We start from the raw sequence: 72,089 nt of genomic DNA, 5'->3' as shown, positions 1-72,089 counted from the left end.
AGCTAGGTGATGTCCTTCAGTTATTTCATGTGGTTATAGAACATAAAATGATTACTGTCAGCCTTCCCAGCTATAAAAAGGAAAGGACTTACACCACAACATGTTATGGATTTTTCCAACAGTTCCTTGCATCCTGCTGTCTGCCCTTTCACCTGTGTCTGATAATTAGCAGCATTCCAGATGTAGCACATACAGCAGCCAGAAGAAGGACAAGCAAAAAGTCCAGGAAAGAAACAGAATATATGGGGCTGCCAAGCATTAAAAAGCAGAACAAAGTTTGGGGTTGCAGTCTGGCAGCCTTGACACTTAAATTAACTACAGATCTCATTTAGACTTTTCTAATCATTAAGCCAGTATTTGGTTCTGCATCATCCACACAAAATATCCTGCACATGTTCTCAATAGCTTTAGTCTATAAACTCAAAAACTCCTCTCTGATACTGGAAGCCTTCATTTCTTTTGGGGAAGTCACAAAAGTGCTCAGGAGAGAGTCTCTAAAGTAAATTTTGCCAGGACATCTGTGGCAAGATGGGGAGCAGGGTATTTGTAGAACTGCTTTATAACCCGAGAGAGAGAGAGAGAGAGAGAGAGAGAGAGAGAGAGAGAGAGAGAGAGAGAGAGAGAGAGAGCACTTTTATCGGTAACCCTCTGTTACGGCATGCCTCTCAGCAACCTGCTGAGAACAAAGTATCTTGCAGAAGATGTCTTACTGTTCTAACTGAGGTTGCCAAATGTCACTTTATTTGCTGACTTAGTTAAAAGAAAACATGCAGATGTTCTCCCAGGAAAACCCAGTTATTTTAAAATAAGAGATGTATTTGTTGACAGAAAAGATTCCAGGTTTGTGGGGAATGAGAAAACAAAGATAGACCTCCTCTATCTTGGGCTGCTTCAGATGTCATGAAAGCCCTGTTTAGTTGATAAATATGTGTGTGGAGCTCATGTGCTGGGGGAGCATGCTAGCACACACCCCTCTATCATTGTGCTGAACATGGAAACACAATAGTTTAAAGAGAAGGAGCCAGCTCTGTCGAAGATGGGATCTGGCTGCAGTGTGAGCCAGAACACCTCTTCAGTCACACATGTTTCTGTGTTCAATATGATGATGCATGTTGGGAAGGCTAGTATATAGGTATCACATGCTTCCTTAGTGCTACACAGGGCAAGTGTCTGTTATGAACGCTCCTGCTATGTATGAAACTGTGTGGATCCTGCATATAATCTATTCCATGTTATTAATGAGATAACACAACATGGCAGGCATACCTGCTTGTGATATTGCACAAAGTAAAAGCTCATGGCAAAAGAGAAGCAACTGCATTTCTCCCTTATACTAAATGCCTGAGGATCAGTCATTTCTTGCATGTAAACCAGGGTCACCCAGTGGTGTAGCATGGCTGGCCAGCACCTGGGGAAAGTATTGCACCCCCTAACCCATGGACCTGTGTCCACTCCTCTTCCCCCCATTCTCAACAGGAGTGCCCCCAAGGCACCCTCCTCCATCATTATCCCTCCTTGCCCCATCTTTCCCTGGCTCCTCCTCACCTGCCTTGCACTGAGCTCAGCCTGGGTGCAGTGGGGGGGGGCACTGCACCTCCAGCTCCCACTGCTACACTGCCTCCACTGCCTCCTGCAGTACCCACATGGCCGTGCTCTGCTCCCACCACTGGCTCAGCAAGAAGATGCTGCTGGCCAGAATCAACACTGCCAGCAGCCCAACGGTGACATGAAAGAGGCAAAGCAGCATTGGACCCCCAATGTCCCCAGCCCAGCCTGCATTGATCCAGCTGCCTGGCAGCAACAGCAGCTGCACCCCATCTACAAGTCCCAATCAGGCAGAGGCTGCTAGCATGCTGTCCTCAATGGGGTGGTCTACTCCCCTTTGTTGCCCGGTGCTGTGCTTGTGCGGGGCCAGGGGTGACTGGCTCACCAGATAGCCTCAGCAGGCAGGGAGATGGGGAGCTGGTGGCAGGAGGGAGGGAGAGGGTAGATGGATGGAGCCACCTGGACCTGCCCAGCAGCAGGACGGAGAGCGGGGGCATGAAAGAGCGGTGGTTGCACCCCTAACAAGGTTGCATCCTGGAGCAACCACCCTTCTGGCTCCCCCACACTACACCACTGGGGCTCATTCAGTCACTATTCTTACCTGGGGACCCTGTTTGCTGCCCAGTAAGTCCAGAATATGGGATGCTAGCTGCCATCTCTTCTTCTCCCGCATAGAAAGACTGGCCAATGAGTAGTTGCCAGGTGGTTAAAGGGCAGAGACTCTTTCACCTGGTGGACCTGACTGCTGGAGTTTTCACTCCAGTCCACCAGACTAGGATAAATTGAATGTCCCAGCATGCATTCAGCAGTCTTCACTGGGACATTGCCCACTCATTCTCCCAGTAATCAACTATTTGTATACATATTTGCATGTGGGTATTTTCTATGGTTATAATGGAATTCTGTGTATATTTAATTGTTGCTTGATTGGTAGCAGTGGAGGGCAGTTTTGCACAGATCCTCAGTGTGCAGCTCTATCCCAGGCAAATTATCCTCTAGTGAAGAAACTGTCCGCAGCTGAGTCCGTGGATTTGACTGGAGGTAGTTTCTTGATTGATCCCTTAAGGGAAACTAAAGAAAAAAATCTTTGTTTTAAAGTGATGCAATGCATCAGTAGTAGTTTATTAGAGAGTTTTTTAAAAATACACCTCTTCCCATGTTCCTCCCCTTAAGGACAGAGGAAATGTTCAATTTGCTGATATCCTGGAGTGACTCGCTTATTTAGGCAATTCACAATACAGTATTGGAAATTCAAACTGGAAAATGCCATGACAGCCAGGACTTTTGGTCTGTTTCCAGCAATCTCACATACTGGGAACAAACCAGATCAGAACAATCTTTTCCAAAACAAAAAGTAGAAACCCCCAACAGGAGCTCAAAAAGATGTGGGTACAACTGCTCCAGGGACGATCTAGTTCATTCTAGCAATTACCGTAAGTTGTATCATTGCTGGGAAAAAAAGGAGTGAATCGAACAGTCCCCATAGCAGACCAAATAGTGAGACAAATGCCATTCTAATTGAGCTCTATATTCATATCAGAAAATTTTCCCTTTCAAGGGCATTCCAAAATCAAGGTGTCATCCCAGAGATGAACTTCTCTTTTTTAGAGGACTAGTGCATTTCTTCGAAATAAGGCACGCAAAGAAACCCTTGCTCTGAAAGTCTAAATCAGATGTGGGTGAAATATGGCTTGCAGACTGTGTACAGATCTCCTAAAGCATTTTTGCACTTCCAGCCCCACACCCCCAAGCTGTGTGTATGCATGTATGTGTGCCATACTCTCCCTGTCCAGGAAAAGGCACAGCTGGTGAAACTGCTAAAAGATACTCCACATTATGGAGACCACATGGTCATAAGAAAAGAAAAGAAAAGAAAAGAAAAGAAAAGAAAAGAAAAGAAAAGAAAAGAAAAGAAAAGGGGGGAGGCCCAAGCAGAAGTGTTCATATGACAGTTTCCTGAACTCAGAAGCCAACAACCTACAGTGTTTCTATTTTGTCTGAAAGCAGACTCGGTTTATAACTGCTTATCCAGCTCATGACTGAGTCCAGACAGTGGTTCAGCTGCTCAACAGCTTCACTTGACTCTAGTGACATAGAATTTACTCTATGTGAAGAGAGCAAAGGAGGGCAAAATGCAGCCAGTGAAACAGAGCCCAAAGATAACTCTGCAGCCCCCACAACCCCCTGGAGCACATTTCCAAAAATTTAAAAAGAAAAAAAATATATGTTATTTCATGTTGGATTGCTCAGTGGTTTAGGTCTCTGACTATGAAGCCAGAGACTGAGAGTTCAGTTCCCCATTGTGCCTCCTTGTCAGGGCCTAGACTTGATGATCCATAGGTCCCTTCCAGCTCTGCAGTTCCAAGATGATTATTACTGTAAATGCCTTTGGGCCATGGGGGGGGGGATATTGCCATGTTTGGGTGCCCTCAGGACCCACAGGTCCCCACCACACATGCCTACAACATTTTAAAGCCGATTAGAGGACATAAGGGGGCTTTTTAAAAAGGTTTAGAAGTATATTGTTGAACATAGGACATGTGAGCGTATTCAACACTTCAAGATTGCGGGGGGCAGGGTCAACTTGTATAGCCCACAACTTCTGGTTGTTGCCCCCTCCTCATAGTAAGGCTGCTGGCTTTCACACAGACACAACAGGGAAGTAACTGAATGAAACCAATTCTGGGTTCTTTTATGATTTACTGTAATTAAAAACTTGGAATGACACAAGGATTTGGGGAGTAATGGAGGAGTTGTTTTGTTGTTGTTGTTGTTGTTTTGGTTTGTTTGTGTTTTTGTGTTTTTTGACCCAGTATGGTATAATGGGTTGAACAGGAACTCAAGGGAAGAGAATTTGAATTCCCACTTGGCCATGCATAATCACTGGGGAGTGACATATTAGTGTTGGTCCGTCCTCAGAGCTTGCTGCTGTATATTGAGTGGCCATGAAAACCACATATGCCACAGAGGTAGAGCAAGAGACAGTACAGCAAGGGGGAAGCTCATGCTCCCCCACTTCCACTGTGCCACCCTTGCTAATGGCTCACCTCAACATTCAGTCTGGAAGCCCATTCTATCTCATAGAAAATTTACATGTCAGAAAGACATGTGAGTCCAGTAGACCCACCACCCGAAAGCCTAGCTGCTGAGGATTCCCCCAGTGAAAAGTCCACAGGTTCCAGTCTGATTTGATCAGTCACAGCAGCTTTTATTAAAGGCACAGAGTCAGTCCCTACTGCTCCTTTCCTTGTGTTTCTAGGGGGCTGAGTTTCTAGCATTAACGTCCCAGGCAAAGTCAGTCCAACTGGGGCCCCAGTTGACGTCATTGAAATCCCTGAAGGTCCAGGTCCAGAGAAGCAGTGTGAGTCCTGATTCAGGGTGCAGTCCTTTTTTGGGGGGGTCAGTAAAGGTGAATGATGGGAACCAGGCTCCATGGTGTTGCTCCTCCCAGAGCTCCATTTTCCACACCTGTTGCCACTTGCATCTCTAACACCAACAATGGGTAGGGGTAGGCTCTGCAGCTCTTATGCGGTGCCAAGGATGCCTAGGCTGGGGCGACCCTGGGTCAGCTGCCTTGCCAGAGTTTCCGCGACCCCTTACAGGGCTGGACAAGCCAGGAGGGAGGAGGTATCTCCCCGTGTCCTCTTTCCCTCTTCATAACTCTGTGGAGGTGCAGAGGGTGGGTTCCCAGTGCTTGACTGCCTCCTCCCACATCTCCCCATCTGACAAGATTGACCCTTAACCTGAGTCCCTGCAACTCCCACCCTGATATTTCTGCCATCACTCCTTCTTCCAGATGTCCCACATCAGGTGATAGCCCTTCTTCCAGCTGCAGCAGTGTATCCTTGCCAGCCAGGGGCCCAGGAAAGACACTCTCTCCCAGGCTCCCCTGGACTTGTAGGGCAGGGCCAGCAGGCCTTCTGGGAATGCTTGAGGCAGCCCCCTCAACAAGGGTGTATAATTTAATATTGTTAATTCCAGGTCTTCAATAATTTGTGTGGCTATATTTTAGAACTGAGGAATGATTCTTGTGTCTCCTGAGTCAGCTGGGAAGTATTTCTGAACTACTGCATTTTATGCCACTCTGTAACATTTTGAGGATGTGACCATCCCTTGTCAATGCCATCCTCCATCAGAAGCATGTGTAAGCCAGAGGAAAGTAGGGGGGAGGGCTCTGAAATAATTGTTCTATGACAAACCAAACATTTTGCTGTCAAAAAAAAAACTTCCTTAGCCTTTGCAGTTTTCCTTCTGCTTTTAATAAACTCATTTTCCTATGTTACGTTAATTTTTTTTCTTTTAAAAAAAATCTCCATAAATACACAATAAACCCCGAGGTAATTTTCCTAAACATTTTCATCTGAAAAAGAAAAGGAAAAGATTTGAAAGGCCATGTATGAACTTGAGTCCTTTGGAAATGTTCTTTGAAACTGAAGACTGAAAAAGTTAAAGTGAGTGCCGATAAATACTTCCATATGATTTACTGAATATGATTTTTGTTTCTTTTAAAATAAACTTCTGAGTTCAAGACATTTCTTTGCATGCTAAAAGAAATATGCTTGAAGCTTCACAGAATTTCTTTGGGCATACAGTATATCTATCCCCACTGGTTCGATAGCTTAGTGGTATAGTGCTGGGAGCTTGATTCCACACTGTTCCACCTGGGAAAAGAGCCAGCGTGTGTGGCCTTGGGCAAACTGGGCAGTCTCAGGATGTCCCCAGAAGAAGGGGATGGTAAACCATTTCTGAGTACTGTCTACCCAGGAAACCCTGAGGAGGGTCACCCTAAGTCAGAATTGACTTGATGGCATATTATATCTATCTCCAATAGAATGCTGGCTCTAAACAGATGGATGTGATAAAGTGTTCAGTGGACACTTTAACCCTCTGAAATTAGTAAAAGTATGCAAGTATACACTGAGAATTTTATTCTAATCTCCCACAAATCTGACAAGGCAGTCCAAGAGAGAACTGCCTCTTTCCATTAGCATGTTAAATATTTCTGTTAATTTCTAGAACAGATAAAACTCCCATATGTTCAAAATCTGTTGTCAAAACCCTTTCAACAATGTCGATTATATGAGGTTTTTCTGCTCCTGTCTTGGACGGGAATCTTTTGGACTAAAACTTCCAGAACCCTGCCCTCAAAGAACAGGAGCATTGTTAGACATGTAGAAGTATGTATTCATTTTGAAATAACAGGAAGACGAAACCTGTTAAGGTGTTCAAAAATAAATTATTCTCCACCATTTGTATTGCACGTAGGGTAAGTGGCTTATTAAGCTAGAGATGGCTACAGAATTGATTTTAGCAAGTCTTTCTGTCAGCTGCTATATAAAATTCTCTGAATTTTGCAAACTGCAAAATTTAAAGCATTTCAAGCTCAGTTGACTCAGATCATGTCACATCTTGATGATGTTACTGGAGATTTGTTTAACTGATTAATTATAACTGAAATATTTATAGTCCCAAAGGTGCCTTTTCTATTTTCTGGAGTGATGCCCCATCTCTAACTGGTGGGCCACTATAATGGTAGCTTGAGCTGCGCCCTCCCCAAGAGGTGTCTCCTGCCACACCTGTTCACTCTTCAAGAGCACCTAGCTTCAGATGCTTGGCTCTGATGAGTCCAAAGAGCCACAAGTATAGTTAAAAGTACCTAACTCTGATGACCCATTAGAGCCTGGCAGCATCTGGCAGCATTGTCTCCAAAGAGGGCAGGAGGCATGGACAAAGCAAGGAAGGCAAAATGATGTGGGAACAGAGGTGAGTAAACAAGGTGAGGAAGAAAAGCCCATGGATTTAGTGGAGGCAAGGGAGGTGAGCAAGTAAGGCAAGAGATGCAAGGATAGGAAGAGTAGTGAAGATGATGATGGGCAAGTAGTGAGCACTTCTTCTGCCTCAAGCAACGGGAGAGTTTGGACCATCACTAACTTCTTTTGTGGCTGTGACAAAGTGGAGAGACTTCTACCCATGGCTGCAGTCTTGCCATTTCTTTACTGCCACTTGGACACAGATAAGTCAGTGTGGTGTTGAAGAGAAAATAGCTTGAGGAAAGATTTGCTTCTGCGGAGAGAGCAAAGCCATAGTTCAGACTTTGAGAAGTGTGCATGCATTGCGCACCCCTGGTGTGGATCAACCTGCTGAAACCTGGTGCCATCCAGAAGCACTGGACTATAACTCCCATCACTTCAGGATGATGGTCATTGTAGTCCAACACTTTCAAGGGGGAAAGGGTTGGAGAAAGCTACCATAAGGACATGTGTAACTTAGTTTTAATAACACAATCCTGTTGCACATCTACTCAGAAGTAAGCCTTGTTAAATCCCCTGGGACTTACTCCAAGGTAAGCATGCATAAGATTGCAGTCTAAAGCTAAGAATCGTATTAGCAGATCTCCACTGACAACAATGGACTGTTTGCACATTGGGCAGAAGCCAAGTGCTTTGGCCGAGGGCTTCCATCAAGACTGTAAAAGCTTACGATTTCCCTTGAAGAAACATGCAAACACAGACATGGTGTATTTATTTTAAGCATGCCACAGCACAAATCTGGTATCGTCTGTCACTAGTGAGTAAAACTGTGTACTCTGTTGTCTTTAGAAAATTGAAATTTGCCTTGTTTTGTTTGCAATTAGAAGTGTTTGTATAAGAATCTTAATTATGAAGGAAATTATTTGCAACCATATTTACATTATTATGGGGAGCAACACAAAGACCACATAGCACTGTTATCAAATGTCTTGATGAGATTTTGATGCTGTTGTTTATACAGTGGCTTCTCCCTACAAACAATGCTGCGTGCCATTTAAACAAAGGCTTTCAAAACAAAATCCTGGTGTAAGGAGCATGAAGCTTCAGCTTCCCGGCCACAAAACAGTTAAATTCAAAGAAAAACACTGAAGTCGTGCTCTTCTCAAAGGGATATTTATTTAGTTTTAAAGAACTTCTCCTTCATGAAAAGAAAATGAAAGTTGGAACCAGAAAAGAAACATCTGCCTTCTACAAAGTTATGAAAAACTAGGTTTCACATTCCTAACCTTTCCTCTTTCCTTTTGGCTCCAAATCAACCACTTTTAAAAGAAGGTAACATACACACATCTGGATAACTGGGCAACCTTCATGTTAGAAAACATTCACTCTGTAAAGTGAAAAATAAAATAAAAAAGAGCAGCCAAATGGAGAAGCAAAGAACTAACACGTTCACCACCTTAACCAGGCAAGGTATTCAAATTCTTTTCCTAGAATATCTGTCTGGATCGATTCCCATTCCAAAGGAGTCAGTACTTGGAATTCTCCCAACACTGGAATCCAGAACATTCAGAGTCCATTCCCGCATTACTTGGCACCATACCAGTTCGCATTAGTCATATGACTCGTTTGTTCCATTTACATTGATGAAATGTACTTGGGTTGCCAGATTTCTGGGTGCCAGCTGAAGCCTCAGGGAACCGCTATGGCTTCAGTAGGTCTGTGGAGGAAGACATTTTAGATTTCATTAGTGAGGCAGATTTTAAGTCTGGCATCCCTCTCTACCCATGCCCTGCTTGTGCAAGCACTCACTGGCTCAGTGCACAGGTATTTCTCTCTGTGTTGCCATTTTATTGGTTAGGAGGCTTTATACACAATCTGGGCCCTGAATGCCTGGTCTCACCATGAGCTGATCCCCTTCTTAGTGCTCCTCTGTCCTGCCAAGGATATTCCAAGGAGGATAAGCATACAAAAAGCAAATATTTGATTGGCTGTTTGTCAGGGTATACAGGGCAGCAATATGTTTCCAGTATGTTCTCTGTTTTTCAGTCGTCTTTCCTGACATGTGTTTTCTGTTTTATGTAAAAGAAAAACAACGTGGAGATTCTCCACCCCCACCCTAGTTTCTTTCCTCTTAACCGTTTGATTTGTTTCTCACAAAGTATACAGTCATGGGAAAAAGAAAGTACACCCTCTTTGAATTCTATGGTTGTATGTATCAGGACATAATAAAAATCATCTGGTCCTTAGTAGGTCTGAAAATTAGGTAAATGCAACCTCAGATGAACAACAACATATGACATATTACACCACGTCATGATTTATTTAACAAATACAAAGCCAAAATGGAGAAGCCATGTGTGAAAAACTAAGTACACCTTAAGATTATATAGCTTGTAGAACCACCTTTAGAAGCAATAACTTGAAGTAATAGTTTTCTGTATGACTTTATCAGTCTTTCACATGGTTGTGGAGGAATTTTGGTCCATTCTTATTTATAATGTTGCTTCAGTTCATTGAGGTTTGAGGGTATTTGTTTATCTTAAGGTCCTGCCACTGTATTGCAATTGGGTTGAGGTCAGGAATTTGACTGGGCCATTACAACACTTTCATTCTTATCTTTTTCAGCCATTCTGTTGCAGATTTGCTTGGGATCATTGTCCTGTTGCATATGCCAATTTCAGCTAAGCTTTAGCTTTACATTGGATTCCAAAATATTCTGGTATACAGAGGAATTCATGGTCAACTCAATGACTGCAAGATGCCCAGGTCCTGTGACTGCTAAACAAGCCCAAATCATCACCCCTCCACCACTGTGCTAGACAGCTGGTATGAGGTGTTTGTGCTGATATGCTGTGCTTGGTTTTCACCAAATGTGGTCCTGTGCATTATGGCCAAATATCTCCACTCTGGTCTCATGTCCAAAGAATGTTGTTCCAGAAGTCTTGTGGTTTGTCCAGATGCAACTTTGCTAATCTAAGCCATGCTGCCATGTTCTTTTTAAAGAGGAGAGGCTTTCTCTTGGCAAGCCTTCCAAACAAACCATACTTGTTCAGCCTTTTTCTAATTGTTCTGTCATGAAATTTAACATTTAACATGCTGAGGCCAGTAGAGTCTGTGATATAACTCTTGGGTTCACAATGACTGAAGTTCCAGTTCATCTTAACAGCATGTTTCTTGGCCTCCAGAATCTTGAGCTTCTTGATTTCTAGAATCTTGGGTATTTGCTTCTCTTCTTCCTTTTTTGGTATCACATTCCAGCCATGGTGTTGATGCACATGAAGACTGCTCAGGCCTCATTACATTCTCTCCTTTAATTTTCTTCCTGAGTCTAATACATACAGAAGCTGAGGCAGCTTGGTTGGTTTCCTACAGGCATCATTTGTCTCTCCTTGCCAAACACAGCCATCTCTTTTAAGTATGGACAAATTTGTTCATTTTCTTTCCCCTCCTTTTCTAATTTTTCTAGTTTTCAGTTCTGCTTAGCCCGTTTCCGCCTCAGAAAAACATGTTTAACAGTCATGTGAAAATTTATACAGACATTCATCCATGGTTCTCCTACTAGATCCATTTTTGCTTGCAATTTATACTTTCAGTATATAAATTCGTCAAGCAATTTCTTTAATACACTGCATTTTAATGTCATTTTAACTGAGATACTGTATATAATTTGTGTATCCATTTTCAGTTGGAGTACTGCATAGCAAAATTGGAATATCACTTCACAACGTTCAGGGCAAATTTCAAGGGACAATGGCCCTGGACTTCGCGACTTGATGCTGGGAGATCTGAACAGAGATTTGTGTTGCAGTCAATAATTCCATTCAAGTAGCAGGAAAAATTGTAATAAGTGACTAAAGGAGCAACTTCAAGGGGGAAAAATTTGGAAAATCCTGTTTTATTGTAGTGTCAATACACTTCTACATAAAAGAACAGGGCTATTAGCAGTCTGTTGAAATACCTGTACTCATATTTTTTGTTTTGACACATGGAGAAACAATTTGTATAAACTCTTGTGGCACCATTTGGCATGCCATCCATTCTGCCCAATCTTGCTCAGTTATCCATCGGCCCAGGTAAATAATTGCCAACAAGACTTTTAAACACTTTTTGGCCTCTTCATTTTGGATTTCCAGCTGCTAAATAATAGTGGATGTGCTGATAAGTGCCCTGGCTTCATATTCACAGATTTATATTTATATATGTTTGAGCCACCATTCGTTCCTTGGTGCTAAATGGACTAGTCTAATAACTGTTTCATAAATCAAAACCCAAGTTGTAATTATTATATAGTATTACAATTATGCAATTATGCCTAGCATTTATGAGATGATAAAATTAACGTTGATGTAGAGTTAATTACTAACAGATCTGTTTGGCTTGTGGTTGAGGCAACTGCTAGCAGTTTCCAGACCTTGTTTCTCACACTATGGCTCCACTTTCTGAGGCATTTGTAAAGTCTGCTGATCCATAAAATGTACTATCAAAAAGGTTTGTCTTGGCAAAAGCTCTAATTTTGTTCAGCATCGTAATGGTGTCCGTTAACACACCATTACATACACCATTAACATATCTGGCAACTGGGATTTCCTTTTAAGGAATTTTTTAAAGAATGCGAGCGTAAATCATAATTATCGTCTACCTAGCCCAATCACTCAGCACATAATGCATTTACTCTCAGATTTGGCCCACCCTGAAATGGTTCCATCTGAATGCAACTCCCATGTAAATGGAACCCCATGTGACACTTCAGCAGGAAGTCACTAGTCAAGGAGTACATGTGGTTTAGTTATATGGTGCTGGTCAAGAATGCAGGACCGGTAAGAGATTCAGTGTGCAAGTCTCTTACTCACATCGCCTCATCTCTTGGAGACTTTGAAAAAAGGCCACATACTTCTGGAAGTGTTAATAAAATAAGAAGTATCAATAACATAAATAAGAAACATTAATTTAAAGCAGAAATAATTCCCAAACCACAGAGATACAACCACCATAATATCATAACCCATCTATTACTTTTTTCCCCCTTCCTCTCTGTACTAGGTTAGCTAACTTTCCTCTTTCAAGATAATGGATTCTTTACACTTCTAATTATTTTGGCATTATGTGTTTCCTTCCATAGCAGGGGCAGTCTGGCACTACATACTGGTTGCTAATACTGTACAGCCATTCGGCTCATGTCCTGCCTTGTCTGTTTGCCAGAGGTAACTTTGTTGGCCATTACATGAACTGAACTCTGGAATACTGTATATGTTTCTCATCTGATCCAGGACATTTCAAAATCTAGAGGCTTTGTTCATGTGACAGTTGTTTGTTTGGAAGCGGCATGCCAAACCAGAAATAAGAGGAAGCTAGATGTGTGTTGTCATTGTTGTTGTTTTCATGACTTCTGTTAGTCTTTAAATGTCCTCTTGCTACAGTGGGATCAGGCAAGAGGATGAATACTGGCAAATGCCAGCAACACATCTGGCTTGCAGAAACTGATGCATGTTTTTTAAAGCATTTGTTTTGCCTCATTGTCCAAGTGTCAATTCCCCTAAATGTCAGACTCTTGGAACCAAATCTAACAGTGGTGGAGAGACAAGAAGATGGTCTAAGGAAGCGGGCAGGAAGAAACAGTCATTTGCTACAGAACTTCCTGGCGGTGACTTCCATCGATTAATTGCACAGATTAATTGCCTTGAAGGAAGGCAATTTTAGACGCTGTGAGGTGCCTCTTCAGTATGCAGTCCAAGATGGAGTGGAATCAGCAGGAGAGGCAGCCTCCTTACTGCTGTTCTTTTTTATCTCCCCAGCTCTCCTCTTCTGTTGGAGGATAGAGCTGTGTATGTCACAGATCTTGCTTGTGTTATCTAAATTTTCTTGCTGCTTTCAGGTATGATGGACCATATTTCATCACCAGATCCAAAGCAATATCCAAATAGCCTGGCTTCTGTACATGGAATGGGGTGATGCTAGACTTGTTCTTCACCCCAAGTCAAAAATGTTTTGGGTAGAGATGGGCACAAACCACCAGTTTGGTGATTATTGCCAGTTCACTTTTCAGCTGAACAGATCTTTGGCACTTCAGAGTCCTACCTCTCATGACAGGTGCCCACTCAAAGGCAGTGGCCTGGCTCCCCTGTCCACCTCTCCCAGGTGCTGCTTCTGAGCAGGCGCCTACCAGAGGAGGCAGGGTTTTGAAGTGCTGAACCCCTGTTTAGCCAATAATCAAACTGGCACGAACTGCCAAACCCACCTCTAGTCTTGGGGTTCATGCCCACCTCTAGTCTTGGGGCCATCTTGAGTTTTAAAGCAAGCTGCTGCATCTTCTTAGTTCTCTGATACCCCAATTCCCAATACTTTTTGTCTGAACCAAGCAGTATCTTAGCCTTTCAGTCAACGTACACAAGGTTGTTTAATTTGATCATCACAGACAACCCAATGAAATGTGCAATACACAGCATCCTCTTGAAATAGATTCTAATTGTTCCTTCCTTACAGAGAGGAAACAAGAATAACAGAAAGTATCACAGAATGAACTGTTGCCCCCTATAGGTTGCATATTGATTCAAACAGATACCTGCACATTTAGTTAATTCACCCACATATATACATTTGCTTTCTACAATGAAGTGATTGGGGAAACTACTGAAGTTGAGAGTTTTTTGTGTAAAGAAGTTCTCCTTGATCAGCTAGGCACAGATTTTGAAGACTTTTAAACATCCATAAGGCAAGAACGGCAGTGGTATAGAGACAGAGTGTTTGTGAATGCAAGGGATACCCATAATTTGCTACAGCAAAATAAACAAAATGTCTGTGATACCTTAAAGAGTAAAAACAAATAAATGATAATCCACAATCTGTGCCAAATAAAACATGTTTGTCATGACGGTACCACAAAACTCTGTTGCTTTTGCTGCAACAAATTTAATATGGTATACGGTCATAGATTTCTCACCATTAAGTCTGTGACATTTAGTATATCATAATAAATCTGTTAAACATGAAGCTATCATGGAACTCCTTATATTGTTTTCACTTTCAGATTGTTCAGGGCCATAAATGTTGCAGACAAGTGTCCTAGCAGCATTCTAAAGCACCATCTCAGATGAGGGCAACCTTAGCATGCTTGGGGTCAAACTATATGTGATCCAAAGAGTAGCATAAGAAGACCTCATTTTTTTTTGTTTACAAAAAAGCCACCAGCCACCCCCAGAGAGGGATCCAGATTGGAATGACATTGGTTTGGAAAGGCAATAAGCCCTTCTACCTATACATTTTTTCTCCTACCAAAATTCAGTGAAAACCCAAAGCTGCTAATTGCCCTCACTTTTTCAAACAATTAATCAGTCACTTAATTTGGGCAAATTGCAGCTTCATAGAAAGGAACTAGTGAAGGGAGAAAGGTTTAAACTCCTTCCTTGAATCATGATTCATGGCCCTGTCTGGATCTTTCTACCTAAACTCTTTGATGTGATTACTCTCTATGGACAAAGAGGTGTGGCAACTATAATCATATTTTTTTATCACTTTCTTAAAATCACTTACAGTTAGAGGCCAGGCCTAGAGGAGATCCTCATGTGGAAAGACTAACTAAACCCCTAGAACGACATGCTTAAACATTGCCAGTAACTTTAAAAAATGAGCTTAGACTGAACTCAAACCTACCTGGTAGATTTCTAACAGATTTCCTCTTGACCACACTTAGTCCTGATAGAACTGTATTTGAAGAAATCTCTTGGTGCAAAAATAAAATGAAAGGTAAGGTTAACCTGTCTCTTTATGGAGCCTCATACAAGCATGAGCTGGCAAGGGTCAGATGTCTTGGAGAATTTCAATACCTGGTATTAAAACCAGATTTTAAAACATCATCATCGTCATGTTTCTCATTTACATAGTGTTTCATTTTTTTTTCATTTCCCAAAACCTATTTCTAACCAGATGAAGAAAAGCCCTTCCAACAAATAAATTTGAACCAGATCTATTCTTGTAACTATTAAAATAATATTACTTGGTGTTTATGAAGCAGGGTTTTTTTTTTCTAATCCTCAAAACAATTCAACAAGGCAAGTCAATAAGTATTAATATTCCTATGGTTCTGATAAAGGAATCCTTCTCCTGGATCAACAAATGTTTAGAAATTCTGGAGGCAAGCTTTTGTGTTAGATGGAGCTCTTCTGTTCAGAGCATCAGTAAAACAGTAAACAGTGAAGTCAAATATATAGACTTACCAGAGCTGGAAAGTAATGAGTTACTTATGAGCAATAACAAAGGTATAACTGAGTTATACTATTTTTATAACATCATAATTTTATTTGTTACTTTTGTAGATATAGGGACCTAGGCGTGTATTGTGCCACAGAACAGCACCGTTCAGTGTTGTTCTGCCTGTCTTTTTAAAATACAGTGGGGTCTCGACTTACGAACGGCTCGACACACGAACATTTCAACTTACGAACCGCTCTCATAGGAATATATGGACTCGACTTACGAACTTAGATTCAAGTTACGAACTCTTTTTTCCCCTTTTTTTAAAAGCTAAGTCATCTTAGGTTAAAAGGAAAAAAGAAAAAAATTTCCCCCTCTAGTGGCAGAAGGCGGAATAGCAGCTTCCCATTAGTTTCTATGGACGGAAAAGAGCAGATACGGATTAAATGGTTTTCAATGCATTCCTATGGGAAATGCAGATTCGACTTAAGAACTTTTCGACCTGAGAACTGCCTTCCAATACGAATTAAGTTCGTAAGTCGAGACCCCACTGTAACTATGAAGTAAGTCTAGTTGCTTCTGAAGAATAAGAAAGTAAAAAGTTATTTTTTTAAAATTATAGTTGTGATTGTAAGTAACAATGTTTGGGGCATTGTAACTGTGAGCTGTTACTTTTTGAACATAACTTTCCAAGCCTGCAACTGATGCCGACCCAAATGATTCTTTACTTGGACTCTAATATTAGAACAAGTTGAGCTGATATAACCTTAGCAACTACTTGTTCTGTTACCTGGCATTCTTTTTGTCTTGCACATCTCAACAACGTGGACAGGGTGTTCAGAACAGTGTTTGTTCAACCCTTCCTCCTCATGGCTATCAGATTTGCCAAGGTGGATCCAATGCCATGGGTAAGGCAGGTTATAAATTCTTCCTTAAAGGAAAGGAACTGCCCTTTGCTGTCTAAAGGAAACAGTTGTAAAACATCCATTAAAAACCACCTGCCGTTGGCCACTATTTAGTAATGGAAAGTCCAGGTAGAACTCTAATAAACAGCAACGTAAATAACTCTTTACTACAAATCAGCAAAAAGGATCGCAGCCTAAAATCTAGATTTGTTTATACATGCATATTAATCATTTGATGGCAGCTATGTCAAGTTATGATTTGCATGTGTGAACATTAACATCTCAGAGCCATGAAGGATCCAACCAAAAGTCTTCGAGTCTAGCATTGGGTTCACACAATTGCCTTTGGGACATTGAAGAATTCGTCCCTGGAAGTTGATATGGAGAAGTCTACTACCTCATTTGCCAAGGTAGGACCACTGCCATGGATAGCCCCAAACCTCCTTAAATTGGTCCACTCCCTAATTACGGTTAGCCAAGGTGGAGGCTAAAACAATCTCTTGTGGTAACAGGCAACAAATGCATCTCTTAGGAAGCCTGGGATCCAATTAAGCTTCCTCGAGGCAGTGCTCATGTGGCAGGAAGGTTCCTTGCAATCAAATGGCAGGAATAAAATGTATTCTTCCATTTAGACATCCATTGTTGTGAGTACTGGTGCTTCTTGGAATGTAGTTGTACAAGTATCATGTAGTGTCACACACTACAAGCCATAACAGGCAGACGGCTCTAACTACAAGTTATAAATTAGAAAAGGAGCTGAAATTGAGGGAAAGCCTCCCTCTTATCAGTTTGTCTATTGTTGTTTGTCCCCCTCAGGTTTTTGGGTCCCAATTTAAGCTGCCACCTGTGGACTTCGTCTTCTTGCTATTACAGTACTGGGGTATTCACAAACATGGGCAGCTCTGCTTCCAACTACTAGTCACATTTGTCCTACTGCTAGGCCAATGGAGGCAACAAGTAAATCAGAAGTGGTGGAAGCATTACCACCCAGGTTATTCTTTGTGAGTACCCTAGCCAGAGGATTGGAAAAGATCAGTCTACATCCCAATCCCAAAGAAAGGCAGTGCCAAAGAATGCTCCAAAAACCATACAATTGCACTCATTTCACACGCTAGCAAGGTTATGCTCAAAATCCTACAAGGTAAACTTCATCAGTATGTGGACCGAGAACTCCCAGAAGTACAAGCTGGATTCTGAAGAGGCAGAGGAACTAGAGACCAAATTGCTAACATGTGCTGGATTATGGAGAAAGCCAGAGAGTTCCAGAAAAATATCTACTTCTGCTTCATTGACTATGCAAAAGCCTTTGTCTGTGTGGACCACAGCAAACGATGGCAAGTCCTTAAAGAAATGGGAGTGCCTGACCACCTTATCTATCTCCTGAGAAACCTATACGTGAGACAGGAAGCAACAGTTAGAACTGGATATGGAACAACTGGGAAAGGTGTACGGCAAGGTTGTATATTGTCCCCCAGCTTATTTAACTTATATGCAGAATACATCATGCAGAAGGCTGGACTGGAGGAATCCCAAACTGGAATTAAGATTGCTGGAAGAAATATCGACAACCTCCGATATGCAGATGATACCACTCTGATGGCAGAAAGTGAGGAGGAATTAAAGAACCTTGTAATGAGGGTGAAAGACGAGAGTGCAAAAAACGGTCTGAAGCTCAACATAAAAAAACCTAAGATCATGGCCACTGGTCCCATCACCTCCTGGGAAATAGAAGGGGAAGATATGGAGGCAGTGACAGATTTTATTTTCTTGGGCTCCATGATCACTGCAGATGGAGACAGCAGCCACGAAATGAAAAGATGCCTGCTTCTTGGGAGGAAAGTGATGACAAACCTTGATAGCATCTTAAAGAGCAGAGACATCACCTTGCCAACAAAAGTCCAAATAGTCAAAGCTATGGTTTTTCCTGTCATGATGTATGGAAGTGAGAGCTGGACCATAAAGAAAACAGACCGCCGAAGAATTGATGCCTTTGAATTCTGGTGCTGGAGAAGGCTCTTGAGAGTCCCCTGGACTGCAAGGAGAACAAACCTATCAATTCTAAAGGAAATCAACCCTGAGTGTTCACTGGAAGGACAGATCCTGAAGCTGAGGCTCCAGTAGTTTGGCCATCTCCAGACTCCCTGGAAAAGACCTTGATGTTAGGAAAGTGTGAAGGCAAGAGGAGAAGGGGACGACAGAGGATGAGATGGCTGGACAGTGTCTGCGAAGCAACCAACATGAATTTGACACAACTATGGGAGGCAGTGGAAGATAGGAGGGCCTGCTGTGCTCTGGTCCATGGGGTCACGAAGAGTTGGACGTGACTAAACGACAACTCTAGCCATTGTCCTCCACTGAAGAACAAGCATGCATCCTGCACACTGGTAATTCCAGTGTTTGTCCTCCTGGAAAACAGAGCTTTTCATGCCATTGGACCCACCCACCCCTGAGCTAGTGCCCTGCCTTCAGGCCTTATGCAAGATGCAGTTTCATCACCAGTAGCGAAGTAAGAATCTGTTGCCAATCCCTTTAGCTTCTGTACCTGGAAACAGAAAACACTATCATTCAGCAAAATGTCTTGAGTTACCCTTGCAGGGGACTATGTTATTGCTGCACCAGAATGAATATGAGGCTGTAATCCTGTTTAGAGCTCGGTACACCTACGTCCATTGGTTTCAGTGGGTTTGGGCATACTTGAGTCTGCATAGGCTCAAGCTGTGTATGCCATTTGAGTGCTTTTATCATCTTACTTAAGGAGACATACCCAGGCTGTCAGCAAAGGGCAAAATTAGAGTACTTCCAAGGATTTTGGAAAGTCTGGAGTCAATTTTCCAGACTCATAAATCACAAGTTAAAAAGTGTTTCATTATTCTGTCCAAGCAGAGTGGAATATCTGAGCCATATATCCTCACTGAAATTTCCTTTTTGGGGGCCCTTATGATGTCAGGTAACAGCTGAGGGGGGCATTTCAATTCATCTTTCAATCTATTCTTAAAACAACATTTTAAAACATTCCAAAATGCTACCTAATCTAGTGTAATACTTACATAGCCATTCTTGAAGATGCCATCTCTTGATCTACATTATTTGTAAAATTACATGCCAGATCTCCCTTTTTCCCCGTTTTGGCCAATGCGTTAATCAGGCCATGGGTGAGCAGCTCTTATATTCTTTTGAATGATACAGATTAGATAAATCTACTTTTTTTTCTTCTTCATTCCATCCAGGACAGGAAATCCTTTGGTTTCCTCCACTGTGGTGAATTATCATGCTTCATTCACTTACTTTCTGTGGCGTATCCATACAATGCTATTATCATCATCCTGTGTTTTTCCTTAGATTTTTTCTGTCTCAGATGACAGAAAGTGAGGCATTTCTGAGAAGAACAGAGGAGAAGTCCACTCTCTATAAACTTAAATGCCTTTCTTCCTACCATTCCATCTTTCTTACAAGAGGGAGGCTTGGATGTGAGGAAGGACATATAGCACAGTGTGCTACTCCTGTCCTCTTAAGATGCTGGCCACAGAGACTGGCAAAACGTTAGGAAGAACAACCTTCAGAACACAGCCAAAGAGCCTGAAAAACCCACAACCACCATTCAACATATAGAGAAATGGATCTATGACCACTTCACACACATTTCATTATGAACTTTGCACTGTGGTGTGAGCCTGGCACAGTAGTGTCAACCTTGAGTGCCTTCCTGAGATCACTGATAGGATAAATTAGAGTGAATGAACTCCATGCATTAATCATGTAGACCACGTGTTGAAAAGCTCAGCTGGCCCTGTCTTTTGATGTCCATGCATTGGACATGGTGCTTGAGTCAGGGAAGCTTGCACATGTGGACCTCTATATACATACACTTTAAGAGGAATTAAAATATTGAGAGATTCAGTGAAGGATTGGGAATGTGTGCCTGACGTTATGTTGGACTGCAGTTCCTATAAGCTCAGAGCAACAGAGCCAATGGGGGGAATTGCATTCTAAAAATATCTGGAAATTTCTGAATGAAGAAGTATACATAGAGAAGTACCCTTATAAGTGTCACCAGCACAGATGTTTGTGCCCAATATATAAATGTTGGAATGGGGCAGGAATATATAGTAAGATCGTCATCGTACAACTGCAGAGCTGGAAGGGATCTTATGGATCATCAAGTCCAGCCTCTGTCAGGTAAGCACAGTCCAGCCTCTGTCAGGTAAGCACTGTCAGGAATCAAGCTCTATAAACCACTGAGCTATCTATCTGGTACCAACTTTTCTATTCCAAAAGTTCAGAAAGAGCAACACCATGAGCATCTTTGGTTTTCCTCAGGAGTTAATCATCTATAGCCCTGAAGGAGCTGGTTCATAGCACAAGAGCTGGGAATGTTCCTGGTTGAAAACCTGCTCCACAGCTTCTTTGTGGAGGTTGTGTCTGCAATTACATTTTTATCATCTTAGGTTAGTATGCCAGCTGCATCCTTTCTTGCATGGCAGAGGAGAAACCTCAGCATGATAGTGCATACTTTAGTAGCCTCTTTATTCTAGTAATGTATTTCAGTAGTCAAGGTGGTGGTAAATGCTGTGCTCTGGTAGCTTCAAATGTATGAAATCTCTGCTGGTCACCAATTGCTTTCTAGATTGAGGTCAGAACTGCACAATACAGTTAGTACATCATTAGAAGCGGAAATCCCTAAAAGAGATAAAAGATATCTGTTCATCTTAAGATACATTTGGCTTACTCCATATGTTACAAATTAGCTTGCTTTTGTTCTGTCTTTGGTTATCAGAAAAGAAACAGACTTCATTTATTAGTCTGATTGCTGGGGCATAATACTTTGCAAGACCTGTAAACCTAAATGGCTTGGGCCCAGGCTATATCAAGGACCGCATCTCCCTTTATTGAGGCCTTTCTCTTGGTCCTGCCACCCTCACAGGCATGCTTGGTGGGGACACAGGACAGGGCCTTCTCTATTGCTGCTCCCAGACTCTGGAACTCCCTCCCACAGGAGGCAAGGTTAGCCCTACCTTTACTGTCCTTCAGGCAAGCTTTTCTTCAGTGAAAGGATGCCAAGTGGGTCTTTTAAAATGGGTTGTTGTACCTTACTGCTTTGAATGTATTTTGTTGTTGCTTAATTTTTTTAATTTTGTATTCATTTGATCCTTTTAGCATTGTATACTAAAAGGATCAAATGTTGTTAACTTAAATGCTATCTTTTAATTGTTGTAAGCCACCATCTTTTTAAGAAGAAAGGTGGGTTAAAATATGTTAAATAAATAAACCTGGGGGAAAAATTATAGTAACAGGAAACATGTATTAACTTAAGAATTTTTTTAGCCTGAATGCAAGGTGTTGATTCTTACATTTAATGCTCCACACAGTTTGTATCTAAAACAGTGGAGGGAATGTCATTTTTCATGTGAACCTCTCCAATGTGAACCGATGTCCAGGTCTAGCAATGACATTCATTGTGGGTTATGGTCTCCCCCAGAGTTTGTCCATAGCAGCTAATAGAGCATTTTCAGCTCTTGTTCTATATATGTGGCATCTGGAATGTTCTGACATTTCCCAGGTCCAAGAACTCAAAACTGAGCTGTCGAAGTTTTGACTTTTTTCTTTTAGTCAAGAATTTCATGATGAGAAATTGAGAGCACTTAGCATTTGGCTGATCTGTGTTTATTTCTCCTACTAGCTGAAGAAAGTGGCTGAGCTGTTATGGTTATGCTTTATATTTATTGTTGATTTGATGCTTTTATTGTTTTTTTAAGTTTTCTGATAGCTGTCCTCTCTGATGAGGTTTCTTACCAAGAAAAAAGCAGACATTACATCTATTTAAATAAGCAAATAAAGATTTTTTTTTAATTTTTATTTTTAGAAATCTACATCTCCTACACCCAACATTGGGTTAGGGAGATGGCTGCATTGCTGTTTCATGTGTTACACAAAATATATCGAGAGAGTGCGTGCAGATCACAAAAGAATTGTCTTTCAGTTTCTCTGAAATTCGTAGAATTTCCCTCAGCTAACTTGGGGCTTACTTTTTAATAATGCAAACTGAGTATGCTCCTTCAGCTAGAAGCCTAGTTTATTATTGCTCTCTATGAACTGTCTTCTTCTGAACTGGCTTTATGCTCTCTGCTTTTTGCTAGCCTCACAGAAACACAATGTATATGCTGTTTCATAGTTTCAATGATTGCCTTCAACTGCTATTCCTGAAAGTAGTCTTTGGGAATCGTCTTGATATTAAAAAGCTGAGACATTGAATTCCTGTTGGTTGTTGCCACATCCTTCCAGGTCTGACATCACAAGCCAGCAATTTCAGGAAGCTTCTGAAAAAGATCAACATCCTGACATGTTTCCCTAGACCCTCCCCATTTGATACTTGTCACCATTTTGAATTTTCCACAGAGGCAAAATCCCTGGGGCATTGTGGGAAGTGTGGAGTTGCTACTTGAATTTTCCACAATGTCCTGCAAGAATGCTATGCCATGTATTTTAAGAGTTGGGAAAATTTAAAATGGCAATTCATGGTAAGTATGCAGAGACCCTCACTAACATAGAAGATGGCAAGACCTGCCACAAAGCTGGCCATGCATGGGTCATTTTCTGAATAAAATCCTCACTTCCTGGAATGACACACTTGCTTCTCTGCATTTCTGTGGGCTGAAAATCACAGCTTATGTAGCCTGCCCCCTTTTTAACTGTCACATCTGTGACCTAAGAGTTGCAAATAGAGATTACATAGGGGATGAATTCTCACTAGAAACCTGAAAAACCAAAACCTCTGAGTAGCTTATCATGTCCAGAACCCACAACAGCATTTAGGTTTCAAATTATTTTGCCAGAATGCAATTGGTTAAAAACATGGCAATTCTCATTGTCATATTAGAGTGACTGCATGAAAATGAAGGCAGGGCTCCCATGCCTTATAACCACTGTGTTAAAAGAGGGAATTTTAGCATGTACAGCTTGACATGGAAGCTTCATATGCTGAAATTCTCTCTTTTATATGACGGTCATCAATTTAAGAAGTCTCATGGCACCGTGGTTAAACCAAAACGCTGCTCATGACCCGGATTCAATCCCAGGTAGCCGGCTCGAGGGCTACCTGGGGTTCTATCCTCAGAAGGATAGAAGTCACTCAGCCTTCTATCCTTCTGAGGTCGGTAAACTGAGTTGTTGATTGAGCCAATGCAAATAGCTATTTCCTACTGAAAATGGCAATTGCAGCCTGCTCATTGTAATACCAGGTAAAAATGTTTCTGGAAGCCATTTCCAAAGAACCATTAAGAGTTCGTTTATAGGTAAACCTTTTTCTATGAACATTGCATTATGTTTAGTGTTGTGGCTATTGTTTTCCTTATTTCCTTTGTGTGCCATGTAAATACATACGCATATATATGTTCATCTTTGTTCCAAGATGAGGGCTGGGTATGTGCGCACTTTGTAGTACAAGTGACACGTCAAAGAAGGAAGCCTTGCCCAACTTAGCACCTCTCAGATATACTAGATGAGAACAACTAGAATCCTTTCAGCCTTTCTAACTGGGGTACCTGGGACTGTAGTCGAATGCAACTAAAAAGGCTAGGATGGGAAAGTCTGGAATAGGGAATATATTCTTTGTTCATTTGTGGCTGAATTATTCAACTATAAAACATGGCACCGTCCTTCTTTCCTGCTGTAATTTCAGTCCTCAAGATTCCTTCGCATGTCCACAGTTTCCTTAAATAATTAAGCTCTAAAGGTTGTGAGAAGTTGTGGATATATTTTTTTTAAAAAAACAAGCCATTTCTCTCCCCTGGAAAGGTTATGATTTGGCCTTTATGAATCATGAAAAGCTATGATATCATAAGAACCTTGCTGTTATCAGCTGTCCTCATTTCCTCCATAGCTCTCATTTTGATGGATGATACCTTTCTCTGTGCTCAGTCGGGGAGCAGCATTCAAAGGAACTTATTTGGAAGAAACAAAGTGTTTGTCTCACAATGTACGGCATTTCTCACTGAACTTTGTTCTGGTTCATAATGTTTTCTTCAGCTGTATTTCCATGATGTTTATCAGAATGAAATGCTTCACCTCCAGATACCGCCAAGACAGAATGGATCATTTCCCCGTCATATATCTAGGTTTGGAAAAGTGAGCTTTGAATAAATTCAAGATAATCACATCAAGAGTGTCATGGATATCAGAATAAAGACTAAGACTTGCCTTTGCGCCATGTAATAAATGTAAGAACCCAAAAGGAATTGTGAACTCCTTCATAAACATTATTATTAAGCAAATGTTCTGGTCAAAGGACCTCATGTATTTTCACTTTTTCCTTTTTGCTCCACTAGTTCTGGGTTATGGGATATAACTATACTGTATTAGATATTCAGAGCTTGATCAAGATATTTTCTTGTTTGAGATAGAGCATCTAATAAGGTTTCTGTCATCCACTCAGGTTAAGGTAAATAGTACCTAAAACCAGGTAGGTTATTCTGACAAATGAGCCAGAAAATCCCGCAAGTGTCTCTCTTCATCCTTGGCAATAAGAATGTAGTAATCACAAACAAATGACTGCACTTTCATGATACCTGGTCCCTGAAGCAGTTACTTTGCTCTGTCTAATAGCAGGACTGGTTCTGGAAATGATTTATCTTCTCTTGATTGAGCTTAGAAGCAACTGGTTGCAAATAATATAACTACTTTGAATTAGTTCTGTGGAAAACAGATAAAGTAATGAATAGTTACAAAGTTAGAATAAAAATAAAAGACTGTATTATTACAAAGTTACTTTTAGGTAAAATAATGTAATGTTTTCTACTTCCTTTAAAAAGTTACCTTTAAGACATTTTTGAGACATTTTTGGTAGGGATGTTTCAGGTTTTATGCCTTCTCTTTTTTGCCAGTAAGTGGCAAGGGGTGTGCTCTTTGATTGTATTTAAAAAAAAAAAATTGAAATGTAAAATATCAGAATTGGCCAGTAGAAGGAAACAGATACTATTTCCCTACATCTTTCTGTCCTGCTGGCAACATCAGTCTAATGTATTCATAATACATAACACAATAAAATACTTGCACAATTGAAGCAGTGTTAAATCTAGTGTATCGTAACTACCAAGAATTAATAAATAACATACCTGGTTCCTTTTTTTAAAAAAATCATTCCACTCTCTGCATGTTCAATTTTTTTGTTACAAGTATTTATTTATTTATTTCATTTGTTTGGAATATTTTACCCCATTTTCTCCTCGAAAGGACCCAAGGCAGCACACCAACACAGCTTTGAATTTTTCCCCAATACTTTATAAGATGAAGCACTGTGCCAGATAAGTGCTATGTCAGAAAACCCCAAACAGCTTCCACCAAGCAAGTGAGGCAGAGAAGGGTGAGTGAAAGCAGCTGTTGACTTGGGAGTAGCAGCACTGATTGCAGCAATGGTGAGGTGCACATTTGAAGGATGTGTGGCCACCTGTCCCAAACTTACCTATTTCTGTGTAATTACTAATTCCCAATTCCAATGTTGCCATCACACCAATTCAGTTACATCCTCCGCAGGACAACTTCCCTAATTGCACCCTAATATGCAGCTGGCAGAACTAAGAAACTTGGTGCTGGGAGGAACAAATTAATTTAACCTCTTATGCTCTGCTTCTGATGACAGGCTCACTAGGACATCTGCTTTTACCCTCATATGCACCAAACCCCTTCATTTTGTACAAATATATTAGACTATGTATCTCAACACTCTATGCAACTGCTGAATAGCTCAATGGTTTAGATATCTGTCTGCAGAACCAGAGGTTTGGAGTTTAATTCCCCCAGTGTGCCTGGACATGATGATCCATAGAGTCCCTTCCAGCTCTGCAACTCTAAGATTATCATCATCATTATCATCATCTCTAGTTTAAAGGGAATCATATATGCCAATGGGTATGTAATATGATCAAAACTCAAAGCCTCATATTTAAAAGAAAACATTTAATTCATGGCCAAAAGTGGAGAGAGAGAGATTACTCATTCTAAATTCCTAAAGCTTTTTTTTTTAAACTGAATTTTGTTTGACTGTTTGGAGGGAAAATTTATGTCATGTGCCTGTATGATTATAACGACAGTGTCACCTTTTCCATTTAAAAACACCCTCTGAATCGTCTTAATTTGCTGGGTACAAATGGAAACAAGATCTACACACTGAAGACACATTATGCAGCCCACTGGGTGTGTTTTCCTTCTCCACTCGGTTTTTTTGCTGCAGAATGAGTCCATGCCACTTTCTGCATTACGGCTGCTAATATAACTCTGGCCTGTTTCCTCAAAGCCTCGTGTGCTACGGGGGGCCATCAGGCAGCAACCCTGCCAAGTCAACAGGATATGAGGGAATCCAGCCTAAGCAGCCACTGCTGGTGCTGGGGATAGCAATGGCACAGTAGCCTAGCAGTAGCTGCGTCGATGCTGAGTGCCAGTGAAGTCATTTCACGGTTCTGGTTTTCCTCCTCTTCCAGGACAAACTAGCTGTGAATTTTGACAGACCAGAAAATGTGGGAGAATAAGACAAATGAGCAGCTAGGGGTGGAGAAGAAAAGGGCTCTCCTGTCACCACAAAACTGGCCTCAACTGTTTTTCAGCAGTGGGAGAAGGGGGACGTGATGAGCTGAGGCCAGAAGATAATGTACGAGGACTGATGGAACATCTCGAGGAAGACTAATTAAGCATACAATAAAACCTTCCTTAAAAAGCAATAAGCAAGTGAAAAGCAGCCTTACTGAAGGGTGCTTAATACTTTGCACACACTGCTTATTCCCCTGTTCAACATATCCTGCCCTGAACAATTGTATGATCATTTAACATTCTTAGGCCAAGCCCCTCCCCCCCCCACACACACAGTACTTATGCCAGACTCTCACTATCAACAAAATATTCTCCTGTTGTGTTTTCTAGCTTCTCTTCCTGCACTGGGATCATCCTATGGCTACAACCTCTCTTGCTATGAATTATTCTGAATCCTGTTTGGGCATCCAGCATCAGAATGCATGAGGGAGAGGGAAGAGCTAGTAGCACCTCCCCCCTCCCTTTTTTGTGCACCTCATGTGGAGAATGACAGTCTGGAGCAAGCACTGAGATCAGGAACTTTGATAATTCAAGGACCCCAGTCATGTGGGTAGGCGTCACATGTAACAGCAGTCTGCTCTTCAGCCTTTTGCTCTCCACTACCCACCACCATGGGTACAGATTAACCTGTTTCCAAAACCCTGGTTGAGGCTGTGATCACACGGGAGAATAGACCACAATTTGTAGATTACTTGTGGAGCAATCCAGTGCAATCTATTTCCAGACAGTCTAACAGTGTACAGGGAAATGCTCTTCAGCCTGACAGTGTTCCATAGGGCTTCTGCTTCTGGGGGCAGGCAGAAGGTTTGCTTTAAGGGAGATGGCTCCTGTTAAAGCAACCTTTCTGATGCACCTGTCGGATCTCTTCCTGGTGAAGTAGAAGAAAAATTACAAGTTCGTTAGACGTAGTATTAGAGAACTAGTAACTTGGTTTGTCATATCTTATGGTGCCAGCTGACAACACAGGGCAGTTCCTGTGCTTCTCTTGATCTCTAGCGGGGGAATAAATATGTAAATCAGCTAGGGAGGAGAAATTTAGATTTTCTTCTATGTGGTGGCTTTAATACTTGGGTACTTAACATCGCCCCACTTTCAACTGGTGCCAGAATTTGTTCGCTCACTGTAAGGATGTTTTTATAGTTGGATGTTGCATACTTAGTGGCTGAAATTCAGTAACAGAAAGCTATGCCACACAAGCCTGGTGATGTCATCAGCTATAACCATGGTTTGTTAATAAAAAGTTTCGCAGCTTCCAACACCCAAGGTTCTTCGGCTTTCGTACAATCCCTGTGGTCCTAGGGAAGCCTTTGGGGACAGTGAGACATGAGGTAGGTGAGTCTTAAACATCTGAAAATCAGTCCCAACCATGGAGGGAGAAGCAGGATAGAATTTTTTTTTAATTAACAAAGTACAGCTGATGATGATGACATCATCAGGCTTATGCAGAGTAACTTTGCTGTTATAGGAAACCCACACTGTTTATTCTACACTTTCACATGCACAAACATGCAAACATGACATTTTGCAGCTGCTCACCCACCAGGATTTGGCCTTGACATTTCAGGGCACTGGAAGCAGCTGTCCTGGCATCTCTACTCATAACAAAGAGGTTTGGCCCTGGAGTTCTTAGTCTATCTCAGAGAAATCAAGGGCTTAGCAATTGGGAAGTTCACATATATGTGCATATATGTCCATGAGTATTGAAAAAATGAGGTGGATCATCAAGAGTAGAAGTTCTCTATGGGGGGAATTTCTAAGCAGGATGGAAAGAGTCTTTCCATGTGTATTGATGCAGGAGAAAGGAGACTCTTGACACAATGAAGGGAATATTCTGGCTTAAATAGAATCTTTCCTTGTTTGGAAGAGACCTGTTTCACATGCTGTTCAAATGTGCAGATGGCAAAGTGGTTGGGGGAACAGTTACAGAAGGGACCGGGATAGTTTGTGCTCTCTCACCACACCCCTCAGATATTATTTGAAGATAGTTTATTTGTGATTGTATGCATACATTTCTCTAATATCAGTGTTCCTTGCTTATGAGTGTCATTATGTGTCATTAAGTCACTTACAACTTACAGTGAGCATGTACTTACACACACACCCAAGAGTTTACGCTTAACAGCCCTGCTGAGGTCTTGCACACTTATGGCCATGTCTTCCTTTACTGAATTGATTTATCTCATACCTGGTCTTCCTCTTTTCCTGCTGCCTTCAGCTTTTTCCAACATTATCCTCTGAATAGTTGAGTCAAAACATGACAAACTTGAAGCATGTTGGAAAGTACCAACACAGACCCAATCAATTACGCAGTGCTACAGAAACTTGACTCCCCAAAGTGCTAGCTGGTATTGCCAATGGTCAGGGCTTCTTGGATGTGTCATATAAGAACATCTGGAGGCTAATGTTTGGGAATCTTTCTCTTAGCATGTTTGCTTAGAGGTTAAGTCCCATTGATTATTGGTGTTTTCTTCTTAGCAATGATGCTCTGGATTCAGTTTGTTATAGGTCTTAAATGGATGTGTCTGCTCATAAAACATCTTGGACGAGAGACAATTTGAAAATGCACAGCTGTTCTTTTTCACAAGTTCTTTCCTGCACATTTTATTTCATTGTCCTTCACGGTGATTTTAAAGAAGACTTATTTGACATCCAGATATTTTATTAGGCAATAAAGTAAAGTAATAAATATGTGAACAACTGACTCTATTTTTTACAAAAGAAAAAAAGGCAGGTTTTGCGAATGGAAGAGGGTCCAAACAAAAATAACTTTGCAACTAGAGCATCCCTTCTGCCCTGGAAGAATGGAAGCCAACCAAAAGAATAGCAAGATACATTATTTCACAGTGTTACACAGCAGATCATTTGCACAGACTCAGTGATGATAAGAACCATGAATAATAACTGCCCCGTGGGTGACCCGAGGGGAACTCTAGTTTTAACTTGGAGAAGGTTAGGAAAACACTTCTTTATGACCAGGCATTGAAACAAGACTGACAGTGACCCACCTAATCTGATCTGCTGGATAGCCAAATTAGTTAATGCTGCTTGGTTTCAGTTAATAAACTGAAATACCAGATAAAACAATGGTTATTAATCTCCTTTTGAAGAGAACTGAAAACATTCTTGTTCAGGCAGACTCTTAATATTGAATTTTAACCCAGCGAGATGTCCTGTATTTGCCCCCATTATATTAATTTATACATGTATGGATGTTTTATACTTTTACACATTTAACCTGTTTTTAGATGATGGTTTTGAAATTTCAGTTTTTAAAAGCTTTTTTTTTAAATATAATCCATGTATCTTGATTTTTGTTTGTTTGTTTGTTTGTTTGTTATAATGACCTATGAATCCTGCCACCTAGGAGAAAGGTGGCATAAAAGTACAATCGTAATAAACATTTCAATTAAACACTAGAAAGAACTTCCTGGCTGGTGTTCTGTTCAATATTTGTGCATGGAAAAATCTCCAGCTGCAGAAGCTGTTATGGCAATCTGACAAGGTGCCGGTTGGGTGCCTAATCGCATACATAGCTTGAGCAAGAAACTCACCCCAAAGACCTGAAAAGGTACATTATTTATCACAAGTTAGTAGCTTCTATAGCTGTGTAATTGAAAATAACCATTAAGTTACCTCTGAATAAAGAGAAATTAAAGAGCTACTTTAAGAGTTAACATTGTATGATGGTTGCTGTACATCCCCAGTCTTCCACCCCATGGGTGAAGGAGTTTCAAATGAACCAGTAGGTCCAGACATAAAGCCCAAGACAAGAAATGTTGGAAGAAGAACTTTTATTTTAACAATTTCAGGAACTGCAGCACAACTTGAACAGAGCCACAGAGCTTCTCTGGCACCTGATCTCCTACAAACTACTTTCTTTGATGTTTCCTGTTACATCACCATTCCTGGCAGTTGGTGGCTGGAACCACAGATATGATACCCAGGGTCTTGCCTTCAAGTAGCCCAAACTTCAGCCTACAGTTGGGGCAGAGTCTGAAACTGGTGTTGCCACTTCCATTCCTCAGCTCCATAGGTAATGGGTGCTTGCCAGAGGGTTACTGTGGCGACACAGATCTAGAACACCTCACGGTCAGGCGATGAGCCTTGTCTATAAGGCTTCTTTGAGAGGTTCCTCTTAAGAGCAGGGAGAAGCTTCAGAAGATACATCAAGGGACATTTGAGGAGCTGGGGGAGACATAATGGATCAGGTGAAGGAAGAGGAAGGAGATGAGGAGTGGTCAGAAGTGCTGGAGTGACCCCAAGGGTCATTTGAGGACCCCAAGATCCTCAAATGTCCCTTAAGGTATCTTCCCAGGCTTCTCCCTGCTCTTGAGTCACATGGCTCTCATTACACTACTTGTCACTGTTAGACCTTTGCCCTGAAGGCACTCCACTCAGCTCCCCAGCAACTTTAGAATTCTAGAATTCCAAGGTCCATTTCTCAGGGATGTCCCCAGCCTATGACTGGGGTTGTCCATGGGGCCTGACCATTATCTTGTCATCCCATGAGACTAGCCATGATGGCTACGGGGGCCCTGGAGGATTACTTTAGGGGTTGACAGGGGTTTGAAGCATGGGGATCGGCCCAGTAACAATTCCTGTCAGATCACTCTCGCAGTAGCTCAGTTTTGAGTCACGGAGTTGCAATTATAACAAGTTCCTTTTTAAAGATAACTTTCTAAACTGTGATGTTTTCCTCTTTTCAGTGGTGCTAACAAAGAGAAAAAGGACAAGATTAGCATTTACTTTACTCCATTTCAAGCAAATGTTTGCACAGGCTTACACAAGCTGGCAGAAGGTCACTCGAGAAACGTCCTCAAATGCCTTGGCACGTAGGGGTGGAAAATGTTCATTTATGGGCAACCAGCCTCGCTTGCTTTTTCCACCATAGCTGTCTCCCTTACAGGAGAGATCTTTCAACCACATAATATACAAAGCTAAACCCATAATGGTCAGGGGCACTCTAACTCTTAGCAGAAAATGAGCACAGTGTCTGTGTTGCTTCAAAAAGGAGCCAGCATGTCAGAGATAAGAAAGTTTAAACACAGTCCAAAGTGTTGTAATTTGGATGTATTTTCCATGATTAGCACTGTGAGAACTGACAGTGTTCCTTTTCACTGCTGGGAAGGCATAGTCATGGCTGCCTATTTTGGGGTCATCTGTAATTCAGAACTGTGATGTATTACAAATGCTTGGAACCAGAGCTTGGCAGAGTTACTGTTTTGGATTACTAGCCCCGTTAATCCCCCAGCCACAGACTGGAGGGTTGGGAAGTTATAGTTCAAACAACTAACTTTCTCAGCCTGTGCTTCAGAGTATTATAACAGGAAGATGCTTCTGAGCAGTTAAGGAGGTTTTAATCCCTGTAGACATAGCAGAGACCAACATGAAGCTTTACCAGGAAACTTTCCTTGATATCCTTCTACCAGCATGCCAAAACATTCTTATTTAACCAGGTCTTTGGCCGCTAATTCGCTGGTTGATTATCTCAGTGAGCTAGAGCACCTGGGGCTTGGAGTTTGGAGCTGGCCTGCATAACCTTGGGCAACCACATCATCCTAGAGGCCCACCCCACTCCCAGCACAGAAGAAGGGAATGGTGAATCATCACTTCTGAGTTCTCTGTGCTTAGAAAACCCTGGGAAGGTTCATCATAGATCAGAATCAGTCTGACAGTACCTTATTATGATTGTTGCTTGATTACAAATTAAGACCTCTTTGTGACAAATGTTTGTTTTGTCACTGCCGCTGATACTGCTGTTCACAAACTATGTCAGCTGGTTTTAAATGAGTTTAAATTATTAATTGTGTATTTATGTTAATTTGAAGGTCATGGACTTGATACCTTTTCGAGTAGAGGGCCCATTCAAATAGAGAACCCTCTTCTATCAAATAGGAAGCATGGTCACCCTAATTTAGAAACAGCAAGAATAGGGCTGGCCAGGTTTCTTTAAAAAAAAACAACAAGAGTGGTAAAACACTATTCTGGAGGAAATAGAATCTTCTATACTCCAGAATCAGTAATGTTTGAACCATGGAGATTGGCTAGAAAATCTTCCTGTCTTTAAACATGTGAAATAAAGTCCAAACAATCTAACTAGTTTGAACATATTAACTGGAGATTTTTAAAATTACTTTTTCATTATTATTCTTAAGAATTTTTGGTTCTTTGGTCCTTAAAGGTGTTTTAGTGGTTTGCTCTTTATACCTTAAAGGAAATAGACTCTTTGAGTTCAAAACTGATCAAAGCACAGTTTTTTTAATGGTTGTACCCAGATTTTGTCATGCTGCTCTGTTGATTTCCATCGGTCTACTCTGACTTGCCATGATCCAATCCAAGCCCTATGCAGGCATGCAATAAATCAATATGTACAGAAGGGAGCATTATTGTTCGTTTCTTTGTTTGCTTGAAAAGCAACAGTTGTGAAGAGGCAAACCTCTTCTGTATGTGGAGAGTGCCCATGTTAGCCAAAGTGTCTGTGTTGCTTCATGTTTTCCTGGGTTTTGGTTCATGTGGAGATTGTCTATAAGGCTTTCTTTCTGAAAAAAATAGGTTTTCACATGATCAAAACTACAACAGAGGGCAAGGGAACAGTGCAGTCCCTTCCTTCATATGGATTTAACCGCTTTTCAAATACCCTTCACTGTCCTGGGTTTCAGGTTGTGTGTTCAGTCTGTTATGAAGCCCTAAGAAATAGTACTGGTTTTCATTTGCTTTCCACTGGTAAGAACTTTCAAAATTGGCTTTACAGGAACTATGAAATTGGAAACATGTGACCCAATGGAATAAGTAAAAAAAATGAAGATCATTGATTTTGTAGTGGGCCATGCCTCCCCTGAGGCAGGTTGAAGGGATGGTAAATTCATCCGTCTGGAAGGTTCCACTATTCTAAAAAGCCTTTGATCACTCTCTAACTGCAGAAAATGCCAGCAGAAAAATAACGGGTACAGTTCTCCACAGTGGGGCACTGGCAGGGCCTGGGGACCCATCTCATCTGCTTTCTGCTATGCCTCAAGTGTCTTCTGTCCCCAAACGAGGGCCTGACCTATCACTGGTCAATGTGAGGCAGCTGCCTTAAGCAGCATATGTTGACTATTATGAAAGAGCAGGACTTTAACAGATATACATTTTATTGGATAGTTCAGTGATTTAGGTACATGGCTGTGGAGAAGAGTTTGGGAGTTCAGTTCCCTACTATGCTTCCTTGATGGGGGCTGGGTTCAATTATGCATAGTGTCCCTTCCAGCTCTGCAGTTCTAAGATTATTGTTGTTGTTATCTTGTTGTAAGCTTCTGGAAAGGAACTTGTTGGATTTTCTACCTTGTGTGCCAAAATAAAGTGGATGACTTGGGATACTCTGTTCCTGGAAGTGGCAAAGTAGTTTAGCATATTTTCTGCTTTGTCTCAAGAAGAAAAACAGCTTGTGGCCGGCCCTGACTCTGAAAGCCTTGCTTGGAGAAGTCCTCAGAGCACAGGGGAGTGAAACAGGTGATGGAGTGAGAGGGAGCGGCCTGAGGGAACTGCAGAGATTGCTGGGGGAAAGGAAGCAGCCAGCGGTGAAGAGTCAGTTGGGGCAAGTGGTACATGGAGTCCTAAGGCATTGGGATACCTTGCACTACCCTCTAGACAGGTGCTTAGGTGTAGAATTCAAAAGAGAGAGCAAATTGCATTTGCCTCTGTTGAAATAGATGCATACACAGCCAACTTGACCATGTCTGACATTTTTCTCCAAGAACAAATTTTATGCTCCATGCTTTCATTCTGTCTATTTAGGAACTTAGCTCAAACTAAGTCTCTCTTGTCTAAACAGCTGCATCAGGCCTGCAGTTTGAGATTGTGCTGCTCCTGCCAAGGTTCTCAAATGAACTGTTTTAAATAACCATGATTAAGGAAATATGAGCTTTCTAGCAGAGCAGCAAAGAGAAACTAAAGTTCTTTCTTTAATAGAATCTTTCACAAACTGGGTCAGATCAGTTGGTTGGCTGCCAGAACTTAATGGAGATTAAATATGTACACTCTGGACTTGGGTTCTGCCCTCACCAACAGTTTTGCACATAGGTTCTCCAGCAAAACATCCCAGATTACGGACTCTGGCCAAGGCATATATATGCCATTGGCAAATACTTCAGTCTCATTAGTGATTATGTACTCAGAGACACCAGAGGATCAACTGGCCATGACCCAGCAAGCAGCACAAACAGGGATTTTAACTCCTTTCCCCTTGCTGCCATGGACCCATGGCTATGCGCTAAGAAGGGGATATATTTATATGGCCTTACACTTTGCTCTACCCAGAGGCTTAGTGTTGCTACAATGATCAAGCTCTGCAGCCTTCTTCACCTTGGTGCCCTCAGGATGTGATGCATGACAGCTCCCATCATGCCAGCCACATCCGGCCATCAGTGGGAAGGCTGATAGACTTTTTAGATGCAGTTACTACCCCCAGTTTCAAGCACCGCTTTTGTATCGTTTCATCTCCATGCCTCATCTATTCAATTTTACAGATGGTGTAAATTATGTGACCCAATCCTCCTTTGTTCTTCTGCATTTTTTTCCATGCTTTTTCCCATAGAAAATCTTCTTCTTCTTCAGTCATCATCACCATATGCAATCCAGTTCCTTCCAACGTATGGAGATCTTCCAAGGATTTTCTAATTAAAGTACTCAGAAGCAGTTTAACATTCTATTTGCGCAGGCTTTCACAGCCGGGATCTAATGGTTGTTGTGGGTTTTTCGGGCTCTTTGGCCGTGTTCTGAAGGTACCTTCAGAACACAGCCAAAGAGGCCGAAAAACCCACAACAACCAGTTTAACATTCTCTTTTTCTGGTGGCAATTTGGGATCATACAGCTTGCCCAAGGTCACACAGGTTGCCTGGAGACACAATGGGGAATAAAACTCCCAACTTCTTCCCAACCCCTGGTGCTCCAACCCACTAAGCAATCCAGCCAACCTATGCTAGTATGATAAAAAGGCTTGTTTGAAAAGGTCTTTAATCATAGCCCCCAAACATTCTCCTGATGAAAAGTCCTTATCCTGTCTCCCAGTTGTGTTGATTTTAGGCCAGTGGTGAACCTCATGAAAAAAGACTGTTGTACACAGATTTTTTAAAAACACTTCATAATATACTTCATTATATTATATGATAATATATAAAATGCATAGACCTTTGTGGGTTTTTTAAAAGACTGGTCAGTGGTCTAACTAGAGCATTCTGGGAGATACAGTCCAAAAAATTAACATATCTCCTCTCCATCAAGAGGCAACTGGATGGCAAAACTCTAAAGAAATGCTGTTTTTGGTCTGACTTTGCAGAACCTTTATTTTTTCTTAAGTTCTGAAAATATCTCCATATATGCTCTTCACTGTACACATGAGTTGTTATTCTTATTGTTTCAACTTATACACCAACCCATAGTGGTAGATCCCTATCATGGCAGTTTGCAATGTAATTATGCAAGGAAGAACTTGCCCCTCAGCGAGCTGGGTACTCAGTTTACCAACCTCAGAAGGGTAGAAGGCTGAGTCAACCTCAGGCTAGCTACCTGAGCCTGTTGGGATCAAACTCAGGTTGGGGGCAGAGGCTTGACTGCAGTACTTCGGTTTAACCACTGTGCCACAGAGCACCAGGTGTCTGTGATTTCCTAGCCAAAATAACTTTCTCCAGAACACACTATCCTTGTAAAACATTCTCTTCATTACTCTCAAAGCTTCAGCTTTGTTTCACTTACAAGTTAAATTTTCATAACACTCCCATTGGAATTTTAATTTGATCTGCCTTTTGGATAAGACAACATAAAACTACTGGGGAAATGGCTGCCTTCCTTTATGTCTTGCTTGACTGTAATGAAAATTTTGATATCATGATCTCATGGCAACACTGTTTTCTTCATGCAGCTCATCCAGCGTATGACTCGCAAATCATGCTTTGAAAGAGCCAAACGCCAATTCTGGCATTGAACACCACTCATGAAATTGAGGGACATTTTACTCCAGACATATGAAACTGAACCTCTGCTGTTACAATTTATTTAACCAAATTTAAAAGTAGATTTTTAGAGTTACACATGTTTCACTCTGAATTTACTGACTGCACCACTGTAATCCCATCCACATTTCACCTGCAGAGACTAATTGCTTGAGTGGTACACAGATGGAGACTTTTTTTCCCACTCAGTGCCAGCTGCCAAGAAGGAGGTAGGTGGGCCACAAGAGTGTTGACTTTCAGGCATCCGTGGCTGCTGTTCTATGTTGCTCTAGCAGTAAAGTCACTGGACCGGTTCTTTTTCAACCACTGGAGACGGCATTTTGAATTTTTCAGAGGTGCCACTAAAGCAGAGAAGATAAATATGGCTTAGAGCACACAGTGGGGGAAAAAAGATTAAGGACTCTATCTGTCAACACTAATATCCAGATGGTTTAAAGTGCAAGAGAAAACAGTAAAAGGACATTAATTACATGCCTCTTTGAAACTTTGTTTAAAAATATACTTTAAGCACCAAACTGTTTCTGCCATTTTCAAAAGGCTGTTCTTTCCTCTCCCTCCCCCACCCCATATATTTCAGGTGAAACTTGTCAAAACAGACTTAGAGGAACTAAAATACATTCCCTACACACACACACACACACACACACACACACACACACTCAGAAGGTGCTCCCAGGTTTGGGTGAAATGCACGGTTATTGAATTAAATAGAAAATATTCTATCAGTTTCAATGGCAGTATGTATTAGAATGAAATATTTATTTATTTATTTATTTTTATTTATTAAATTTATACCTCACCCCTCTAGACCATGTCTACCATTATGAATTATGTCTAGAATAGTGTGGTGTGTAAATGATAGTAAAAAAACCCCAGTATTTTGTACCAATAAAAACGGTACTAGTAGGCAAAATGAAGAATCGAAGTATAACATGAGCATAATTGTCTTATGTCCAATCTCTTATGCTTGGTCCTCCTTGATCTTTGCATATAGGCTCAGGAGACCTGGAGTTGCCTCAGTCTTTAAGCATGATGATATGCAAAAAAAAAAAAAAAAAAAGAAACCATTTAAAATGGAGAACCATACAGAATATTGTCCCATCTACAAATATAATCCTGTAATCTATTATCATTCCACATCTAGATGTTTCATGTTCATTGCCCAAGAGAAGCTTGATCACTTTTACCCTCTACCTAGAATAATTCCCCTCAGCTGGGTTAAGCTGTGGCAGTCCGGTTTCAGGCTGCACTATGGCATAGAGGCAGCATGGGTCGCCCTGCAAGATGACCTTTTAAGGGAGACTAACAGGAGCAAAATGTCCTTGTTGGTCCTCTTTCACCTTTCAGCAGCTTTTGATTCTTTCAACCACAGTATCCTCCTCGGTGGCCTGGCCTTAGCCTGGCTCGGTCCTTCCTTGAGGACTGTCCTCAGAGAGTACAGCTTGGTGAGATGATGTCCACCCCTTGGACTCTTAATTGTGGAGTCCCTCAGGGGTCAGTCATCTCCCCGATGCTGTTTAATGTCTATATGAGGCCTCCCCTGGGGGAGGTCATCAGGAGTTTTGGAGCTTCGTGTCATTACGACCGTCCAAGACGGGCTGATGCTTCAGCAGTTACGCCACAGTGCGGGGGCGAGGAGGAAGAGCATGGAGTAGTTTCCTCGGTCAACAGCTCAAAGACAGAGACAGCAGGAAGAAGGAAATGAGGCCATTTATGTAGAGGACATCGAACCAACTACTTCAGACATAGCAGATGAGTTTGAGGCCACACCCAACAAATTCACATCATTTCCACTTTGGTCTTGGCCAGGTAGTGCTCAGTTTGGTACGCCAATACATGCACCACCTGGTGTACTAGGCGCTGGGGTTACAAGTGCCCAGTGGCCAACCACTACTACTCCCATAGGTAATTGGGCTTCCCCATATGTGCAAGACTCTTTTCCAGCATTTTTAGGTTCGACTGCAGGAGTCGGTGTCTGGCCATATCCATCGGTCCTGGACAAGACTATAACACTGTTCCCCTGAAGTTTTGCCTTTTGGGGACCCTGGATGATGAGTGGGAGAGAGACATAGGAGGCGTAGGCCAGAGAGGACCTGGGCTAACTGGTTAGCAGGTTTCTTGATCTCTGTAAGGGTAATTGTGAGAGCTCAGCCTTGGAGACCTCTGGTTTTGTTCCATTACCTGGACATAAATAGGGCATATATGGACTTTGCAGGGCAGGTTTGGTTGACCTGTGATGAATTGTTCCGTATGAGGAGTGCTATTTATCCAAATTTGAGGTGGGATGAGCCGTTGCCTGGCCTTTGTTTACAAGTTATGACACCGGGCAGGCCTAACCCCGAGGATAGGTTTGACAGCATACATCTTATGAGTAAACCAGGTCTTAATTTGAGTTCCCGTGCTGGCAAGGGGCAAGTAGTTCAACCCCACTTGGTCTGTTGGGATTATAACACCAAGGGTACGTGCTCACGTAAGAGATGTTTCCATCATGAGTGGACGGTATGTGGGGGCCAGCACCCCAGTACATCCTGTTTTAGAGCTAGGGCACAAAGAAACAGCACTAAGGACCTCGGAGGTAATAAAAAGGCACCTGGGAGAGGAGGTCTCCCTAGCAAAATGCCCCAGCCCAATTAAGTTGGAAGTATTGGAGAACTGGTTGGCAGACTATCCGTGGCCAGCAGACACCCAGTATTTGTTGGAGGGTTTCTTGTATGGTTTTAGAATACTGGCTTTAGGTGAGCGTAAGGCATTTTTTGCAAAAAGTTTAAGGTCAGTAAGGGGTATGGAAGGTATTGTTTTGAATAAAATTAGGAAAGAAGTGTCAGAAGGTTGGGTCTTTGGACCTTACCAACACCCCCCTTTAGAGAATCTTTGGATATCACCACTAAGCTCGATACTGTCCCCCATGCTGTTTAACATCTACATGAAACCGCTGGGAGAGGTCATCAGGAGGTTTGCGCTGAGGAGTCAGCAATATGCTGACGACACTCAGCTCTACCTCTCGTTTTCCACCAATCCAGGTGAGGCGGTTTCTGTGCTGAACTCGTATCTGGACCTGATAATGGACTGGATGAGGGTTAATAAATTGAAACTCAATCCAGACAAGACGGAAGTGCTGTTAGTGGGTGCTTCGCCGGACAGGTTGGAGGGCCATTTCCCTGCCCTGAATGGGGTTACACTCCCCCTAAGGGACAGGGTCCACAGCCTGGGGGGGCTCCTGGACCCCAGTCTAACTTTGGAAGCCCAGGTGGACTCAGTGGCCAGAGGCGCCTTCCTTCAGCTGCGGAAATTATACCAGCTGCGGCCCTACCTGGACGAGCGGAGTCTCATGACAGTTACACACGCACTGGTAACATCTCGTATAGATTATTGCCATGCGCTCTATGTGGGGCTGCCTTTGAAGACGGTCCGGCGACTGCAACTGGTCCAGAATCGAGCTGCGTGGCTGGTGAGTGGTGGAGCCACTAGAGATCACATCAAGCCGATTCCGTTCAATTTACATTGGTTACCAGTTGCTGCCCGAGCCCAATTCAAAGTGCTTGTTTTGACATATAAAGCCCTAAATGGCTTGGGCCCTGGATACTTGAAGGACCGCCTCCTTCCATATGAGCCTACCCGGCAGTTAAGATCTAGCCAGGGGGCCCTTTTGAAAGAGCCATCCCTCAAAGAGGTAAGAGGGATGGCTTGTAGACAAAGGGCCTTCTCGGCAGCTGCCCCTAGAGTATGGAACGCCCTCCCAACTGAAATTCGTCTGGCGCCGACATTGATGACATTTCGGTGCCAGGTCAAAACCTTCCTGTTCCAGAAGGCTTTTAATTGAAATAACAACTGTGGGTCCTGATGATGGCAATTCTAATTGTATTTTAATTGTATTTTAATTGTATTTTAATCATTTTATTGTATTGAATTTTAATTATTGTAAGCCGCCCAGAGACCTCTGGGTAGAGTGGGCGGCATATAAAATAAATAAATAAATAAATAAATAAATAAATAAATAAATAAATAAATAAATAAGCATCATACCCAAGAAAAATAAAGGAGAGTACAGGCTCATTCATCAACTGTCTTACCCTGAAGGGGAGTCAGTGAATGATGCCATTCTGCAGGAGCTTTGCACAGTGTGCTACACCTCCTTTGATGAGGCTGTACGCATGGTGTGTAAATGTGGAATCAGGGCAGAGTTTGCAAAATGCGACATTAAGTCAGTGTTTCATATTTTTCCAGTCCACTCATTAGAATTTAATTTGTTAGGTTTCTATTTTCAGTGCTCGTATTATATCAATAGGGCCCTGCCAATGGGCTACTCTGTGTCCTAAGCTGCATTTATGGGTTGCAGGAGCATTGCCCATTATTTAGATGATTACCTTTTTTGTGGTGCAGCTAATACTGAACAGTGCGCATTTATTTTAGAGGCATTTCAGTCATTGGCCAAGGAACTAGATGTGCCATTGGCTGAGGAAAAAATGGAAGAGCCCGCTACTTCACTTACCTTTTTAGACATTGAATTAGACACTAGGCAACAAGCTTCTAGGGTACCAGAGGAGAAACTAGAGGTCCTTCAGGAGCAAATTCACATCCTGTTAAGGAGCAGGAAGGTGTCACTGCAGGAGCTCCAAGAGGTTGTAGATCATTTGAATTTTGCGTGTAGAGTAGTCACCCCAGGTTGCGCTTTTCTACAATGTTTGTGTGGGGCTATGAAGGGACTTTGTCTCCCTTTTCACAGGATGAAAGTTACCAAGGGCATGAATCAGGACCTACTACTTTGGAGCCAGTTTTTAGCAGAATTTAACGGGGTGTCCATTTGGAGGTTTGAACTGCAGCTTAAGTCAGAATTTCAGGTTCAGACGGACGTAGCTGGCTCATTTGGTTTGGGAATTTACTTTAGAGGGTGAGGGTGCACTGAGCTATGGCCTGACCACTGGGACCAGTTAGGCATCACGAGGGATCTCATGTTCTTAGAAATTTTTCCGACAGTAGGTGCCTTGTGGCCGTGGGCACATGAATGGGCTAATTCATCAGTACGCTTCTGATGTGACAATCAGGCGGTGGTTCACATTGTGAACAACCTCACATCACACTCAGAATGTGTTATGGCACTTGTGCGTGCATGTACATTGCATGCCTTGAAATTTAACGTTTTGATCCAAGCTAAACATATTTTGGGTTTGGATAACAGCTTGATCGATGCCTTATCATGCCAACAGATCACTCGGTTCAGGGACTTAGATCCAGGAGCCAGCAAATTTCCAGAGAGGCTTCCGACAGAGGTTTGGCAGATTGGCATGCAGATACGGAAAGAGCAATAGGCTTGTCCTTGGCCCCAAGGATGCAGAAGGCTTACCAGGCAGTGGGTATAGAATTTCAGGAGTTCAGGAAAGCTGTAGGTTTGGGCCTAATTTGGCCTGCCCCTGTTGAACATCTACAGCAATTTTTAGTGTCTCTCCATAGGAAGGGATTAGCGCCAGGTTCCATACAGGGTAGGATGTCAGCTTTAGCCTTTCATGCTAGGATCCATGGGTACCAGGATTACACCTCCAACCTTCGTATCAAGAAAAGGATTGAAGGTTGGAGTAAAGAAAGGAGTTGTGTTAGGAATTCCAGGACACCAATATCCCTGGCATTGTGAACAAAAATTTGCCAGCTACTGCCCGTCATTTGTAGGGACACATATGAGGCGGCACTGTTCCAGGCAGCTTCCTTACTGACACTTTTTGGCACATTAAGGATTAGTGAGGTGGTAGCATCAGGTAAAGGGGATGTGTCGAAACTGGCTTTGCAATGGCATGTCATAACCCTGGAGGGGGATGTTGTTCGGATCCACATCCATAGATCTAAGGCAGACCAACATGGCAGAGGAGCAGATCTTACTCTGGGTACTTGTTCAGTAGAGAACATTTGTCTGGTAAAAGTGATAGGTGCTTATTTAAGAGTCAGAGGACAGAGTCAGGGTTATTTTTTCATGCATAAGGATGGAACCCCTTTAACAAAATATCAGTTTTGGAAAATGACAGATTTGGCATTAAGCAAGGCAGGGGTTCATGGATTGAGGTTCGGAACCCATTCATTCAGAATAGGGGCCGCTTCAACTGCAGCCGCTCTAGGTTAACATCCGGATAACATTAAATGTTTAGGATGCTGGTCATCCACTGCCTATCGAAGATATGTCAGAACACTCCCTCATGTCTAGGCAGGTGCTTGGTTTTTTGTCTTACAGGTCCGCTCTCGAAGGGGAGACGGCAGCAAGTTATGATAGTTGGCCACAGCCTTTTTGGGGTGGGCAGCTAGATATACTGCTCAGTCAGCGTGGGGGAGTGATTTGGGTCTTGAAGATAGAGCCCAAATTACATGGAAAGGAATCCGCGGATTGCTATGGAGCCAATTGTACAGAGCGGCTGCATTTGGCATGCAACCCCCAAATGTGTTGTTCATCTATGTGGGAGGTAAAGACTTGGCCAAGCATGGTGGCAAGGCCTTAGTCTTAGATGTGCTGCAAGACCTCAGATGGCTGAGGGTGACTACCCTAAAATGAACATTGTTTCATCCACGATCATCCCTCGGCTTGTGTGGCGTGATGAACGCCAGATCCAGCGTGTTAACACTGCAAGGAGGAGTGTTAACAGAGGAGTGTGTAGAGCAGTTTGTGATGGCCTTGGATCAGTGATTGGTCACTGAGAGATCCGCACTAATAGGCCTGAACTCTTTCTATCAGAGTACACCCCTCTGACAGAGATTTGGAAATATTTTTGGCTGACCTCGAGGGGGGGGGCTGCTTTTGGAACTCAAGAGGCTCAATGGCGGGCATGGGCCTTAAGCGTAGCTTGCCTCTATGCCGTGGCGTGCAGCGCGGATAAAACAGGTTTCAGTGAGTCCCATCATAAGGTATAGCCCATCTGGTCTCCCAGTGCTGTGGATGGTTCGATTACAGTGCTTGGGGGAGAAGATCCGCTGGGGCCGCTCCCAGACCAACAGTCAACAAGGAGGGGACTGGAGGTCCGGGGGTGGTCAAATTTGGGCCAGCTGGGTTTTCACTGTCTTCACGACTGTGAGATCTTGGGGCTCAGGGTTCGCCCATAATTTGGTAGGGGTCCATTGAGACCCCTCTGCAGAACCTGACTCCGCACTACAGCAGGACCCCCCTTTTTCCACTGAGGATAAATATGAACAATTAATAAAGTGTGACCCATGATTTATTCCATAACAGTTGTCTCGTGTCTTATTTTGGGGTAAGGGGATAATAGATGCAATCATGCAAGGATTAATGGTGGAGATGCTTGGTGTACTGGAAGACATTCACACTCCAAAGAAAGATACGTAAAATTTTCCTGTAATTATTTGATGATGGATACCCAGTATGGTGTAGTGATAGAGTGATGGAGTAGGCCTCTATACACCTGGCTTTTAATCCCTACTTCAAGAGGGAGGTAGCAATGGAAAAACTACTCCATAAATCTCTAATTTACCTGGAAGGTCCTATTAGAGTATCAATAAGTCTGATGCAACTTGACAGCACATAGTGCATATATATTTTCTGATGAGGAAAAGCATTCTGCAGAAATCCAGAAGCTCTATATATGCTGTATTTATCCAAAGCACACTATGTATTGTCACATGACATATGCCTTTTTCATCTCTTCCCTTGGTCTTGAAAATGCCACCATAGCAGGTTGACATTAAGGTTTAGGGAGCTTTGTAGAACATTCTTAATAAACCTGTGATGGACTACCAAAGCTGAGAGCTTGGAGGAGGTATTTTCTCAGACTACAAATCCGAGAATCCCACAGGTAACCTGACCACTAAAATTCTAAAAACCTAACTTTCCCAGGGTCTGACACAACTTGTATTGAATTTTATAGGCAAGCACCTCATATTTTTTAGCTCATTACTTCGTATATTTTTGCCCAACCAGACTAGATTGTCTAGGCTGAGACAAAGAAATCAATCAATGTAGATTTATGTTACATATACATTCAGGGACACAGCTCCATTGATTTCAGTAGAAGAAAGTCTAAACTATGCCCAGTTCTACTATTGAAATCAATGGAACACAACCATGCTCAAGTTTTTCTAGCTAAGAGTTAAAATCATAGAGACCTGGCCCATTTGCATTAGTCAACATAAAACATTGGCACTTGCACTAATCCTTGAAGCTCAGCCACATCCAAGTAGTTCCAAATATGTTGACGTTCAGCTGAGAACACCAACCGAGAACTCACGGAAAACAATCTTGGCAGTGCTGCAATTTTCTGCGTGACCAATCTGGAACAGTGCTGTAGTTCATTGGCTCCCAGACTGAACACAACAACAAAGTTTGGTCCATGTGGGATTGTTCTTTGAAGATAATATTCTTGGTTCTTTGCAAAAAGAATAAGATTGCTCCAGGCTTGTGAGAGATGCCAAAACCTCATACAAAATGGTGCCCTTTTCATGGATGGAAAAAATAGTTCGAAGCATCTTTTAAAAGGAGGAAGGGGAACAGAGGAAGAGCATGGGGAATCACATTGAAACAAGAAAATGGCATTTGTTAGTGGGCTTTATACTTATTTATCACACTTTTATATCAACAGCATATTCTTTCTTAGTCCTTTTTCTTCTGCAGTAACTTTAATGAAATAAAAGAAGCCAAATGCTGAACAGTTCAGGGTTCCAAGTCCAACAGCATGACAGTGATACTTAAACAGAGTATTTGGACCTTGCTTTGCAGTATGAACAGTATAGAGGAGTCGATTCATCAATATTTGGTACTGCTGGCGGTTATCCATTGCACTTCAGCATACAAGGACATCCAGAACAAGCGAGAGCAGAGTGTGATGGTTAGCAAGTTAGATTTTACCCTTATGCATAGGATAGATCTTGAAGTTTTTAATGTTCTGGACTAGAGCTTCCAGTGCTCCTGGAGTACACGGCATGTGCTACCATACTGTTTAGCAAATTTTGGGTGTTCAGAAAAATAACCTTTCCAGGCTCTGATCAGGGCTGAGAGAAGATGATTTATTTTGGAGAGCTACGTCAAAAGAAATATCAGAAGAAACTACTGTAAGTCACACGTTATTATGGCAATTCTGCAGTCCAGAAGTACTAGGAGAAAACAGTCACACTCATTGTGTAGTCTGGTTCTTCTACTATCATAGGAAGCTTTGTCTTTGCTTTCTCTAGAAAATCAGGGTTCATGTTCATGCGGAAAGCCCACATGCAAGCAGGAATCTTTCCTCTGTGGCAGCATGACTTTTTGCAGGGAGAAAGTGACGCAGGGGACAAAGGGTTGGGGCCCTCTCCTCTAAGCAAGTGTCTGAGAACCAATTGAATAGGGTCTAACAAATTCCATTGAGAAGATCCCAACAGAAGCTCAACCTGCAGAATAAACAAGCTTGTGCACAGCTATGGACCCATGGGAATGAGAGCAGATCTGCCAGTGGTCTCGCCTCCTTGAAAACAACACATGGAATTCAGCTGGATAATCTCCAGTTCTCAAGCAGCAGCCTAATGAAAACTTTCCACTTGAGCTCATTCTACAATGGTATCACAGAAGATATGATTAAGTCATCAAATTTCATGCAGCTCTTTTGGGGTCAGAGTGATTTCTCTGAAAATGGAGAAGCCTGAAGTCCTGTTGGTGAGAAAAGGGCTTTTCTGTTAGACAATGGCAGAAGTTGAACCTTTTCCCTGGTAAACATCAGAAGCCAGTTTGAGAAAAGAATAGGCTAGCCATATATTCTACTTTGCAGAGAACATTTCCTCTGTTTCAGAGACGTCAGAAGTCTTCTAAGGCATATAATGTCTGAGAATCTAATTACTCCAAGTCCAGTTTAAAGATAAAGATCCAAAGCAGGGAAGAGAAAGAGCTTTAAAGTCTCCCATCAGCAGAAGCATCTGGAAAACTGACTGATCAGGAACCCAGTTCACCGGGGCAGAGTCCTTTCCCATTGTGGTGCAATATATTGTATTTCTATTTAAATTCCAGTAGTTAATTTCTAAACATACATATACATCTAAGCTAGCGTAGGCAAATGTTATGCAGTTCTGTCTTCCTTAGCTTCCCCTTGGTGATACTTCAGTGGCCGCAATATGATGAAGAGACATTTCATGCAAGTGTTATATCTGGGCTTTTTTGCAAGTTATTTAGGTGTTTATTTATTCAGCCTCTTTGATCATTCCATGTAATGAAATGTTCTCTGTTGAACAGCATTTGTCAGGTACAAAATCCATTTTTGCTTTAAGTAAGCACGCTGACATACAGTTGCAAAAAAAAAAAAAAAAAAAGCCTAAAATGTCCCGAAGGCTTAGATTGTTCCTTAGAATTTTTAAGTCCATTCCAAATTTTTATTTTATATTTTTATTAGAATATGAAGACTAAAGATGGGTTACAACCCAATGGAAAACATATCATTAACATCTGAAAGAATAACAAGAACCAGTCTTGAAAAGAAGTTTGCAAATTAGAGACCGATACAATATATAGAAATTCATTCCTCAATCAAAGCATGAAGGCGCTATGGGTTTTTTTCCCCTTAAACTTTCTCATATAAAAGAGAACTGAATGCAAGATTCCATAACCTTTTTCCAGACCCTGGTAGCTAAAGAGCACCAAACCAAGGGAAGTTTGTACCCTGTGGGAAAACATACACAGGATGTCCTCTGTCAGGGGTGGCTGGGTGGCTAGAACAATTGAATGGAATGCTTGCTTGTAAAATGCCAATTACAGGGTTACTGTCAATGAATAAGCAAGGGAATTAGTATTTCTTCCTGCCTGGATGGGTTTCTACACAGACTGCAGCATATCTTTCCAGATGGATGAGCCCCTAAAAGCCTAAGGCAAACCAAGCCATCCCACCAGTTAGATGCAGGATAAGATGCAGGCAAAGGATTCCAAGTCACAGCCTTTGTGAATGACAGCTGCAATAATGAAGTTTAAAGAGGGGGAAAGTAGGAGGACATTGGCTTTTGTAGAAAATTATTGCAGGTGGTCTAAAGTTTAAATCACCTGCATTTTAAGGGTCACGTTGCACAGATAACCTCTTTTTTAACTGCTACATTTCCTGAGAACAGCCCCAAGAGGGGGGAAAAAAAAGAATTACTGTAGAATCAAATTGTTCAAAGCAGAATGAAGTTGCCAATAAAGGACATTTGAGTATAGGCAAATATCTTTCTTTCCTAACACAACACTAACAACATTGCTGATAACCCTCTTTAATGTTATACACTACTATATAACTGCTATGTGCATATACTGTATGCCTCTCTTTTCTCCCTTTGATCTGTGCAGTTAATTCATTCAATGACTTCAGGTAGCTACTGTGAGAAACAATATGGCATGGTCCAAACGGAATGGCACCTCCATCCCATAATATCTCAGTACATTCCCCAGGCCACATATAGTGTGTGGTGGTGTTTGTGTCTTCCAAGCCACTGAAGTGTTCAGATGAAACAGACCCAATGTAGAATAAAGGGAACTGCTGTTGTGTAGTAGTTTTTACATTAGACAAGAAGTAGAGTGACTTTGGAACTCCACCATTCTCTCTCTCTCTCTCTCTCTCTCTCTCTCACACACACACACACACACACACACACACACACACACACACACACACACACAGAGAGAGAGAGAGAGAGAGAGAGAGAGAGAGAGAGAGTCTGGCTAGGTGATATGCCTGTCACATATGTAACAAGATTTCCTTCAATTGTGCACCTTGTATTTATTGTGCTTAATAATAATAAATGTTTTATTACAGTCGTTGACCAGCAAAAGTAAGGATTATTATTTAAATTAGGAGACATAAAATCAGTCTAAAACATCTATATACATATATATATATAAAACTACATACATCTTACTATGTAACAAGATTTCTTTCAACTGTGCACCTTGTATTTATTGTGCTTTATTTAGTGATTTGTTTTGGCAGGTTAACAGAGACTTCGTTTTCAGGCCTATCTATACAGACATATAGCTTGTAAATGGGGAAATAAATTAATCAGAGGAAACACACTTTTCTTTTAATGTCCAGATGGACCCTCACTGAAGAAAAGGACAGGATATACATGTAACTAACTAACTAACTAAATGAGAGCCAGTGTGGTGTAGTGGGGTAGAGTATTGGACTAGGATTCAGGAGACTTGGGTTCAAATCCCCAATTGGCCATGGAAACTCAATGAAGGGTGGCAATGGCAAAACACTCCATTAACATCTTACATATCATGAAAGCTTTATTGGGGGTCACATAAGTCAAAAGTGATACGATTGCATAGAACAAACAAATAAATAAATATCTTTTTTTTTTCTCTCCCCTACCTTTAAGACTGAAGTATCACATTTATACATTTCCTTGTATCTCAAACCATAAGACAGGGGCTTAATTGTGCCTGAATCCTATTCCCATGAGGAACAAGAAGTAAAATAACTTGGTGCTGGATCTGAGTCACTACTTCCACACAATTCCCATGGGTTTCTTGGACCCTTCTGACAACTGCAAGCATCTTCTCTCCCTGGATCACACTAACTCATCCCGAAAACAGTTTTGTCTTCCTTTTATGAACAGGTTAGCCCCAATATTACACAAGTTTTAGAGAATTTCTAAGTATCCACTTATTACATGTAGAAACACAGAAATGTGGTTTTTACCTAGTACAGTATTTGTTTCTACCCCATTTCCTGGCATAAAGCAGGGAAAACAGAACAGTCTACCACTACTTTTCTTCTTCATTTCTAAGCAGATGGCAGCTCATAAAGTTTTATCTTTGGATTTCCTGATGTGTGTCACAGCCCTCACGCTGTTTCAACAAAATTTTGTGTCTAATTTAATTTCCTTGTTTTTGTTTAGCCACAATAATGAAAAGGAAATCTTTTCATGAGGTTAGAACTACCCTCTTCTTGACTGGAAGCATAAGTTCATGGAGTTATCAGGGGTTAGCCGCAGAGTAGGCACTGAGGAAAAAAGAATCAAGAAAGGAGCATGGGAACCAAGGCTGATCAAGATTAGCTTTAAAATATATAATAGAGGAAAGGGACGATGGCTTAAGGGAGCTGTGTAAAAAATACAACCCGAAGACAAGAGCAGGAAATATTTCGTGAGTTATTTCAAAGATATTCGTGACACAATAGAGAAATTAGGATACAAAAACATAAGGAAGTTAAAGAATAGATGTCAGCTAATATAGTCAGAGGCTTGAACAGGAGAACAGATATCCACCATGTTTGTATGGAGAAACACAACAATCTTGCAGTGCAGCCTTTCTCTTATCCCTTGCAAATTGAAAGCATGGCTGGTTCATGGAACTCTGAGGAGAAATGAGATTCCAACATGGGGGACAATGGGGAAGAATACTCTACAATTTGATGCAAACTGGTCTCTATATAAAGTGTCCCCATCCCACACATTTCTAGCAGAACTATTCTTGTACAACCATCACAGGCAAGGCATGGTAGAAACTTCCTGGTCTCTAGGGATGAGCCAGACTCTGGTGAAGTTATAGTCTTCAAAGAGCCTTCCAGATCCAGGAAGGAGAACAGACACCCACCAAAGAAATCTCCCTCCCCCATATTTAGGCTGGGAAAGAGTTCTCTTTACCTTTGTTGGATGAAAGGGGTGGCAGCTTTACTACTGGGTAAGTAGAGTCCCCCAGCCTCTTGCAAAGAAGGTGCTGAGGGGAAAGCCTCTATACCTGGTATAGTACAGTGGTGCCTCGCAAGACGATGTTAATTCATTCCGCGAAAAACGCGGTTCCCCATTGGAATACATTGAAATTATTTAATGTGTTCCAATGGGGAAAATCATTGTCTTGCAAAAATCGTCCATAGAAACATCATCTTGCGAAGCGCAACAGCGATCACAAAAACCAGTCGTCTCGTGGATTAATCGTCCCATGAGGCAATCGCCTTGAGAGGCACCACTGTACTACATTTTACCCAAGGCTTAACTAGACTTAGGTAATGTAATAGTTTCCAGAAGAATAGCTGGGTTTGTTTAGCTTAACACATTTATTAAGATACAATCCTCCATGAACTACAGTTTGTGAAGTCTGGGAGCTATAGCTTTCCCAAGGACCTTCCATATGCCTTTGCACTCAGTAAAAGGGAGAAAAACATAGTACTGTATTTTTCTATGTATAAGAAGATACTTTTTCCTAAAATCTTTATACTGAAAATTGAGGGTTGTCTTATACGTTGAAGTAAGCTGAGGAGAGAACAAAAAGGCACATACCTTGCCTTGGCAAACAGGCTGCCTCCAATCATGAGGCTTTGCTTCATACAATCAGGAGACTTAGCTTCCTCCAATCACGAGCCTTATGTAACTGATGCCAGCTGATGCTGTACAAACCAATTAGAAAACATTTTGTTGGAGGTGGAGCCTGTAGGTAGTGCTCAGAATCAACAGGGACTGGTAATGTCCCAGCATTCTGAGCCCAGAGGCTGAATCCTCAAAGCTAAGTTTTCTTAATTTTGAGTTAGAAAAGTGGAGTGGGGTGGGATCTTATAGACAGAAAAATATGATATTTAATTTTTTAAAAAAGACTCTATGTGTTTGTTCTGAATTGTAATTTTATGCAGTAATCCATTTTTGGTGCTGTATGAGAACGCTGACTGGATAGCTCTTATTTATTTATTTATTTATTTATTTATTTATTTATTTATTTATTTATTTATTTATCTAGACATAGTCTATTCTGGGCGGCTCACAACATATACTAAAAACAATATAAAATATTTAACAGTTAATTTATAATAAATAGTTCCAGATGGCATTAATCAAAAGAGAAAGAAAAATAAGAGTCACTTAACTGACTGAAGGGGAGGCCTCCTTCAATAGCCAAGTTTTCAACTGGCTTTTGAAGATGCCCAGTGAGGGTGCCAGCCAAATTTCAGTAGGGAGTGTGTTCCACAGCCGAGGGGCCACCGCCGAGAAGGCCCACTTTCTTGTTTTTTCCTTCTGAGCCTCCCTCGGCGTCAGACCCCTCAGCCGTCCCTGCTGGCTATGTCGAGTGATTCGGGTAGATCTGGGTGGTAGAAGACGATCTGCCAGATATTGAAGTCCCAAACCGTTTAGGGCTTTATATGTAATCATTAACACTTTGAAGTCAACGCGAAAACGGACAGGCAACCAGTGCAGAGCAGCCAGAGTGGGGGAGATATGTTGGTGTTTTCTCACCCCACTAAGAAGCTTGGCTGCTGCATTCTGGACCATCTGAAGTTTCCACGTCAGCCTCAAAGGTAGTCCCACATAGAGTGCATTACAATGATCTAATCTCGAGATTACAAGCATGTGGACTAGACCCATTAATTATTGCAGTGGCCCATTCAGTTGTTACAGGCCTGGCTGCTAGGGTTAGCTAGCTGACTGTAAAGGCAGAGTCTGGGAGTTCATCCCCCCCCCCCCCGCCACCAGTGCCTTGCAGAAGAAGCAGGCTGTGTAACCTTGGGCAAGCTGCACAGACTCAGAGCAGCTCCAGAATAAGGGAATGGTAAACTGCTTCTGAGTATTCTTGTATCTAGGAAACCCTGGAAAGAATCACCATAAGTTGCAATTGACTTGAGGGCATGTAATCATCATTATTATTAGAAGCAGAAGAGGTTTATTTAATCATCAACAGTGTGCTCTTCTCTGTAGAAGTGTGGATAATGTTGTGTTTAAAATCCTGGCAAACAGGACAGTTACTCTTGGCTTCATGCTGACCAAACTCCAGCAGAAGGTGGACTGCCTTCGTAATTGAGTTCATTTCTCTGATTTACAGCTTCCTGGTTTGCAGGTTGTTAAAATACTTGTTAGAAAGTGGGGAGGTGGGAGTAGGAGGCCTTGGCTGGTCTGGAAAATGTTCCTCCATAATTATGCTGATGACTGAAAATCAACCTGAAAAGGCTTTAATTCACAGCAGCTTATACAATAAGGGAGATTTAGGGAGGGCTTTTATTCTCAACTCATATTTTTAATAAGTTTCATTCATCTTCATATCCTGTGCTGCAGGCCCCCAAAGCATGCGGGCTTATGTGACTAAATGGACTCTAATCCTATTCTCAGGATTTGATTCGTTTTCTGGAAACACTTTTCTTGGGCAAATAAATTCTTCGATCTGACAGCTTGTGTTGTGTTTATGTTTTAGATGTGATGTTTATGTGCACAATTAATGGAAAGTATAGTTCCTCTTCTTCCTGCCACAAGGGGGGGTGCACACGTCAAAGAAATGAAAGTTAGACACTGCATGTCAGTGTCCACTTTTATTTGCCACAGAGAAATGTGGCTAACTTTATGTGGGAACAGGAAAGAAAGAAAATATGTTTTTCATCCCATGAACAGCAGGGCTTTGGCAGTGACTTAGATATAGCATTGCCAACATTGGGACAGGATTTCTTAATGCTGATGTGTAATGCCAGCACTTTAAGCCCAGAATTTTTTTTATTTAATTTTTTTATTTTTTATTTATTCATTTAAAATAGAAACCCACAGGCTGCATGGGCAGAGGGTTTGGGGACTTGTAGTCTGAAATAAAATAAACATTTTCCATATCTGACTAAGTAAGATGTGCATGAGTAGGAAGGAGCCATTACAGTGGACCCTCGACTTACAGACGGCTCGACTTACAGACTTTTCGAATTACAGACTTCTCTGGCCACAAAATTTAGGTTCAACTTGCAGCCGGAGAATCGACCTACAGGAAAAAAAACCAAGAAAAAAACCAAAATGGAACAAAAACGGTCGGTTACGGATTAATCGGTTTTCAATGCATTGTAGGTCAATGGAGACTCAACCTACAGACTTTTCGATCTGCAGCCACCGTTCCAATACAGATTAATTCTGTAAGTAGAGTGTCCACTGTATAAGCTCAGGCTTGTATCCTCCCTGTCTCTCTTCCTCTGTGATCATTGTTTAGTTTTACCTTCACACTATCTTGTCTTATTGTTGTGCTGGAAAGAGAAATTGTGGTTGAAACAAACTCTGACCAGTTTCAGAAAAAATCATTGTTTTATGGAAATAGCCTGTTAAACTAACCACAATTTGTTATACACATGGCCATATGTAAAACAACAAGTAAAACTAAAATCTTCCAAAACTATGCTTGGTCTTGTATGATGAGGGGACCATCCATATAAAAAACCTAGCTGGGTTTGTTCCATTTCATGCACATAATGGTAACTCATGGTTTAATGGTGCTCAGGAACTGGGCCCAGCTGTAAAGCTACTGTCTACATTAGTTCACAATGCAAGTTTTCTTATTTATGCCACCAGTTGCACAATTCAGAATATACTGCATATTTATTTGATTCCTATGCAGTTTCACAATTCTAGATTTAATGAAGGCTTAAAAGAAGACTTAAAAAAAACTCTAGAGCTTGATGGTAAATGTCTGCTCTCTAACACAGATGCTAAATATTTGGTGGTTGGTGGAAAGAAGGTGTGAAATTCAGATTTTACTATTTCCTAAATATCTGCATCACTGACACTAGAAAGAATAACTCAGTCTCAGTTACTAAGGTCCAAAACCAGGCCTCAGGTTTTGGGTCTCAGGGAATGGGAAGCTGCCTATCTGGCAACCCTAGATTTTACAGTATTCTCATGGCTCCAGGTTTTGCCATTTAGACATGTTCAATGTATCCTTGTCTTTTTTGTTACCTTGGATGCACTAGAGGTGCTCCTGTGGCTGCTGAAATTCACAGTGAGATGCTGCTGATCTGGCAATCCCAGTCCACAACCAGCATATAAATAAGTATCATGGGCAGTATACTGTTGAGATGACGTATCACAGAAATGACTACAGTTATATGGTGATGTCTGGTTACAAAAAGGATACCGTAAATGGCCTCTCCTCATAGTTGCAACTGCTTCCATGCTGACTCTTGCATAGATGGCAATTTCAGTAAGATACTGGCCTGTGCCTTTCCAGAACAACAAGCAAAGCAACATGTTCCAGAATGTTTTTCCAATGATTTTAAAACATTTTAAAGTTACAAACCTCCTAACACCACCTCCTAGCTCTTCACTGAAAACTGTATTGTCCTCCATCCTTCTATGAGGAACATGTTTCACTCTATAACGCTAGCTGGATGTGCATGTTTTTTCCTTGGTTTTAAACTCTTGGGCTTCCTTACATTTTCTCTAATGTGGTCCGGTCCTTTCCACCCTTTTGACTAGCCCTGCACCTGGGATTGTAATGATGCATTGCAATAAGCTTCAAAGAGCCTTGCAGCTGATTGCTACCTAACACAACCACCTCCCTGTTAAATGCAAAGGTCAGCCACATAGAAGTTCATGCCAGCTTTTGGCTTGAAGCAGTTCCCAAAGATGGTTAGCTGGACCACATCACTGAAGAAAAGTTCACAGAGTGAACAACAATATTGTGTGGCAAGCACCGCACACAAGAAGTCTGTCATCTGCCCACAGGTTTGTTTCCACATCAAACCAGAGATCAGTATGTGTGCTTAAGAGCTATTTGTACATTAAATAGCTCCTAGCTTGTAGGTTTTAAAAAAACATACAAATAAAGCGGTCACACAGTTTACTAACAATAGCTATGTTAAGATGCTCAACTTACTCATGGGATGAAAGCTTAGCAAGACATATCACTGTAGGTATAAAGATGGCTCTCAACTGCAAACATTCACCTCCAATAAATGGAAATTGACAGAGGGAGGAAAAAGTTGCTTTTTGAACTACACCTCACAAAATACCCCAGCTAGCATGGTTTACCCTGATGTATGAGTAATCTAAGAACAGTCGGAAAAGGCTTTTATCTGTTACCAACATGTTGATGTTTGGGAACTATACATCTCAGGGCACTGTTAGATATTCTTTTAACATGAGACATATCTATTATGCTCTTGAAATCATGGAGGATGGGTGAAGTGCCAGGTAACTAGAGAAGGGCTAAGATTATCCCTCTCTTCCAAAAGGACAAAAAGGAGAAACCTGGGAACTACAGACCATCAATCCCAGGGAAAATTCTGGAGTAGGCTATAAAACAGTCACTCTGCAAGCACCTTGAAAATAATGCAAAAATCAACAGAAACCAGAAATCAACATGGATTTGTCAAGAGCAAATCCTGCCAGACTAATCTCACCTAGTTTTTTTATTGGTTAACCTCCTTGGCAGGCAATGGGAATGTTGTAGATATATCTTGACTTTAGCAAAGCTTTTGACAAAGTGCCCCATGATAATTCTGATTAGCAAGCTAACTGAATGTGGGCTCAATAGAACTGTCAGGTGGATACCCAATTGGTTACAGAATCGTACTCAAATAGATCTTATCAGTGGCTCCTTCTCAGCCTGGGAGGAGACAACAAGTGGTGTACCATAAGATTCAATCCTGTGTCTCATGCTCTTCAACATTTTATTAATGACTTGGATGAAGGGGTGTAGGGAATGCTTATCAAATTTGCGGATTATACAAGATTGGGTGAAATAGCTAATACCCTGGAGGACTGAAACAAAATCCAAAAAGATCTTGAAAGGCTAGACCACTGGGCTGAAAACAACAGAATGAAATGTAACAGGGTAAGTGCAAAGTTCTACACCTAAGAAAATGAAACCAAATGCACAATTACTTTGATTTGGATTTCTGCATTGAGTAGGTGGTTGGACTCAACAGCCTTAGAGACCATTCACAATTCTATTATTCTGATTCTATATTTGTTTACTGTAAGATGTGATCAGATGACTACAAAGGTATGTGCCTGATCATATTCGAAAGGGTTGCTTTAATGGAAGCAATCTCCCTTAAATCAGCACTTCCATCTGCCAGGGAATCATTCTAAACCAGTCCCAAAAAGTAGGACCCCAACAGCTGGACCAAGAAGGCTGGAGTGTGTTTCCCCGTGCATTGTGTTATCTCAAGGAACTAAATTGCATTAAACCACTCATAAGTGGTCCAAACTGTGAATTGTTTCACCATGTGATCACACCCTTAGTCACTACTTTTATTTCCCACTTTTCCCTCCTAAGAACTCCAAGCACCACACATAGGTCATCTTCCTGCACATTTTATCCATATAACAATCCTGTGAGGTAGACCAAGTTAAAGGAGAGTGATTGACTCAAAGCCACCCAGTTAATATAATGGCAAACTGTACAGATCTGATCTCATCCCCCCACCCACCCTTTGCAAACCATCCTTTTTCAGGCCAAGAATGTGACCCGAGACAAATTCAGAAGGATGTTGTTAGTGTGAGACACCACTTAGAAGCAATATGGGAGTTCATTCATTTCATCATAAAAGCTGTCTCCCCACCCGCAAGATTCCCAAATACTGCACCACTGAAATTTGGCAGCAAATATCGAGGCAACAAAATGGAGGTGGGCAAACTCAAGCATCTAGGGGCAGCACAGACCCCCCAGCCCCTCAAGAATATAATTAAATTCTATTTCAAAGCTAAAGTAATGATAGGTTTCAAGTTATTTTACTTGTACACCTAATGTTTTATATTTGTTTTCAAAAATTACTTCTAAAGGATGTTTTGAGGCATCAGAGAGGTATTCAAATGGGATTTTTTTTTCATTTTTATGCCTCTTTATCAATCCTAAGGAGGTGTCCGTGTCTGTGTGTCTGTGTTTAACAGTATCAGGAAGTAATAAAAATGTCACAAAAAGTACCACCAGATATTCTAATGAGTAATAACAATTAGTTGCTCTTCAATCACTGTAACAAGTTGCAGTGGGAACCAATTACTTTTTTAAAATAACCTTCCAAGCTCTGATTTAGCCATATGTTTATAATAAATACAAAGCCACAGAAAAATGGCATGCAAGCAGAATACATGCAGAGAAATATGTAGAAGTCTTTTCAATTGTCTACCATGGGAAGCTGCTGCAAAATGGATACATAGGTGGTGACAGAGTTACCTCAGCAGGTCCCATGGTTTGGCTGAACACCTAGAAATCTGAGCCCTTGTAATTAAAAGAGAGCCCTCTGGGTGATTGTTTTGCTCCAGAGAATAGCCGAGCTTCCTGCTTTCTGAATCTTTTTGGAAGTATTTTGGAAACAGATGTTCTTCCAGTATTTACAATTCAAATTTATAGCTGTTGTGAACAGCAGGAACTGTAAAGGTGCATTTAAAGAAGGGGGGAAGGGAATAAATAAATATATACATACATTTGCACCTGAATTTTTCTGAATCTCAAAGGCTGGGAATTGAATTTTGGGCAATTGTTCAAATTGGCACTTCATCCTTAAAATCACTTCACACATCCTTGCACACAATCTTTGCTGAGTGGAAGGCTAGTGTTTCAGTCTCAACTCTCAATTCCCTGCCTTGTGTTTCCAGCCAAACACTTTTAACTATTTTGTTCCAAAGACAGTCTGCAGAAACGGATGGGGGGGGGTGCTGAAGCACCATCTCTACTACCCACTCTTTACTAAACTTCACTAAACCGGAAATGCCTAGTAGTGGTACACTTAGGACTGGGACTCAAGGCTTCCACAGCCCAGCAGCCCGAAATGACCACCTAAAGAATGGTAGGCGATCAACATAAACCTGCCAGGACTAGTGCTATTCCTCTCATCGTGTCTTCTCTCTTTTTAATGTTTAAAAGAGTTAGTTGCCATATCTTGCAGGGGCAAGCCACTGCCTGAACAGTTTGGACTCAAACAAGGCAGCAATTAGTATAGCTTCTTGCACAGGCAAAGCCAGCACAGAAAAACTTCTTCGGGCCTCTAATGGTAATCCAACAAAAAAAGTGTGTCTTGGTTCTATAGATGGATTGGAAAAAGATTCCATCATGAAGCTAATTCAGATTTGATTTTATTTATTTTTTTGATGATATCATTTAAATGGTTTCATCCATCCTTCCTCACTGAAGCACTGTGGGAGTTGATCCTGGGCATATCATGCCAGACAGCAATTATTATAAAATATTTTAGTTTTCTTTTGTTTTCTTCCCTCCTTCCTTACTACTGCCAGCGATGGGGAGAGGTGCTTGTAAGATTTTTACCTGAGGTACCCATAGAGGAGTAGATGGGGATGTCCGCTGAATCCTAATAGTATTTACTACTTGAATGTATACAACTTTGTGCTGCAGTAGCACATGCTATGCATATGAATTATGATAACATGTCAGCCCATGAAGTATCATGGATAAGAATGTTGGGCTAGGCTTCTGGAAACCTGGGTTCAAACCACTCCTTAAATGTCTCACATACATTGAAAACACCACCAGGGTCACTGTAAACTAGAATAGATTTGTTAGCATACTTATATCAATACCATGCAGCTTCCCCTGCTCTGAAAAATTTATGTGGACACCCTTGGTCTTTTGTTGTTGTTGTTGTTGTTGTTTAGTCGTTAAGTCATGTCTGACTCTTTGTGACCCCATGGACCAGAGCACGCCAGGCCCTCCTGTCTTCCACTGCCTCCCGAAGTGGAAGACAGGAGGTCTTAGGCAAGGTAATGTAGCAGTACATTTTGAAGTGCAGTCACTCATCATGGCAACCACATCCCCAAAGATTATTTTTAAAAATTCAGGCAGCCATGTTGATGCATATCAACCAACCAATTGTGGCAGTTGTCTTTTTCCCAGGAGCTGGCCTTGTGCAATGGGTCTTAACTATTTCTTCCAAATAGTTTGGTTACAACAGGCGTAGATCTCAGCAATATGTTGTTCCTCGAGAAATACCACTCTTATCTATTGTGAGGACTGAAGATGAATTTTGACAGAATTCAAAAAGCTGCAGGCTGGGGGGGGGGGGGGGACATATGATGTCATTGTATCACCCAATCAAAACAGCCCTGGCTCTCCAGCCCTGTCAACTGCAGCTCCACTATACTGCAGCTCAGGTGCCAAAATAGTGTGGTAGCTGAGGAAAAGTGCGTACTTGCTTTGAGCAAAGCACACTTAGTATTTTGCCTCAGACAGAGTTTCTAAAGCAAGGGAAACACCACGGAGAACACTTCCCTAAACAAGAGAAACTAGCCTTTCCTAGAGATCCATGTGTGAGAAAATAAAAATAAATCAAAATCTTTTTCTCCCATTTCTGCCGAACTTTGCAGAAAGGGACAGATGGAAACAGTAATAGGACCCCTGCCCAAGTCTAGCACTACTGAACACGTCTGCTAGTTTTTGCCAGAGACTTGGAGAGCTTTGCTAGCAATGATTTTTCTTTCCCTCGTAGTACTTTGGATCCCGTTTATGATGTTTGGCATATTGAAATTACTACATGTGTTTCATGTTGTGAATAGTGATGATGGTCTAATGGACACCACAAATGATCTAGTGGCCTACTGTTTAAATTAGACCTACAAATCTCTATTTAATCTCCTTGATCAAGAATAACTATGTCTAGCCTTTGGGATGAGAGTCTCTCAACTCCTCCACAGCAATTAAAGCAGCTGAAGGCAAGGGAGCCTGAGGGGGTGGAAGTGAGAGTGGATGAAAAAATCAATTAAAGTGCTTTAAGCAGTTAAATTTTCACCATAAAGTGATCAGTTTTGCTTAAAATGACAAAGAACTTGGTTTGCATAGACATTCACTAAGGATCAATCAGCTCAGCGCTGCTTAAATGCTATCTAACTTTGAAACAGTTTATAATAGAATAGTCTGCTACAGTTGAAGTTCACACCTGGGAGAGGCAAAGCAAGGAAATTATCTCTGAAAATTAATCTCAAGAAAGTCCTGGAAATTAATCTGCAGAAATGGCTTTTGTCCTTTAGAGGGGGAAACAGGTTCTTAATCTCAAAGTACAAGCTTTCAAATGTCAATTATCCTGAGTTAATTAAACTGCAGAGGGCCAGTGCTCTTTTTACTTAGACTGCAGCTGCTTTAGAGTTAAACCAGCTGGTATCAGATCAGATTATGAAAGAGTGAGTTCATGTAGGTCTTGCTGACTCAAGAAAGAAGTCTTCTCAAGCTAGAATAGGTGGGCTTTTTTTAAAGTTAGAAGCATTCATCTTTAATGTTGTAGATGTCTCCAAAGAAGTGAATAAAAGGCCAAACCAGATGATGGCTGACAATCAGACTCAACAGTTAATGGCCAAGTTCTGTTAGATTCTGGTTTCTTGATGACTAGCTACTCCTGTTTGCCAGTGATACTTACATGCAACAAGAGTGATTTGTCTAGTCCTACGATCCATGGCTTCCATGTTATCCATTCATGGCCTTTTCAGCATGGTAACCAAACACAACCATAGCTGGTTTCCTAGGCAGGAACCACATGTTTCCAATATGCTATAGTAAGCCTTTTGCTCTGGATTATCGGAAAACAGGTGTGAAATAGCATGTTTCACATGCCTGGCTTTAATGAGAATCCCCACATTAAAGCAGGACATAGGGCAGTCCCTGGCCTACAGGCTGGTCAGCATCATGAGGCTTCCCACCACTACTTACAGCAGCAAGACTAGGGCAGTCTCATCCACTTGTCATTCAAGAAAAAAGGAGCTATTAGAACTTCTCTGCCCCCAATACAAGCAACATTACCAGTCAGCACTGGCTGGGCAGCAACACAGTTCTTTCCTGTGGAGCAGCTCCAGCAGCTGCATTTTTGCACATGTCAAACCCCAGTGTGGCACTGGAAGTCCTAGGTAAAGGTAAAGGTTCCCCTTGACATTTAGTCCAGTCGTGTCCAACTCTAGGGCACAGTGGTCATCCCCATCTCCAAGCGATTAGAGCCAGTCTTTGTCTGAAGACAGTTTCCATGGTCATGTGGCCAGTGCCACCATATTTATCTACTCACATTTATATGCTTTCGAACTGCTAGGCTGGCAGGAACTGGGACAAGCGACGGGAGCTCACTCCGTTGCGTGGATTCGATCTTACGACTGCTAGTCTTCTGACCCTGCAGCACAGAGGCTTCTGCAGTTTAACCCGCAGCACCACCACGTCCCTACTGAAAGTCCTGGTGCAGTTTTAAAAAATGACACCAATGCAGACTTTTAAAAACAACACCAGGGCTTGAGTCAGTTCCCTGAAAGTGTGGCTGCAGCCCTCCTTGTTTCCTACAACAAGCCAGAGGAATGCTGGATGGTTTATTTTAGGGTAATTTCTGTAGTTGGCCATTGGAGAGGCACATCAGAGAGCCAGCTGCTGCTGGATTCAATCATGATGTTGAATCAAGAGTAAGCAAAGTGAATCCAGCACAGGAGAGGGAGCTTAATCTTCTCTCTTGTACTGTCTTCCTGCCTAATATTCCCTCCAAGAGCAAAGCGCCTTTCTGGGGAAGAAGTGCACACTGAGGATAGTTTTTGCAGGAAAATTATGGGATCAGCTGTAGACCAGATCAGGAACATCCTGTGCCATCCCCCGATGCCATGACAGCTATATAAAAAGAGACAGCAGGTGATAACATATTTATAACCTACATCCAATACCATAAAAAGAAACACAAGAGCTCATAACTGGAAGAAATCCATTAGTCTTTAGGGTGTCACAACCTTTCTGTTTTTATTTTTGAATTGCTTTTGTTACTAGATGTTTTACTGTGCCAAGTCAAATCAACTGTATCTGAGACAATAAAATGCCACCGAAACAAATCTGTGGGTAGTGTCAAAAGAAGGGCCTGTAAGTTTGGTCTTTTTTATTGGTTTTTGCCTCAGAAACCCAAAAGGAGACATAAGATAGAGATAGAGACAGAAACAAACACATAAGAGTGTCTGACAAATAGAAGTAGATCAATACAAAAAACAAAAAAAACCAAAATGTTTCTGTTTCTTAGGTTTCTCATAAGTATATGTCTTTAGTGGTTAACTGCATCCTTCAGAGATTCAGAAAAATCCTGAAGTGCTGTTCAGCTCTCTCTCTGTCTCTCTCTCACTCTGTCTCTCTCTGTGTCTCTGTCTCTCTCTCTCTCTCCAGCAACATATTGCACTGCTTAGGACCAAAAAGCATCTCAGTGGGAAACCACAATAGTTTCCATGGATTTTATTTATGTCTGTCCACAAAGTATCTTTGTTTACAAGGGTAAAACATATACAACTTTATAAAAGGGGCGTAAAGGGGAGATGGGCTTAGCACTCTTTTTGGTCAACAACTCCTACAGCTGTAGTAGCAAGGTTGCTTTCTCATTTATATTTTAGAGGGGAGGAAAGGGGGGGAAAACACCATCTCTACCATATTTCTTTTGGGGAGACAACATGGAAACTTAAGATGGGACATTTTCATCATTCAGTTATACACTTTGCGGAGTCATTGTACTGGACAGTCAGGCAGGTGAGTAATTAGATCTGGCAGCTTGTTGCATGCTATTCTGAGCTATAAATCTGGTTAATCAAAGAGGTAATTTAATGAGAATTCCACTTCGGCAAAGGAGGATGGCAGGATTGTGCGTTCAAATCTTCTTGATGGAAAGAGAAAGCATGAATCATATGTCAGTCCCAGGAAACCTTCATTGTATAAATGTAAATTTAAATCCCCCTCCCCCCCTTTTAAAGAAGATTTCTTATTATGGCCCTTTGAAATAAACAAACAAATAAACAAACAAAGAACATAACAGTGCCATTCTTCACAAAACCACCAGGAGGGTAAGGACAAGATTTTCCAGGAAGTGGAAAATCTAGGGATAGGCAGCTGAAATATATCAACTCCGGATTCTTCCAGAGGAAGCATTTGTAACCCATTAAGTACTGAACTTAACAGAAATTCCCCCAACATTCAGCTGATGCTTGCAAGCTCTGTGCCAAGTTGCTAACAAGAGCTTAAACAATACCTTGAAGATGCTGGACTGTTTGAAGATGGTAGATAGGAAGGAGGGCAATGAATCACTGCCTCACTCTCTTTGCCTTCTCACTTTGAAAATGTGGCTTTTGCCTTATTCAAGGCACAGCCACTGCGCCCTCTTCTTCCCCTGCCGGAGGCCACCTGCTCCAGCTGTTATACTTAGTGCTCAAAAAGCTGAACGGTACATTTATGCCAGTAAATCCTGTGCTCTTTCAAGTGGCAAAAAGAGGGTTGAAGGTGTACAAATGCTGCATCTGCAAGATTTCACAGTTCAACAAGACTGGGAGTTAATCCAAGCACCTTCCAAAATGAGGCCAGGAGATGGAGATCTGTCACCAAGGAAGACTTAGTGGTGGCTGTTTGAAGGAGGAGGATGAGAGGGGAGAAAAGCTGTTGGGGGAGGAGATAGTCTAGGAAGCAGACAAGGTTGGACAGATATAATAAAGTCAAATAGAAGATTACCTGGGTCCATAGCAGTATTAGGTCCTAGGGCTCTTGTTGACCATAAAATAGGATGCAGGCTCTACACCAGTCTGCCACAATTCTGATGGCTGGAGGTAGCTGCGAAAATAGCAGTTCCCTAATCTTTTTTTCATTAGGAAGGACTTCCAGTCCATGAACCCAAGTTCATGGATTTCAGGCTGGCTGGCAAACATACAGAGTTTCTGTTTAAACCCAGCCATAAACACAAAATCCTAGGGGGTGGAGGTGGAAATGCCCTATAAATTTTTAATCTCAATCTTATTTATTGAATAACAAACTATTGCAAATAAAAATGGCTCCATTCTTTTACTGTTCAGATTTAAATATTTATTCCCAGAAGCCCAACCACAGTATTGTGTAGTGAAGTTAAACAAAGCTTCACCAGTCTTTACCGAAAGAAGCGGCAGCACAAACAAAAAATTATAACTTCCAAATCAAGTTACAGACTGACACCAGATCGGATAAGACCTTGTGATGTTGTCCAGCACTCAATACCTTCTGATCTTCTTTCTTTGTGTTATAATTATCAAGCAGACCCAAGTCTTCGAATAAAACATGTTTATCGTCTAACAAGTTAACTGTCTCTGTATTGTTCATTTCTTCTGTTTTAGGTTTTATCAACAAATCATAGGACAACATTTTAATACCAAGAGTGCTCCACTTTTAAATAAAGAGGTGAGAAACCCATATCTCCTTGATCCCAATTCGGATCATAGCCTGTTACATCAGTTGTGTTATTCATGTATATCAAGGTTGTGGGTAGTAAACACATCCTGCCTGGTCTTCCCAGACCTTTTTGCCTTGATTCACTCTCTCTGTGGGGGCCGAAGGGGGCTGGTCCCACAATATCTCCCAAGAATTTCGACACCTTTCTGGCTTTCCCACCTCTGTCTCTCTCTTTCCACCCATTCTTTTCTCTGTTTCCTTTCCTCCTTCTCTCCTCAGTATGGAGACTTTCTATATGTCTTTCTTCTCCACTCTCTTTCAGCGTATTTCCTGGTACCTTGAACTCTACCCAGTCTCCAGTCCAAGGATCGTCCTCCACCAATACCACTAAATCACTCTCCTCCTTTTCTTTACTCCTCCGCCCAGCATGTTTCTGCCCCTTCCCCCAACACACTCTTCCTTCTTTTCTTCTTTTCCCAACTCAACATCACCCCCTGGTATCTCTGTTCCCAACTGTAACTGTCCCACTCCTTTTATAAGGGAAGCTAACTCTTCTTCTCTCTTTTGACAAGGAGCGACAGATGGTTCACTCTGCGTAACACTTTTGTTGCTACCCTCAGTCTCACAGACCTTCACTAGGCAGTCTGCACTTGTTCTGTGCCACATTTGGGTAAGTCCTTTAAGAGTTATACTTGTTTGAAAATAGATCTAGTTCCTTTCAGAAGCACTCTTTCACTGCCAGCACTATATTCTGTACAGGATATGAACCTTTCTTGCACAAAAAAGAAAACACCCATTACAAATGGGGAGAACAGCTCAAACAAAATTAGAACTTTTGAACCATTTGTCAAATCTAGACCAAATATGGCAGAGCATTGTTAAATCATTTTGGCTTACTAACTGTCAGTGGAGAGTTCTGACTAAACTACAGTACTTGCATATACCTGGAAAATCACTTTCCAAAAAGACACTTTGGGGTATATAGTCTCGATTACAAAAATGAGGTATTGTATGACTTCTGTTTCCAATTATAGCTGATAAGCTCTTTTCGTGAGGTAATGTTTTTCTTTTCTGGTTTTATCTTCTGGCAGATGAGGCAGCAAATGATACAGCATGGGTAGAAATGCTTGGAAAAAACATCACCTACAAGCTGTTTGAAGTTAACATGATCATTCATCGCTCAGTCCTTTTGGACAACTTGACCAGCACAGTAGCTCTCTCCCTTTGCGACACCACAAAGGCCCCTGACCCTAGTGTGCTAAACTATTTATCTCTCACTCTTCAAGGGGCAGATGGAGTTTATAGTGGTTTGCTCAAAGCCCAGGAAATGTTCGATGAAATGTTTTTCTTGTATCAGACTATGAAAGCCAAAGGTCATGGTCACAGAATTACTGAACTGTAAGACTCTAAGAAGCCATCTAATCCATATCCACATGGACATAATGTTTAAAATATCCTTAGCAAATGTCTTATCTTATGACAAGCCCACACAGGAAATGGCTATGTTCTAAGTTCATCACTTTAGTCTAACATGGTGGGCTAGCTTGCATCACTGTATTTCTTTGTGTGATCGTATATGCTAGTGTGCAGCCATAAGAAAAAACAGCCAGTGTAAATGGTGAACTAGCAGCCCTCAACTACTGCTGGGTAAAATTTGTTCACATTTGTTTAGTTTACAGTAGCCTTGCACTGCGATGTGTCTTGTTTAAAACCGTTACATGACATCTAATCACATCTTACTGTAGCTCTAATAGGGGTTTCAAGATATGTGAGATGTAAAAGGACTTGTTTGATCTTCAGTGAGTTCCTATGGACAAGTCGGAATTTGAATAAAGGTCTCCCGAGTCCTAATCCATCAGCCTATCCACATTGGCTCTCTTGAAGCAGTATTTAATGGCTGTATTTCAAGTAATCGCAAAAAAGAGTGAAAGGGGAGAAGTCTATCAGAATAAGATGGGATTTAAAAGGGAGGGAGGAATTGTGGTGGAACACTCATGAAATGGATGAAGGGGATTATACAAACCTGGAGTCTACTCGCAAATCAACGGAACTTTCACCAAAGGCCCAAATCTAATAGTTGATCTCAACTAAGAGATGGGGGCTTTCAGAATTTGAAGACTTTCGGTGACATAATTTGGACAAAACACCCTCAGACAGAATTATAGGATGGAAGCTCCCAGAAGGAGTTAGAGCAGTCCTCTCTACCTCCGTGCTGTTTCTAGGTTGCTGTTGCCACTTCAGATGGAAAGAACAGTATGAAAAGGGACCTACTGCACTGTAGCTGTCCCGTTGATCTCTGCGGTTGGCAAAGGTCAATGGGAGAGGTAGTTCCCTTGGAGGCTGCCTCTATACAGTATCACGGATGCCAGGACCCACTGTCCCATGGACCTTTGTGTGTCGCAGCCTGTTAGAATGGAGTGCATACTCGTATCGCACTGAATGCAAACAGGCTTTCCTTTGTGTTTTGTTGAACATGCAAACAGTGGGGCAAGAAGTGTGCGGGCCCCAGATAATGGCTCCAGCACTAGACTTTATATTCTTAAATGGTCACTGAGTTTCTAGCAGCCTCGGGGTAAGGAAAAATTGAATTCTTGTGAATAGAACATCCTCGTGCCCCAAAATCAAAGAATACTGTAACAGATTCCACTCAATCTTTCTTTTAATCGATAAATAGAATTTTAGATGAGTGGTTTCCAAACTTGTGGATCCAGGTATTGTTGGGCTACAACTCTATAAAAAATAGGCTTCGGCCATTTTGGTTGAAGCTTCTGGGAAAGGTGGTACAAGAACATGTGGGGTTCTACATTTGGATTTACAGTAGATTATTAATATGCTGGTTAAAACTTGTAGCTTCACTCATGTCATTGCAGTTGGTTTGTGCTTAAGCCCATCTTATACCATGAAGGTAATTCTACATTGGCTCAAACCTTCATTTACTTTTAGGTCTCTCTTCAGTTATCCATTTGAATGGCACCTACTCACATGGCACAAAATAGCACGCAGAAGGTCCTATTATGAAAATAAAGATCCGACTACTCTGCATGTTTCCTTCTTCCCAAAAATAGTTAATGTATGCTGTATGAATACAAGACAAGGGTGACCAAACTTTGTTTGATTATGAGTTGGAATGGAATTACCGTGCAGTGAATGTTTTGCATATTTTAATTGCAAGTATTTCATTTTATGGACTCAGAAATATTTATTTGGCAAATTTCCCAAATGAAAATGTTTATTCAGCAAATTTATTGGCTTCTCTTCAGCAAAGGAAGCCTAGGTGTGGGAGTATGGAGAACAATGCAGATGAATGTCTTATGATGATTCATTATAATTTCTCCTCTCTCTCTCTCTCTCTCTCTCTTATCATTGATACAATCAACACTGCATCTGAAGGTAAGCCAAATCTGTTTCCTATGGACTGCAAATGTTTAAAAGGTACTTACAATTCATAAAGAGGAGCAACAACAAAATGTAATGGTTTATATCTAAAGGTTTGGTTTCTCTATCTCAAGGCTTGCAAAAACTCCATTTTTACTGTTGTGCGAGTGTCAAATCCAATACTTTGATTCTACTTACGCAACACCTTGCACAACCAGTGCATCATAGTGTTGCACAATTCATTTTTCCATCTGAGGGTTGGAAACCCCACCAATCCACTCTGTGCCCCAACTCAGTCTTTCTCTGGGTCTACGGCATTTTTATGTATCTTAAGTATTCTGGAAAAATCTGTATTCTCCAGAAAAAATGGATCAAATCCTCAATGACTCCTGTTATAGCACATGATGTCAAGCCCTATAAAATGGTTCCTGATCTGTTCTTTTCTACTATGGTTTGTTAGTTTACACTACAGTTTCAGGTGGCACAGGACTGTCTCCTCTTTTTTGCTCATTGTCTGCCTGCCCCATCCTCCCATCCCATTCGCCACTCCCTTGCTCTTCCCTTGATCACCCTATACATCTGCCCCACTGCTGTGTCGTAATTTTTTTATATATCCTTTGTGCTTCTGTTCACATATGTGGAACTGTTGGACAGTTCAGATGTTTAGGTATCTGACTATGAAGGAAGAGTTTGGGCATTTGGTTCCCCACCGTGCCTCCTTGAGCTGGACTCAATGATCCATAAGGTCCCTTCCAGCTCAGCAGTTCTAAGACAGTATTTGCCATTCCTTTTTTAAAAACCAGTAATTAAAATCAGATGTCTGAAAGCTGGGGTGGGAGCAGAGTATGATGTTCATGTTATGTGATGTTGCACCTAGCCTTTGACATGCCCACACTAACAGGACACACATCCACCCACATCAGATTAAAAGAAAGGGGGTAAATGCTGAAACTTGGGCATGTGTTACAAAACAGAGCTATGCCTGTTGGCAGCTAAAAATAATAATCATGTGCTCTCATGTCAAATTTTATTCACAGCAACCTTTTTCAGGGTTTCCTAGATAGAGAGTACTCAGAAGTTGTTTACCATTCTCTTCTTCGGGGGGGGGGGGTGCCTTGGGACTGTGCAGCTTGCCCAAGACCACAAAGACTGGCTGTTCTCACAAGCAGTGCAGTGCTCCAAAGAGTGCCACAGATGTTCATGTTTGATACCCAGCAGCAGCAGCTCTAGCAAATCTGAGATAACAAAAAAGACAAGCACATCTTTCTGACCATGTCTAAAATGTATTTCCTGAAGTCATGAGAAAGAATTCAAAAGCTAGGGTTGCTATTCTTTGAGATTTCAGGGTTAAAGTCAAGACTTGAAGAATGAACTGCAAAACATGAGTCTCAATGAGAAATCTAAAGCAGACTTCACATGTGAAGGGTATGATTCAGATTATGTCTTGGTTTGGGACTGTAACCCTGTAAAGCATACAATCTGTGTCACTCCTTTAAGAGGTCTGCAGTCTTCTGGGAGATGATGAGATCTCCAAAAGGTGTCTTTTCCAAAGGTTATTGCAAGACCCTGTAATCATAAACACCTCTGGTTGTACGAAAGCAGGCAGTGTGTTCCTGTGTCACGAAACTAAAAACAATGCTTTAGTGTCTATTGGAAGAAGAGAGTCAGGCCAGAGCAATATCCACCACCTGGTTTTCCAAGAGCTGTTGGGAAATTGCCATGGGAAACTTGCAGGAAGGGTGCTTAGCCAAGCCTGGAGTGTGGGGAAGGGAAGCCAAAGCCATGCTCTTTTCCATGTTGCCCAAACGGTGCATGGGAACTTAATTACACAGAGTTCCTCGGAGTCTATGATTTGGATGCTGTGCAGAGATGACTGCTGTTTGACTCAAACAAGAGCACGATTTCCCACTTGAGCCAGCTGATTTTGTCCAGGCAGCTGCGTATGGACTGTCACAACAAAACATTCTATAGAATAATCTTAGGCTTTATCCCTCATGGAGAAAAATTTTAACTCTGCAGTAATCTAACAAAATTACTGTAGCTGAAGGGAAGGAGAATCTGTAAAACTCCATATTATTTCTAAAACTGTATGGTGGCTACAACTGTCCTAGACAACACAAAGTCTTCTCTAAAAGATGGTTTTGAAAGCCCTTCCTTTTTTTTATCAGAGTGCTATTTTCTATATAAAGGCATCCTCTATAGAGATGGGCATAAAGCATTTTGTCACACTTTGTACAAAGTGTGCTAGTGCCACGCAGGCCCATCTCCCACCCACCCTCAGCTGGCTGACCCACTCACCATTCTTCACATGCTGCCGGGGATCTCCTTCTCCAGCAGCACATTAGTCCGGGCAAGAGCTCACGCAGCCCTCCCGCACCTCTTCAGGCGGCTGACCTCTCATTGTCTGTGCAGAGAGAATCCCCATCTCACCTTCAGCTTCGGCTGCCTCATTGACAGAGAAGGAGGTCCCCAGTGGCATGAAGAATGGTGAGTGGGTCAGCCAGCTGGGGAGGTGGAGAAATGGGCCCCTGTGGTGTGCTTCACACGAAGCACTTTGTGCCCATCTCTAATCCTCTGTCCAAATAGATGTGTAGTCTAAGGGCCTGTCCACACTGGCATAAATATACAATATATGGATCAGTGATGGCACAGTTTGGATTGGGGGGAAAAAGACATTGTCTGCAAGTGTTTCTACTAAGAACAATCCACCCTTCCTCTTGAAGAGCTGTCACAGACTTTTCTGGCCCAGCGGTAGGACAAGCATTCTTTTTGGCACACCCATTGCTCAGCCTGGAGTTAGGAGCCGTCAGCAGTCCCTGCCATTGTGGCTTCAGATTCCGAGGAAGAGTGAAAATGCGGGGAGAACAAAGGAAGGAAAGCAGGAGGAGGGAGAAAACACAATGTCACTTTCCCGGGGATTTCAACAGCAGAGTCCGATAAGCCAGTCCAATGTCAGAAGTTCAGAGAATGCAGAGCTGATACCAAAATGCCAAAGCCAAATGTTAAACCGTAATCCGAGGTCAGGGTCCAAAGCCAGATCACACAACGTAGTCCAAGGTCAGAGTTGTACGTTGTTACATAGAATATAATATTTTAGTGTTTCTAATGGTGTTGTTGTATTTGGTGTTTATTTAATCTGTAGTTATATGGCTATTTACCCATTGTCCCTCCTGTCAAATTGTCTGTGCCAAAACAGATCCTTCTCCCATGTAACCTTCTGTGCAGAACCCCATCAAAATAAATGTCATTAGCCTGGAAACAAAGATCTTTATTAAAACATTATCCACATTTTATTTTTCTTTAGACATTCTACTAATGAGACAGATGATGGACTGACTCAAAGGGCAGCATGCCCTGTGGAAACAGTGTTTCATTGGGCATAAATACTAGTTCTTACGAGCAACCTAATCACGCAAACGATATTTCAGCACTCTCCAATAGCAAGCACACATTTCTTTTTCTCCTGTAGAGCTTCATTAAATCCTATTGACATACATGACATCTCCATAATGATCTTCACATAATTCACTATTAAGCCACTAGTTCATTGTTTTCTGGTACCAGTCCCTGATAAATCTGTTTTGCCTGCAGGAAATCCATCTTTGAAAAATGTTTTCCCTTTCATTGTATTAGTGAACAGGTCACAAACATTTTATTAGCACACCTTGCACAAATTACTGCTAAGTAAACACATGCCCACACCTTTGGTTACCTACCCTTCAGGCAGACCCTGCAGCTGTATCCTTAACAAGAACTTGATCTGTTAGCAGGTGATAACATCTACCTCCTTGCCATGAACAAGGTACAGTTATAAGCACAACATCAAGAGCTGTTTTTAGAAGATGGCTATGTTATCCAAAGGAGACAGAGAAATCTTTCACCAGGTTGTAGTAGTCAGAAGAAGGTGAACACTGTGATCTTTGGTGAAAGAAAGTGGGGGTGGTTAACAGCACACTATGCTTCTCTGTGGTTGGGAGTCAAACATTATATCCT

At 41.7% G+C, this 72,089-nt stretch overlaps 1 long non-coding RNA gene across 1 annotated transcript; it reads right to left on the bottom strand.

Annotated features, from left to right (window-relative positions):
• Positions 1-18,106: 18,106 nt before the first annotated feature.
• On the bottom strand, positions 18,107-70,360 carry LOC144589058 (uncharacterized). Its single transcript, XR_013544938.1, has 2 exons — positions 64,035-70,360; positions 18,107-37,290 (listed from the first exon to the last, which is right to left on the bottom strand). It is a non-coding gene; the product is annotated as an uncharacterized LOC144589058 (long non-coding RNA).
• Positions 70,361-72,089: the final 1,729 nt, after the last annotated feature.

Source organism: Pogona vitticeps, chromosome 4 (assembly GCF_051106095.1).
Source record: "Pogona vitticeps strain Pit_001003342236 chromosome 4, PviZW2.1, whole genome shotgun sequence".
In the NCBI taxonomy this organism is placed as follows: domain Eukaryota; kingdom Metazoa; phylum Chordata; class Lepidosauria; order Squamata; family Agamidae; genus Pogona; species Pogona vitticeps.
Note: the sequence above shows the minus strand (reverse complement) of the source record. Positions and strands in the feature narration are given on the sequence as shown.